This window comes from Eptesicus fuscus, chromosome 16 (assembly GCF_027574615.1).
Source record: "Eptesicus fuscus isolate TK198812 chromosome 16, DD_ASM_mEF_20220401, whole genome shotgun sequence".
Lineage (NCBI taxonomy): Eukaryota > Metazoa > Chordata > Mammalia > Chiroptera > Vespertilionidae > Eptesicus > Eptesicus fuscus.
The window spans coordinates 52961331-53033419 of NC_072488.1; the positions used below are offsets into that span (position 1 = coordinate 52961331).

At 42.3% G+C, this 72089-nt stretch overlaps 1 protein-coding gene, 1 long non-coding RNA gene and 1 other non-coding gene across 4 annotated transcripts; 2 read left to right on the forward strand and 1 right to left on the reverse strand.

Moving 5' to 3' along the window:
- Positions 1-5908: 5908 nt before the first annotated feature.
- Positions 5909-12215, reverse strand: LOC103299065 (alpha-N-acetylgalactosaminide alpha-2,6-sialyltransferase 2-like). 2 transcript variants are annotated; one of them, XM_054728179.1, is made up of 2 exons: positions 11471-12215; positions 5909-5940 (listed from the first exon to the last, which is right to left on the reverse strand). In XM_054728179.1, exons 1-2 carry the CDS (start codon positions 12204-12206, stop codon positions 5918-5920), a joined length of 759 nt encoding a protein of 252 aa, XP_054584154.1. In that variant the 5' UTR covers positions 12207-12215; the 3' UTR covers positions 5909-5917. The 2 variants fall into 2 exon arrangements, with proteins under 2 accessions (XP_054584154.1, XP_054584153.1); XM_054728178.1 differs by lacking the exon at positions 5909-5940 and adding an exon at positions 9354-9494 and having other exon boundaries at positions 11322-12215.
- Positions 12216-58389: 46174 nt separating this feature from the next.
- LOC114227879 (small nucleolar RNA SNORA74) lies at positions 58390-58591 on the forward strand. Its single transcript, XR_003613972.2, has one exon. It is a non-coding gene; the product is annotated as a small nucleolar RNA SNORA74 (small nucleolar RNA).
- Positions 58592-64504: 5913 nt separating this feature from the next.
- Positions 64505-66511, forward strand: LOC129151870 (uncharacterized). The gene is made up of 3 exons (XR_008558576.1): positions 64505-65305; positions 65726-65858; positions 66253-66511. It is a non-coding gene; the product is annotated as an uncharacterized LOC129151870 (long non-coding RNA).
- The last annotated feature ends 5578 nt before the right edge of the window (positions 66512-72089 follow it).

The following is a 72089-nucleotide window of genomic DNA, read 5'->3' on the forward strand; positions in this document are numbered from 1 at the left end:
TCTACCAAGCTTGTAGGTGATGCCTCCGTTAGGGTCTCTGGGCCACACTCGGAATAGTAGGGGCCAGCACAGATTTAAAGGGTGATATTGAAGTGCCTGTTTGAGGCTGCTCTGAGTGTGCACTCCTGGTTATTAGAATGTATACTTAAATAGAGCACATCAAGTGCTAAACAATCATTTTGGTGTAAAATTAATTTTCTCATCCATGTACATATCACACAGCTGATGTGTTTTAAAGTACAGACAATATAAAATAGTCTGTCCAAACAGAATGGGCACAAACAAGTAACATGTCCCTTTGGCAGAGAGAGAAAAGGGAAGAGAGAATGAGTCGAGTGCCATTACTCCGTGTAAATTTTTATGAAAGCAGTGCCCACTTGGCTCTCCTTTCTCATAGAAACCTGAGAATTTCCAATACAGAACAGTCATTAGTCATCTCCCAGCCCAATTCCCTCAGACATGTGAGAGCTAAACATCAGGCTGTGTTTGTTTGCTTTTCTCCCCAATGGGGAAAGATATGCCCATTGGCTGACATTTTACAATGAGCTTTATTTATTAACGGCTCGTGCCTCAAAGCAATGTTGCTACCCATTGCTGTTGGAACTACATATGAATTGACAATGTTAGCATCCATCAAAATTAAATACAATGGGTTCCCTTGATATCAATATGCAGTGTTTATACCACTTTCATCTAATTATATTAGACAAGTTATTCCAGCCAACTGAAGATTAATATATACACTAGTACAATATAATCTCACAGGATATTATTGCTTTTTCTTATTAATAAGATATATTCACATATATTTTATGCCATTAGGCATGGAAAGGTAAACAAATGCATATCTTTGATAGCAATGTTGTGCAGTGATATTATCCTGAATGCAGTTCTACTGGTCTCAGGTTAGTTATTTTCGAAATACTAGTAACTCAAGGCTTTGACTCTGATGCCGAATACTTTGAAAACTGCATTTGGAATTATTGGCCACTTCATTCCCATATCTGATTTAACCAGTAGCATGATTGAGACAATTACTTAGATTGAATTATTTTTTGTTTAATTCATATTTAATAATTTGACAGAGAGAGACATAGATTTGTTGTTCCACTATTTATGCATTCATTGGTTGCTTCTTGTATATGCCCTGATGGGGATCAAACCCACAACTTGGAGTCTCAGGATGATGCTCTAACCAACTGAACTACCAACCAGGGCCTTAGATTTCATTCTAACTTTTCAAAAACTTAAGCTGAGCACTAAAAACTGAGACAAAAAAAATGAATACTTAGGAACTCATAATATGAAAAAAGAGACAAATATGAATAAGTAAAACTTGAGCATTTTAAAGTGCTGTTATGAGGTTGCACCAAGAGCTGTCTGAGGAATAATGCAGGGTTAGGAAACCAACTGTCTGGCTAGATCAGGAAAACTTCAGAGATGACTCTATATGCTGAGTCTTGGGGGAAGAACAAGGGGAATGCAGAAAGTTGAGAGAAAGGAGAATGTTCTTGAGAGAAAGAAAACCCGTGAACAAGAAAGGCACAAAATTATAAATGTCCTAGTGCATTCAGAATTTGTCAAGATTGTGTTAGTGGCAGGGGTTGAAGCTGAAAAGGCAAACATTGCCACAAAATAAAGAACTTAAAGTGCCATGTTAAGGCATCTGGACTTGATCCAGAAGGTAGTATTTATCTGAAGAAAGTTTTAAAGAAGGAAAGTTATAATGGGAAGTGTGATTTTGAGAACAGCAATTCTCTGGTAACCTGGATACTCAGAGGGAATGTAAACTGAAGATAAAGAGATCAAGTAGGGTAAATATGATGGCTTGAGCAAGACAACACAAGGCTGAATCAATTCAGTGATAATGGACACAGATACTGGGAGGCAGTCATATTTGTGAGTACTTGGATATGGGGCTGAGGAACAGCCCTCCTTGCATTTATAAAATGTAAGATATAGTTCTGATTGTCTGATTAAGTCCTAATGCTTGACTTGAAGTCTAATAGTTAAGATCTGGAAACAGTCCAAGTGCCCATCATTAGATGAATTGATTTAAAAAAAGCTGTGGTACCTTTACACAATGGAATACTATGCAGCTGTAAAAAGGGGTATCTTACCCTTTGATCCAGAATGGAAGAACCTGGAGAGTATTATGCTAAGTGAAATAAGACAGTCAGAAAAAGAAAAGTATCACATTATCTCACTTATATATAGAATCTAATGAACAAAATAAACTGACAAATAAAATAGATCCAGAGACATGGAAGCATGCAACAGACTGAGGATTCTCAGAAGGAAGGGGTTAAAGGGAAGAGATCAACCAAAGAACATAAATGTATATATGCATAACCCATGGACACAGACAAAGTGCAGGGTTTTTTATGGATGGTCTCTCCTATTACCCTCTGCTCGATTTATTATGCAGCCATCATAGGCCCCAGGATGCTTTGGGACCTGTGGCAGCTTTGAATAAATTCCAGTATAAATCATGATAATGGCTTTCCTACATTGCTGTTTATTCGGATGCTCTAAAGAGTTGCATTTCCATTTTATTGATCCTATGAAAATATTTCAGACAATCACATGTAAAAATGTTTCTTCTTAATTCCTCATTTACTGAATTGAATATTCACACAGTGTGCAAAGAGCCAAAGGTAAACCTCAGACATATTGGGAACAAGTTGTTTCCCAGTAGATTTAATCAGGGAGGAAGGATTTCTGGGCTCACTGAGGAGTAGCCCACTGCTAATCCCTTCTAGCATTCTAGATAAAGCAATCTGGCTTCATTGGCCTCAACTGCCAACTCTTACTCATGCCATATCCTGATGACTTCATAGCTAAGCGGATCTTGATTCCAGCCCTTGAGCGAAGGATCTTGCCATGTCACTGCCAAGTTTTGTCTATGCCCCTACCTCTAAAGTGGTTGCCATCTGCTCAAAGATCAGGCATCAATTGTGAAAATCAGGATGAACATAATGCTGGCCATTACCTGACTCATACTGGACAAATTTAGAGATAATAGCTTAATCCAACCACCTAGAAGGAAGAAAAATGAGACCTCTTAGGATTGGTGAGAGCAAATTAAGTAAAACTTTGGGATTTAGGCAGTCACATCAGCCTCTTTTATGAAATTTCATTGCTCCTTATGGAGACTATACCTTGCATGTTATTTTGATAATGGTTTTCAGCTGAAAGGAATAATGATTCAGCAAGCTCCAGACTCTCAGCATACTAAGTGGCATGTGATAAAGTGGTATTAGAGAAGCAGCACTCTGTATTCCAATTTGCAGTTAGGACTAGAGTAGTGGATTGGCTGTGGAGGTCATTCAGCCTTATATCCAGTCCGGGCATGCTTTCGAACCAACACTATGACTTTGGGATTGCCACCATTATCACATGGCTGTGCCAGAATTGTTGTCAAGGAAGGACAGATGAGTTTAAATCATCCAGACTTTCCCATTGTCTCATTCTTCTGGGACAAGGGAAAAAAAATACTATGAAGGGGAATTTCAAGGGCAGTTGGCCCTTTTAGGCCAACACTAATGAAAAAGTATTAAATCTTAGTAAATGGGGATCCCCAGGCATTGATCCACGTCCTACTCTTTCCTCTGAAAGAAGGAGGTAAAATTATTTGCCCAAACTAGACCGAGCATGTCTGCTCATCTCCTACAGCCATTCGTTAACATGATCATCTCCATACCCTTTTTAAGGGCTATAGACATTTCCATTAAAAGTTTATCATAGACAAAAGCCAGGTCCCTAAAGTCCCCAGAGATATTCAAGGGGGATTGGCACTACAGATCCTCACCTATTTCAACTCCAGCATCCCACAAAAACTGGACCTGAGTTCAGATGGCTTGTATGTGGTACATTTCCATCATTCCCCCTGCAACACCCACAACCAAGTGTTGCTATTCAGTACAGCACATCTGCTCTCAGAGCCTTTCTCCAGACAGCACTTCATCTTTTCCCCCTGTCCTAAGGTCCCAAAACAAAATAAAGGTCTGAGAGAGCGATTAATTCAACATACTGTTCCCTGTTTGAGCGATGGCTATCTAGGCTACTTTGGGAGTTCCCCTGACTCTACTAAGAGCAGTGGCTATAAGAATTAATGCAACTTCTAAATGGAACCTAACAAAGGTTGCAAAAGTGGTATAGGCACTTGTCAGTATCAATTTCATATTTACCAAGCAGGATTTGATTAGTCGCCATCTCATAATCAAGTACGACTTTATTATCCCTCTGTTGAGGGTCACAGAAAGCAAGGTAGTGAGTGCGGAGGCCTTGCATTTTATGCTTGTTGGATGAAGTGTGCTAAGAAACCAGGTAAAGAAAAAAAGATACTTACCCATGGGTGAGGGCCAGGGCATCCCGACTCCCAGTGGCTCCAACAATTCACTCTTTCTCTCCTCTCATATTCAGCTCACTAGGGCTTTTGTGTCTGCTTTCAAAACGGCTCTCAAATTCATCCCTCTCTTGTGTACTGCCTGATAAGCTTCCTAAGAGACTATGTTAACCTTTTGTTTGGCTGCTCCTAGATCCAGTTTATATCACACTCTGCTGCCAGTCCATCCTTCCAGAAGCATGCTCGAAACCACTGACATGTGTCACCTTTCAATCTGCATGCAAACTCTCATCTGGCATATAAGGTCTCTGACTTCTGCCCTTAACCTCTCAACTCTATTTTCTGCTCTCACCCAAGTTCTGTCCAAAATCATGCACTTCCCTTGTAGACAGTGCATCCTTGGGACTCTCCCTCTCTTACTCCCTTTCCTGGAAAGTGCTCCCCTCTTTCTTCCTTTTGGATTTCCAAATAGTATGCTTGGATCCAGTCAAATTCTGACTCGACCATGCAGTATTTCCTGATCCTCTGTCCTGGGTCTGCTCATATTTTCTTCTGTGCTCTTTTAGCAACCAGACTACATTTTTCATCTAGTGTTGATTACGCTCTCCTTTATTTTAATGTTCACTAGCTTGTGAACTCAGAGAATGTAAACTTGTTATCTGGTGCAACTTTGCATATATAAGAGCCTGAGGCATGATGCAAATAACAATAAATATGAAATGATTCAACCTGCTGTTCTGGCTCTTTTACATTTTACCACCTGGGCGTTTATTTACAGAGTTCTTATGTTGTGATGGATAAGGGTTCAGCCTTTGGGCCCTGGCCAGTTTGTTGGATATTGTCCCATATACCAAGTGTTTGCTGGTTCGATTCCAAGTCAGGTCAGATGCCCAAGTTGTGGCCTGATTCCCAGGAGTGGGCATGCAGGAGGCAGCCGATCATTGATGTTCCACTCTCACATCAATGTTTCTCTCTCTTCCTCTCCATTCCTCTCTAAAAGTCAATTTAAAAATCTTTTTTTAAAAGTAGAGTTCAGACTTTGAGATCCAAACTATTTGGATTTGAATCTTGGCTCTATCCCCTAACATCTGAGTGATCTAGGGCAAGTTACTTCATGGGGATTGTTAATAGGGAGCTCACACAATCACCACAAGAATTTAACGAGTTGATGTGAGTAAAGCATTTAGAACAGTGCCTGGTACATAGTAAACATTCAATAAAAATTAGCAAATTCATTTAGCTTATCCTCAAGTCTGTGATCCTTAAAGAACAAAGGACAGGGTACCATGTTGTGCAGAGGTTTTATTTACAATGAGTCAGGAAGAGAAAGGTTCTGGAGCAGAGCGGCCTAGCAGATTCTGCAATCCAGGAAGACATGATGAGGCGTCCACTAAGGCAGAAAGGAGCAGGCAGGTCTAGAGTCCCAGATGGGCAGGAATCAGAGACAAGGAGGTCAGATTCTGTGAGAGCAGTGCCATGAACAGCATGGAAAATACTTACTCCCAGAGATGGCTTGCCATCTCTCCAACTGTAGCACTCCAATTTATTTCCACAGGAAGACGTTAACATTCAGGGTTGAAACTGGGAGGCAACTGGAGAGAAGAGACACCAGAGGACTGTATGCAGAGGCACAGAATGGATATGATGGTCCACAGAAGGATCAAGCTATTTACACAAATATAAACGGTGTCATTTAGTTGCCCACAGTTACTGCTGGGCAAAAGGGCCTTAGAGCTGTCCCATCTGACATTGAAAATGTGATTCTGGGAACCGCCAATAATAATGAAGGCAGAAATGTCAAACTTTGCAAAATGCCTAGCTTGAGTAACAGAGAAGTGGTTGTTGATTGGTTACTTGATTAATAATGGGGTGCTCTTTACTTTGGATGCTCATTTTTCTGTCTGGGATGAAAACATTAGTGTTTTAGACATTTTGATGACTGGGTTTTAGCACAGCTGTTCTCATCCCAGTTTAGTTGTAATTGATAAAAATAGTTGGATTCATCTCTCAGGCTATTGAAAATAGGAAATATTTACTGGGTCTATTTTGGAATATTTTAGTAATAAAACACTTAAATGTCATGGACAAAACCATAATGCAGTCATTTTTATTACTGGCATCTGTTAATTAAAATATTTCATAACAATAAAAATTGAATTGGCCTTAAAACTACAAGTATATTAAGGTCTATACCCTTCCATTGTACTTCTTTTAAAGTTGGTGATTAGAACAAAGAGTTAATGTAATAATATTGGATTAATTCTCCAACTTTTAAGGATCTAAAACCATGTAAAATTGAGAATAAAACAACAGGACTAGACCTATAGAATCCAGAACTCTATAATATACAGTCACCATGTGCTGTTCACAGGGGTATGTTAAATATGTTCTCCATATTCAGGTATTTTATAAACAGTGTTGACTTATATCTTAATGTTCAATAGTCTTTAAATCCCAACAACATTATAACTTTTTGATTTTTTTAAATGCCTGAGCAAGTGTCTACAATAATCATATAATCTAAAGAATTTTTATAGGGTAAAACTACTTATGGAAGTAGTATGCATAGCGGTGTTAGCAATTTCAAATGTATGTAACATGCACCTGTGCATATCCAGCCTCAGTGATGTGTGTATGCCATTTGCAGGATAGCATCTGCAGTCAGTTTAATGTCAATTTGATAAATGGCATTTTAGTTGACCAAGCAAATATAGTGCAAATATTTGACTTATTTGTTTTTGAAAATGTAAATTTGTGTAAAATAGTTGAAGGAATTATTTAAGGTATAAAAATGATGTTCTCAACTTGCAAAGAAGCCTACAGATTTTTCTTTTCAGTGTGAACTTTTTTTCTTTATTCTTCCCAATACAAAAGTGTTTCAAAAAATAAGTTTGATTTTTTTGTAAGATAATATATTTGGGGATTCCAATTCCCTGTTAAACAATCATGACCTTTTTCTCTTACCTTTTTATATATAAGTAAGTAATCCTTCATTTGGTTAGTGATTATTAAGATGTGCCCAGCCGGTGTGGCTCATTGGTTGAACGTGGAGTTATGAACCAGGAGGTCACAGTTCAATTCCAGGTCAGGACACATGCCCAGATTGTGGGCTCAATGCCCAGTAGAGGGCATACAGGATGCAGCTAATCAATGATTCTCATCATTGATGTTTCTCTTTCCCTCTCCCTTCCTCTTGGAAATCAACAAAAAAAAAATTTTTTTAAATAGAAAGATGTGCTAGAATGTAGATGCCTTGTCCAGCTCTCTGAAACCTTCCAGCTCCCAGCCTTTTCCTGTCCCTCTGGCCTCCACCCACTTGCTTACTCTTTTTTTTCTCTTTCCCTCTGTCTGCTTTCAAGTTATGGCCTCACCTATCCATGTTGTATAGTGTTAGCAACTAACTACATCTGTAGTGAAGGAGTATTAGAGTGATCCAGTCTTAGGCGTTAATAGTCTGAGACAGAAAAATGTGTCACATAATGTTGAAGAATAGTGCTAAGCACTTTGACAAATACTAAAGTGGCATGAGTCAAGATATGGTCCAGCTCTCATTCTGGTTTGAGAGAAAGTGCTAATGTACTTGCAATAGTATTACTAATACATGATAATGTGTTTAAAAGCAATTTATGTGTACTGAGCTGTAAGTGCTTCAAGGATTCAAAATAAAAGTGGTCCAGTAATGACTGCAGTGATCAAGGAAGGTTGCTTTGAATGAGTTGAGTGGCCCCTAAGGATGGATATGACTTGGCTAAGCAGAGGGAACAGAGGTGATCGCATGAGGCACAGTAGAAAAAAAATATGCAAAGAGAAATAAATGAACACAGTACATTTATGTGAAGACAAGGTTGCCTGGAGTGAGCAGTACAGGTTTTAAGGCCGGACAGCTCTGTGCTGAGGAGAGCTCTGAAGAGCAAAAAGAAGAATTGAAGCACATAGGGTGGAGAATAAGGAACCACTGTGTGGGATCTTAATTATTTTCTTTGTCATATAAAAACTGAGAAATTTGAAAAGCATAAGAAGAGTCTCACCCACTAGAATTTCAGGAAATTTGAACTTCTTTGAACAAAGCAATCTCCTTGGCTAATTACATTAGCACTTTATAGTCACAGACAGCTTCGCCTTTAGGGCTTCACCATGTGCTAACACTATATAACATGGATAGGTGAGGTCATAACTTGAAAGGGACAGAAAATGTGAAAGGAGTTTTAGGAATAAAATAGGCAGGTTTAGGGAGTTTTAGGAATAAAGAGGGTCCATGGGGGAGGAGTGCATAGGTGAGGGCTTGGAGCTGCCAGAAGGCATACATTCAGAGAGAGAGAGAGAGAGAGAGAGAGAGAGAGAGAGAGAGAGAGAGAGAGAAAAGAGGGTGCCACAGAATAAGGGGAGAGGAAGGCATCCATTCACAGAAGATAGGAAAAGCCACAAGGTATGGGGAGAAAGAGGAAAACAGATTTTCACAGAGGATAGAGAATTCTACCACTTGAAGGGGGAGAGAAAGAGGAGGGCACCATGTGGGTTTGGGCTTTGAAGCTGCTATAGTGACCAATAAGAAGGGAGCATCAAGAGACAAATAACTGCAGCCTTTATAAAACTTAGCAAAAAAGAGCTTGGTGTGTTACCCCCTAGGTACCCCCTCCCTACGTGGTAGTCTGTATTTGCTTCCAATAAATTTCCATCTTTTCATCTACCACCTTTTGTCCATGGCTTCATTCTTGGAATCCATCTGGACAAAAGCCCGGGAAAGAAATCACCCTTGCATCCTGCTCAGGAAAACAACCCGACTCAAAATCAGCTGGCTTTTCAAGATCAGGAAAACAGATCAAGAGGTTAGATCTACAACTTCCTTATTTCCAAGACTTGAGCTTCTACTGCTAGGTCAGATCTGTCCTGAGTACTCTCTTAACATTCAAAGGTTATTGTAATGTCTCTTACAACACTCTCACAACCTATTTTGTTTATCAGATTTTTCTGTAAATTTATTATAGTTAAATCAACATTACTCTCTTGATTCTAGTTGTTGAGTTCATTCATTCCTAGTGTTGATAAACTCTGTCTTCCAAAACCACAGACCTGAGGGCCAGATGCTGGTCCTTGGTGAATTTTCCAGGCAAAGGCTCCCTTGGAAAGTCTCTTGTCAGCTAAACACCTGGTATAGTGAAATAGACTGTCCATAGCTACAGTTATCAAGACATTGTCACAAGGCTTGGTTAAACAGGCTGTATGGTGATAATATGTTGGATGAGACTTCCTTAAACCACTCTGGGAAGCAACCAAGTTTCAATAAAAGCCCAGAAGGTACAGCTGTAATCCATCTAAAACCATTAAACTGATTATTGACTAACTCAGTTCAAATTGATTGGAATCATGACTTGACTGAGGGCTCCTAACCCATTGGTTTTTGTCACAAGATAGTAATAAATTAATAATGGTATTTGCTCCAGTGGTAGGCAGTCTTCAGTATTATTGACACTCCCATCAAACACCCAGAAACTCCTGATTCTTTTGTTTGTTTTTTCAGTTACAGTTTACATTCAATATTATTCTGTATTATTTTCAGATATACAGCATAGTACTTTACAGAGTGGTCCCCCTAATATTTCAAGTACCCACTTGGCCCCATACAGAGTTATTATAATATTATTGATTATATTCTCCAGGCTGTACTTTACATCCCTGTGACTATTCTGTAACTACCAATTTGTGCTTCTTAACCCCTTCACTTTTTCACCCAGTCCCCAACACCCCTCCCCTCTCTCAACCCTCCATCTACCTCACCAGATTCTTGAATTCTAAGTGATCTTCACCCTTCACCCTGCATTTTATATGCTTTCTCTACATCCCCAATGCAAAAAAAAAAGGGGGGGGGGAGCAAAGAAAACCCAAAAATGATTTTTTGTCATTTACATAATTATTTAAACTAAAATTGCAGTGTCTTTCCTGCTTCTTTTTGTGCTCCCATTTTATCAGACAAAAAGTCTCCACTCCCCATAGGGCAGAAGCAAACTAATCATGTCCTAGGAGAATTAACATCTTACAGAAAGATTCCTAAGACTTAGCCTTGAATTGCTGAAGACTTGGAGTGTTCTGTGAAACCCTGACATAGACAGGGGGACGATTTGGGGTAGGCATTGTGCCTTTGCCTCTACTGCTGCTTAATCTTGGTTCAGTGATAGGTCTGCAATGGCTGAATTGACATTCCAAACATATCACAAAACCAAATGCTGGCTTCAAGATGCTAAACACTGAGACATGGAAGCATGGAACAGAGTGCGGAATCTTGGAGGGAAGGTGGGGGAGCGTGGGTGGATGGGAGGCAATCAACAAAAGACCTTGTATGCATATATGCATAACCCGTGGACACAGACAAGAGGGTGCTGAAGGCCTGGGGTGGGGTCAATGGAGGAAAAAGGGAACATGTGTAATACTTTCAACAATAATTTTTTTTAAATGATGCCAAACCCTGAGGTATGCATGCCTCTGCGAGCTAAGGTGCAGCTTATTTTCTTGGGAGTGTTATTTTTCACTTTAAAACAGATCCAGCAAAGGTGTCTATTTTTCCTTGGCTAAGGTTGGAATGCAACATCCAGAGGGCAGTTCTCTTGGAAGAGCCAGAGGCAAGATCCGGTGTCTCACATTTGGTGAGAGTCTTGAACCCACCTTCCCACCTTCCACATCCCCCTTTGGAGAGAAGGGGAGGGGAGATAAAGCTCCTCTCGTAGGTTAAAAAAGAAAAAGGTTTCAGCCACTGAGAGGATGAGAGCCAAGGCTTGACAAGGAGACGAAAGAGCTCGGAGAGACGTTGGGGTCAGCGCTGGTACAGATGAATGATGCCAGCCCTGTGCAGGTCTTCCCACAGCGTTGCCTCAAGACACAGATCATGGTTCATATAAAATTTCAGTGGCATCTTTTCTCGGTCAAAATAGTGGTTAGAAAACTTCTGGTAGTTTTTTGTGATAAATCCATAGGCACTAACCTGATCACAGGTATGCAGAGCTGTCAGCAGCATGAGGGCCCCCGTACTAGGCATGTATATGCCTTTGGCATCTATGTGAATAAGGCTGGAATTCAAAAACCTCTCCTTCAGGTAGTGGATGAAGCTGGGATGTAGTAACTTAAATGTACCTGCAGGGGCATTTGGTCCAAAATAGGCCTCAGGCCTGTCCCCTTTGTCCCGACCCTCAGGGACAGGCACACCCAAAAGGGCGGATCGCAGCATCAGGTAGTCGCGGATGTCGGCAGGGATGAAGACGTAGCGCAAGTCTGGTCCCCGCGGCACGGAGCGGAAGCCCAGGTGCCTGTAGTTGTAGAGGGAGTTCTTCATGGTGTTCACCGTGAAGCCGTAGAAGGAGGTCTTGGTGCCCACGTCCTTCTCGAAGCCTGTGATCACGGCACCATTGAGTCTGAAGACATAGTCGTGGGCGTCGATGCGCCGGCCCTGGCGGGAGCCCCTCAGGATGCCTCCGTTGGCCACCACCGCGCAGCGAAGGCACCGCGGCTCCCGGGACGCGGGGAACAGCTGCGCGCTCTCCGAGCCGTTCAGGAGGCGCAGCGTGGAGGCGATGGCCTCCCGGGAGAGGCCGCGCCAGCTGTAGGGTCCCCGGAGCTGGATCAGGGCGTCCCAGAGCTGCGGGGTGAGGAGGCCGCCCCACAGCAGCACGGGGATGGACAGGTTGAAGAGCCGCTGGAAGCGCGGGTGCCCCTGCAGGGCCGCGGCCAGGGGGCGCGGGCAGGCCTCCGGCCTCCCTGGCCACGAACTCCAAACTGCGGGCCAGGCTCCCGAGTACCAGCCCAGGAGGACCCGGGCGCAGGCGGCCAGCAGGAGCAGCAGCCAGAGCCTCCGGGGGCACCTGCGGTCCATCCTGCGGCGCCAGGCAGAGGCCGGTCCCCGCCTGGCCAGACTCAGCCCAGCGTCTACCCTCCGTCACAATCCCAGTCTGTAGAACGAGTCCAGCAGGGAGAACTTCCCCCTTCGGACAGCCGAGAAAACAAGCTCAGAGACCTTAATGCTCGCCCAGTGTCAGGAGTTGGTTAATTCTTCCATCAGACCACGTCTCTCCCTGGGATCCGAATTAATTTTCCTTTCCTAAAGCTAGGTACTCGGGGTGCAGAATAGCCTGTTTACTGGGAAAGTAACGCACGCGATTATTCTATAACAATAATAATAAATAATAATAATTTCTAAGCCTTACCTATATGTTACTATCTACGCAAGAACATTTGCTAATGTTGCTTTTTTTCTCTATGGCCGGTTGACTTTGCTACTCCCCATTGTTGTTTACGAAACTCAGATTTTCAAAAAGAAATGGAAATGTTTGGACTCCTTTGTATTTCTGATTAAGTTTATTCCATATAAAAAGGCAGCTGGCTTGCACCTTGCTTAGAAAATGTACATATATGGGAAGAGGTAATATCCGACCGTCTCCCACTTTAATACATTATCCAGATTAACAATTCAAAAATATTTCCCATATCTTATGTGCCTTATGTAATACTCTAAATCACTTCTGTGAGTCTTTGAGGGACTTAAACATGAGGAATAATTTTAATTTACTTTTTCTGTTGTTGAGTCTATTGTTCATCTCAGCTGTTGAGAAAACAAAAGAACAGTAGATGAATATCTCCATCTAGAGCCTGTTTTGGAGAAATGTGATTGCTGAAAAGCAGTCATTCTGTATTCGGTTGGTGGGCTGTAATGCAACAACTCATCACTGTGTCAGGGAAAGCATCAAGGATGTGACTAACCTGTTTGGAATGGACACTGTGCGGGCAGGTTGATATCCCCCAGGACGCTGGGTTAGTTTCTATTCATGTGTCCTAAGATTGCTGGGCACAAAGTAATTCAGAGCTTTATAGTGCAAATGAACCAAATGGAGCCCTAACGCGTCTCTGCCTGATGCCATCCCTGCATAGGCAGTAAATGAATAATTTGGAGTCTGTGAGGTAAATTCCATCATAAAAAAAATAAGCAAAGGGTGTTTTGAAAAGAAAAGAAGTGTCGCTTACACCAGATTTAGCAGTTCCAGGAGAGTCTCCTGAATACGCCCATATAGGAATTAAACATAAAAGGGTATTTTTATTATTAATGATAATTTTATTTAATTTGCCTTTGTGTGCATGTTTTATTTCAGTTATAAATATTCCCACACACATACACCCTCATTCCATCTCTTCTTGCATCTTACTTTTTCCCCATTTCTATTATCACCTTCCCCTTGGCTTATGACTCATTCTCAGTTTTTCTTTTACTTATTTGATTTGTCAGTCTTTTTGGACATTGTTCACTACTCCTGCCTACCAGAAATTCTCTCTTCCGGTGATCCCCACAGCACTAAACTGTAACAGGTGCTGTCAATGTTTCCTCCATAGCTCTTAAGCACTTAGCATTCCCATGCAGGATAGCCCAGACTTACTACCACCAGCACCAGATACTTTTGTCCGAGGGTTCTCTGACCACTGGAACCCATCAATGCACATGTGACAGGCCAGTAGTGTCAGGGAATTAACAACCCCCAAGAACCACCCCTCACCAATGACTAACAGCAGTTGCTATACGGATACTTCAGCCCCTGTACAAGACAATTTTACAGCACATATCTGTACTGGAGCTCCGAGTTCCACAGTAAAGTTGAGCTTCAGTTGCTCACAACTGTGCATTGCTCCATAAAGCAACCAACCTTTACTGGGTTTCTTCTCTTCCCCGACTCACCACTTCACTCATCTACTGCTACTTCCTAGGATCATTCCAGATAAATTCCCTGCACTCAAACCTTGTCTTGGGGTTTTAACAAAGACAAAATTTTGGAATTCAAACAAAGACAAAATTTTAATTCTCTAATTGCTTCTCTGAATATTTCTTTTCAGTAGTATTTCCTGTCACTGGGCCTCTTTAAATAATGGGGATTCTCAAGGTTCCATTCTTTGGTAGAACTCATCCACATTTCTGTTTTCATTTACCATCTGTAGGTTGACTTTCAAATCCATTTCTCTAGCTCTGGTAGAACTTTCAAAAACCTAACTTCACTTGTCTGTTTCTGTTTCATACAAAATTGTGAACTCTTTCAGGACTTGCATATTGTTTTTTATATCTGTATTTCCAAACTTTAAAATAGTATCTGACATGCCATATATATTGAGTAAATGATATCTGAATTGATTAGGAGATGAAAGTATAGAAGATATGTCTATTTCATACAGGCCAGTAGTAGAATCATTCTGTGTCTATATAGTAACAAAAGAAAATCTGCTTGGTCAATTCATATAAAAATATATTCAAATTTGTAAATTAGAAAAAAATTCTATCTTGTTGGAGCATGATAGCCCAAATAGCCAGCTGACTGACTGAACTTTTCATGTTCTAACAGAATCTATTGATTCACTGCTGGCAATAGCTATTTGTTTAATGCCAACAAAGTATTTCATGTATAAGAACTAAGATTGTGTGCAAGAAATTAGGCACATTTTTGCTATGAATCCTTTAAAAAACCATCTCCTAACCCAGTCAGTATGGCTCAGTGACTGAGTGTTGATATATGAACCAAGAGGTCACAGTTCTATTCATGGTCTGGGCACATGCCCAGTTGCAGCCTTGGTCCCCGATAGGAGGCATGCAGGAGGCAGCCGATTAATTATTTTCTCTCATCAGTGATGTTTCTATCTCTCTCCCTCTCCCTTGCTCTCTGAAATCAATAAAAATATACTGTATTTTTTTAAAAAAAAATATTCATCCTCTACTATAGCAGAATGTCCATGTTAATTGCAGTTTAAGTTGATTACCTATTGCACAGGTGAAAACACTGAGATCCAGAGATATGAAGCACTTTTTCTAGACCATAGCAGAAGTGATAAGCTGAGGCCAAGACATCATGCTCATGGTTTATATCCAGACATCCCCCCACCCCATTTGTATATTGTGTCAAAGAAATATTTAATGCAACTGCTTAAAGTTATTGGGCAAAATTTGTTAGAATTAGAAAAAAAATCATACCTGGAAGAGAATCTAATGATTATTAAATACAACTCTTTTTCCTATTAAATATATCTAATCTGTAATATCTAAAAAGTACTTTTTAGTTTTCAGTATAACATGCAAAAGTTTGGGATCATCATTTCTGTTTTTACAAGAAGAAGAAAAAAAAGCTGAACAAATTGAAAATCCACAGCTCCTCTTAAATCCATCAGAGAACTGAAGTGACAGAGCAAACCACTGACCTGAAAAGTGGAGAGACAGACGAATACAGATAATCACAGCTTACCAGAAGCAGGAGCTGCTGCTGGAGCCTGTTAGGTACACTTAAATGGTGATTAAATAATTGCTGAAGATGAAGTACTGTCTAGCTTGAGAGATAAAAACTCTTGGGGACCCAACCATAAGTTTACCCACCAAGAGCTCCACTGAGTTCTCACTCTAAAGATCAGAGAAAAATCCATTCATGTTTCTGACAGAGGAAGTGAGAAAGTAACAACTAAACCTATAGAGAAGCATCGATCAGAATTACAGGGGACTTCCTGTCTGAAACCATCCCAGCAAGAAGAGGGTGACGTGAAGCCTTTAATGTATTGAAAGAAAGAAAAAATAATCTATAATTCTGTATCCAGTGAAATGGTCCTTTAACAGTAAAGGAAAAATAAGAGTTTCTAAGACAAATGAAAAAGAGAGAGCATTTTTGCCAGTAGGCCTGCCTTGCAGAAATGTTTTTTAAAAGGTCTTCAAAGAGAAGGAAAATTATATAGCTCAAAAATGCCAATCTACCTAAGGAAAGGGAAAGCATTGGAAAACAAGTAAGTGGAGGTAAAATAAAAAACTTTTTTTCTTATTTTTAATTGATCTAAAAGACATCAGTTTGTTGAAAATAATCATAGCAATAAGGTATTGGCTGGTTATAACTTGTGGATAAGTGAAATGGATATAGCGATGCAGTAAGGACCAGGAAGGAGGAACTGGGAATTTCCTGTTAGAAGATACATGCACTACTCATGCAGTGGTGTAGTATTACATGTGAGTAGTTGCCAATGTATATTGAAAACTTTAGGGCAACCACTAAGATCATTTTTAAAAGAAGTGTAATTGATATGCTAAAATAAAGAAAGAAAGGGGAATTATATAAAATTCTCACTTAAAACCAAAAATAAAAAAGGGTGAATGACATAAAGAGAAACAACAAACAAGGATAGTGAATAGAAATCTATTACAAACATGTTAGATGTTAATACAATTATATCAATAACCATTTTAAATGTTACTAGAGTGAATAAAAAAACACATAAAACCCATCTATATGTTGTTTATACGAAATCCACTTTAAATCTGAAAACACAGAGATATTAAGTGTAAAGGGATGGATAAAAATAAACCACATCAGTATTCACCAAAAGAAGCTGGAATAGCTAGGTTAATTTCAGACAAAGATTTCAGTGATGGGAATATTTTCATGGATAAAGAGGGCAATCCATAATGATAAAGAGGTTAGTTCACCAAGAAGACTTAATCCTTAATGTGCATGTACCTAACAACACAGCATCAAAATACAGGCAGCAAAAACTGATAGAACTGCAAGGAGAAATAGATGAATCCTCTATTATTGTTGTATACAGATCTAGCAGACAGAAAATCCGTAAAGATAAAATTGAACTGACCAGGATTACAAGACATACCTCAGAGATATTGCAGGTTTGGTTCCAGCCCACCACAATAAAGCAAGTGACATGATGTTTTTTTGTTTTCCAGTGCATATAAAGGTTATAGTTACCCTCTAATGTAATCTATTAAGTGTTCAATAGCATTATGTTTTAAAAATGTGGGTACCTTAATTTTAAAAATACTGCTAAAAAATGCTAGCCAACATCTGAATCTTTTGGAAAAATGGTACCAATAGACTTGATCAAAGCAGGGTTGCCACAAATGTTCAATTTGTAAAAAAGGTAATAGCTGCGAAGTGTAAAGAAAAAAAAACCACACACAGTAAAACAAGTTATGCCTGGAATTGGAATGAAAAGACATTCTTAGAATACTTTATCCAGCACTTTCTTCTCAAGATCCCATGGATCACTCATCAAGATAAACAACATTCTTTAAATAAAACACACCTTACCAAATTTAAAAGAGTCGAAATTATAAGACCACAATCAAATTAAATCCAGAACAATAACTTGAAAATTTCTAAAATATTTGGAGATTAAACAACACAATGGTTCAAGAAGAAATCTTGAGAAATGTTTAAATATTTCGAACTAAATGAAAATGAAATTTGTGAGATGCAGTGAAAGCAGTACTTCAAGGGAAATTCACAGCATATTAGAATAAAAGAAATATCCAAAATAAATACTCTAAGCTTCCACTTTAGGAAATAAATAAATAAAATAAATTAAAAAATAAATAAAATAAGTAAAAAATAAATAAATAAAATAATAGAAGAGCATAGTACATCCAAAGTAATCAGAAGAAAAGAAATTATAAAAACTAAAGCAGAAATTAATGAAATGGAAAACACTATCTTAAGTATCCATATGAGAGGGGAAAATCAGTTTGAAACACACCAAGGAGACACACAGAGTGGAAGGCATGAAGCAGAGAGAAGCGTCCACAAGCCACCAGAGGCTGGAAGAGGCAAGGAACAGATTCTCGCTAGAGTGTCCAGAGGGAACGTGTCCCTGTTGACACCTTGATTTTGGACTTGGGGCCTCCAGAACTATGGGAGAATCCATTTCTGTTGCTTTAAGCTATCAACTTTGTGATAATGTGTTACAGCAGCCACAGGACACAACCACAATATTCATAACTACTTTCTTCAGCAAAATCCCCAAAGAAAATGCCAGGTAGCTAAATATCAGCTAATGGGATCAAGATCCAGGAAATCATTCAAGCTGAATTGTCAGCCTAAATGACAAATACTGGCCCTGTCAGGATATTCCAAAAATTCTAAGTAGTTTTCTCATAATGAGTTGTTGTTTTTTTAAAATATTGAGAAGCTTTGATAAATGTGTGTGCTTTTAAAAACATGTATATTGATTATACTAAATAGGCTCTTGGAAATTCCATCTACTTGTTTGAGTCAAGTCAAACTACACAGACTGTTTATAACAGGCTTGAATATGAACAAAAGAAAGGTGAATTTATGGGAGAGCTACACCTCCTTTTTTTGCAACTCTGCATTAATATATTTGTACCGGATCCCTATACTACATCTCCTGTCTGCACACTCTCTTTGTCACAGGAGAAAATCAGAAAACTTTGTTTCCTTTCCTGTCTGCATCATCAGCACTTCCATACTTAACATTTCCAAGTCTTATCATTTTGTTCTTAGTGGAATTTTCTCACACTTCAAGATCTGTCTCAAAGTCACAGATATTCTGAAATCCACGTTGCTTTCACTTTTCTTGGTTCACCTTAATGAGATCTCTTTTTGGAAGGGAGTTCACCTTGCCTTGAAGTATATCTATTTATCTTCTCCATCAGGCTCATGGTTTTGAACCTTCATAGGGATGAGATCCTACAGACTGACCTGGAAAAACTTGCTTGCAGCTCATCCCTCTGTGTCTACTCCTCTCCTTGAAATTCTGATTCAGTGGGTGGCTGATGGGAATGAGCTCCTTGGGTGGCCCTGAAACTCCTCCTTTTCCACTCTCTTACCTTCAACTTTGCTTGCCTAGCATATAAATATTTTGCCTAAATCAAAATAGACATTCAATAAATTGAAGCCCTATTGTGTTGAATTAATACACACCAATGAATTTTATGCTGTACACTGATTTTCATGCTAACAGACACGAAGGAAATACGTATAAGGCCTGTGATTTTAGAGACTTTAGATTTTAAATTAGTTGTTCTTATCTTTTTGAAGTTGCAGAGCTGTTTGGAAATTGTATCAAAGCTATAAACTCATATATTTAGATAAGCATATACACAAAGTTATATATAAATTCAGGAGATTCATAATATTTTGAAAATCATCCTTGAACCCTCTAGTGATCCAGGGCCTCAAGGTAGAAACCCCAGGTGAAAATGTAATGTAGAAGATAGCGTTACATGGAGGATAAAACAAATATCCTTTAATTAATTAATCCATTAACTAATGAACTATCTTACGAATGCTACATAAAATATACATGCATCTCCTGAGTTGCCAGCAGCTATCCCTAGATTTTGAGTTGATATCAAAAAAGATACATGTGTTTTCCTATAGCCAGTGCTTTTGCACCTCTGCTTGTGACAAATTACAGAGTGAATACATTTATAAAAACACAAAAGAAAAATGACACAAACAAAAAACAGAACTAACTAAACAAATTTTATTTCTTTGGGAAAACAAAAATATGGCCAGTCTTATCATCCTGAAGACATAAATCTTCAATTGTCTTCGTCACTGCCCCAAGTTCCCAAAGAAAATAAAGACGATCATCAAGGCAAAATTATCTCATTTATTTAAAGGAGATATTTTCCTCAGACAATATTAGAATTTCTTGGTTAATTAGACAAGGCCCCATAGAGCTATCAAGACTTTAGCCCAAAACGAATGAGCCTGGAGATAAAACCAAAAGCCCCCTCTTGGACTTTGTCCAGACACATTTTCCCCCCTAGACCATACCCAATTCTCAACCCTCTGATCTAAACTTAGGGTCTTAATGCTGAAAACAATTCCAGAGTAAAGGATGGAGGAAAGAGGAGGTCTCACCTAAAGACCTATACCTGTAGGACTAAGCTACTCTTCATGCCTCCTTTCCTTGGAAGGGCTATGATTCCCATTGGCTCTCTAAGCACTTCCTTCTAAGCTAACAGACCCTGAAGACTTTTAATGGTCACTTGTAGGGAAGAAAGAGAAGTCACCATATAGATAAACTCCAAAAAGTTCCAAAGAGGAACACTCAATCCATGGGCTCAGAACATTGACCCTTCCCAGCATCACATGTCTAACTCCAGCACAGCTAAATGGTTCAGTAACTGTCCTTAAACTTGTACTCAAGAGAGGGGACTAGTGAGGAACCTTGACTAATGATTGTCAAGCATCTATCCAGTACAAATGACCTATAGAGAGGTAGAATTGAAATCCAGATATTTGGATAACCAGCCAGTGCTACTTTTATTCCCTACAAACTTCAGCTTTAAGCATTTTTTTCATTATAAGAGATAAAGTACATTATCATTAAGGGAATAATAACCATCCCAGGAAAAAAAAACAACAACAACTTGATCTTCAGCTAGATATTCCTTAGCACTACTGCTCATTCCTCTGTACCCCGCAGATCTTAGATGTTCACCTCTAACTAGCACTTATTTAACCTTGTATTCTTCCATCAATTAGAAGTAAACTGCCACAGTGGCAGCATTTATATCTGATTCATCTTATAATATTTAGTACTGTGTCTTGCACTTAGTAGAAATTGAATAAGAGACAGTTGAATTGAAGTAAGCACCCAAGACTGGGAAACCTCAACCAAAACAATATATTTGCCATTATTTCACAAACCCAATTAGTTGGTTTAACTGCTTTATTTTTTTAAATAGTAGTATGGCAATGTATTTATAAATCTAAACTGCTTTCCAAAGCAGTTGAAACATTACAGATTACATGGTGTTTATTAAATATTTGACATTCAGATTTTAGAGTCAATTTTTCTGTTTCCCTTAAGAGCAATTGGTGAAACACTTATGCTCTCACGGCCAGTAGGAAAAAATAAACAAAGAAACAAACAACAAAACCAACCTCTGATCCTGCAAAGAACATCGCAGTCAGAATACAGAGATTTTTCATAGTCTTTGGATACTGGTTCACTTTTTAACACATTCATGCCCTTGGCAAAAAAAGCAAACAAGACAAAAGTGCACATTGTAAAAGTGAAGTGCCTTCCTCATTCTCCCACATCATTCCCCAGAGGAAAACACACGTAAAACTGCTTGCTTGTGACATTTTCTGATTCTCCTGTAAGAGGTATTCATACCAAGCACACAAAAAACAACCTGGGGGGAATTCTGACATTTCTTCCCCAGCCTCAGTCAGAGGCAAGATTTACCTGAACATCTCCATCCATCTTTCACCATAATCTCACAAGTAGAACAAGAGTCAGCCACAGTCAGCCATTCAACCTTGAGCAGATCACTATCATGGATTCTATAAACTAGAGGCCCTGCACACAAAATCCATGCTCTAGTATAGTCCCTAGGCCTGGTCTGTGATCAGGGCCATCTTCCCCAGCTGCCCGCAGCTGGCCCAGCCCCCTGCCGCCGTGCACCCACCCCCGGTTCCCCATTTGCCATCAGCTGTTCGGTGCCTGACAGCCGGGGGAAGGGACCAAGAAGTCAGCTGTTCCCACCCACTTGCTGGCCCCGCCCCTGCTGTGGGTGGCCATCAGGCGATCAGAGCCTGCCAGCCAGGGAAAGGAACCAAGAGGTGGTCAGTGCACCTCATAGTGACTGGTCTAGCAGTTGTTCTGGTCATTCTGCTGTTAAGGTCAATTTGCATATTACCCTTTTATTATATAGGATAGAGGCCTGATGCATGGGTGGAGACTGGCTGGCCTGCCCTGAAGGGGGCCCAGGATCAGGGTGGGGGTCCCCACTCGGGGCGGGGCCGGCCTGGGTGAGGGGTCATGGGCGGTTTGCAGGCTGGCCGTTCTCCTGGCTTTGTCAGGAAGGACGTCCAAAGACATCTGGTTTATCTGGTCTAAGTAGCATATTACCCTTTTATTAGTATAGATTAGTCACTGTGCTAGGAAAATTCTATCAATCACTGTACAATTATCCATTGAGTTTCCTTCGTATTCACTGAATGAAACTAGACTTTGTGCAAAAAAATAAACAGGATAAGTTGACTTAAGAAAGATTTCTGTTTCTGAGTGCTCTGCCTTCCAGATAGAGTGCCCGTGTATGGGGAACCCCCTCAATTCCCACCCTTGCTGTAGCCTCCATAAGTGTGATTTCTTGTTGGCCTCTATAGCTGATACCTGTTAAATCCCTTTGCTGCCAGAACAACTCTTATAAAGCAACTTGAATATCCAAACTACATGACTGATGCTCTTTCTTGTAAACGCGATGGTTTATTGAGAGGATGCTGGCTAAGAAGGTTGTCAATTAAGGTAGTCTTCTGGGTCTCCCCTCATGGACCATGACCCCTATGAGCTGACTTCCTATCTCAGGAATAAGTCAGTCTCTCACAGGTTTGCCCAGTCTTAAGTTTTCTACTTTGGAAGTATAAGGGGTTGGAAGAAATGAAGTGTGGCTTCCCCATAAGGGACACACTGCTACAATGGCCCATGGGATGTTTTCTCTGACAGGTGATTTTATTCTTTCACTCCAGGATGCATCTGAAGGAGCTTGGTTTCCCCACTCAGAACTTTTGGCCAACTCCCACCTTCACAGATACACAATGTTACTTGAGCAAGGCTGTAAATAATTCCTGGGCCTAAATAATACAATGTGAGGTATTTGCTGAGCTACTTAAACATTTCTTTATACAATGACTAGTACCCATTTGAAAACCATGTCAATGCCTATATAGGCTGCCCTAGAAATCAATGTTGCTAATCTCACATGGTCACTGACCATGCTGTCACATTGCCAAGGCAAATCCGTTGAATGAAAGGAATGATCAACAACATTCTCTGGATTCAGGCAACCTTTCACTTTTTTTTACTTCTCCTCTGCCCCAACTTAAAATTTAAGTAACTAGAAGTAAGAGAAAGCAGACACATCACCAGGTGCCCCTTGCCACATTCTAAAGGCCCATCTGCTCCTTTAAATACTCTGGTCAGATACTTCATACAAATGCTCCATGAATAGCTTTGATATTGATTTAAGTTATCTCCACTTTGTTGTCAGTTCCACAGGCAGCCATCCTTGTGAATGTATCAGGAATTGATATGTCATAGTCATTTTCCTCACCTTCCAAGACCAACATGTGAACTTTTTTCCAAGGCCATCAGACTAAGAGCTATCTATTTAATGCCAAATCTCATTAGAACATGGCATCATCGTGGAGCCAGTGTAAAATAGGGGAATGAAACAAGCAGACTTCTGTACCTTTGATGATGGCCAGGCATCAAATACTTGATCTTCAGCAAGCTTTGCAGCCCAGGGAAAGACCGTCAATATCAACAGAATGACAGGTGCCAGTAAGAAAGCCTTTATTTATTACCTCATTTTATAGAGCAGATTTGAGAATCCACTGCTGCTTTATCCAGTCCCTGTGAGATCTGTTTCCCAACTTTTCTACCATCATTACACTTAAACCACACACACCATTGTCCAGTCCGGATAGCATATACTAATATCAAGATGTCCTGTACCCAGGCTGCTGGTTGGTGAGAGAAGACTTAGGCTTCCCAGGCCATGGGGATTCCAATTGGTACTAAAACCTCTCTTGGTTGAGGTCCTTATGGACATTACCAATGCACTTTCTGATATCCCACCAATGTCAGGCATGTCTTAGCCTTTCTTCTTCCTCTCAGGCACATAAAAGATATTGGATAAAGTGATGTTGTTTAATAATAAGCTCCAATGCTTCTACCCACATTGTATTATAGGATATTTATATATATAAGATCATTTTGTAAGATTGAGAGTCTTTGTTGAGGCACTCTCTATTCTTTCTCCCTTCTGTTCTATGAAGCCTCTAGTTCTATCTAATCAGATCATTTGGAACCACCACAAAGCCTTGTCTCTGACAGGTCACTCTCTAGTCTTTACTCCTTGACAGAATAACCTTTGCTTGAATAAGAGAAAACTATGAACATCAGCATTAACATCAAGATTCATAATTAAGTTGGTGAGCAAAACCTTCCCTTTAGACCTTCAGATCATTTCCACTCGGTTTATACAAATACAGCAAGAGTGGAACTTTTTAGTGAAAACTAAACTGACATTTAGTTTTCATCTTTACCTTGCCCTTCAACTTTGACAAGATATTACCATGTTTTAAGCAGCCAGTCAAAGCTTTTTCCCTTAGACATATGTGAGCTAGGACACAGACAGCTCTTTGAAAAAGCTGGATGTCTTAAGTACATGCAAAAGGGAACATTTATTTTTTGCCCACTCACTAAATTGCTTCATGGACTCATTTTTCTCTAGCCATAACTAGGAATATCAACTAAGACTCTGAGCTTTCTCTCTCTCTCTCTCTCTCTCTCTCTCTCTCTCTCTCTCTCTCTCTCTCTCTCTCTCTTTCTCTTTCTCTCTCTCTCCTTTCTTTTTTAAAGTCAACCACAGAACTAGATGAGCTATAATTCTTGTTTTATGACCTGTTATGTCTTCATGAATGCATTTTTATTGTGTTAAATTGAAAGCAGTCATTCATATTAATATTATAATAGACCTCTACAATCCACCCAACCACAGAACTATAACATTGTTAATAACTTACTTCTACACTTAATCCACCTCCACCTTGCTTCCCACCCCAAAAGTTAGCACAACCCTGCATTGTATGCTTCTTAATTTTTTGCTTGTTTTTAGAGTTTATCACCCACTGTATTTGCAAATATTGAAATATATTGTTTAGTTTTACTTTCTTTTACCTTATTATAAGAAAAGACAGCAACTTGCTTTTTTCCCCCTTCAGTATTATATACCACAAATCACCATTATTATTGAACATACTGTATTTTATACATGTTCACTACTATATAGCATTCCATTCAATGAGACACCACAATAGATTTTTTTTTAATTTTTCTATCAATGAGAATTTGTGTTATTTACATTGTTTTGCTGTTATGGACAATGCTGTTGTGGATATTATTCTTATCTCTTAGTTCGTGTGTGCTGAGATATATATACATATATTAGATAATAAAATGTTTTCATGGCCCTCCCATGAAGCATGAAGGATTCTCATCCAGTAAAAATGATAAAATTCTAAAGTGTTATCTGATTTCAGATAAATCTCTCCTTCAGCTGAAACCATTTGGAGGCCTGAGAACCAGCCGTGAGAGAGGGCACTGGGTGAGCTTTCTCAGTATTTCTTATTCTACCTCCTTACCCACTTGCAGGAGTCTGCTTCACAACCTGAAAGCAGAGGGAATAAAGAAAGATGGGATAATCTTATGGTGCTGGTACAACTGTATGATTACTTTTTTTAAAAATCTCATACGGCCAAAACCAGTTTGGCTCAGTGGATAGAGCGTCGGTCTGTGGACTGAGGGGTCCCAGGTTCGATTCCAGTCAAAGGCATGTACATTGGTTGCGGGTACATCCCCAGTAGGGGGTGTGCAGGAGGCAGCTGGTCGATGTTTCTCTCTCATCGATGTTTCTAGCTCTCTATCCCTCTCCCTTCCTCTCTGTGGAAGATCAATGAAATATTTTTTTTTAAATCTCATACTGTGCTCCCATGGTTTTATCACAGGTTTCTCTGCTGAAGAATGCATACCTTAGCACTTATAATACTGAGAGGGCTTTTATGACCCCCTTATCAGCCCCATATGCTTCCCACAAGTTCCCCTCTGCCTCTCTGGCAGTCACTTTGGTAAGATCCCTTTTAAGAAGACTTCAGCTTTGACCGGTGTTGTTCAAAGTATCGGGTTGGATTCCTGTCAAGGGAACATACCTGGATTGCAGGTTCCATCCCCACTCTGGTCAGGACGCATGTGTAGGAGGCAACCAATCGATGTGTCTCTCTCACATCAATGTTTCTCTCTCTCCCCCTCCCTACCTCCTTTCCACCCTCTCTGAAAAGCAATGGAAAAAATATCAGGTGAGAATTAACAATTAAAAAAAAAAAAAAAGACTTCAGGCCATCCTGGCAGGTGTGGTTCAGGAGGATGAGTGCCCCACCTCCACACCATACACCAAAAGTCACCAGTTAGATTCATGGACAGAGCACATGTATGGGAGGCAACCAATAGATGTTTTTCTCTCACACATCGATGTTTTTCTCCCTCTCTCTCTAGAATCAATAAAAACATGTTAAAAAAAAAAAAAAAAAGACTTCAGGTCAGTTTCAGGGCCCGCCTCTGGAACACAAGTATCTTGGCTTTTCTGGTGGTGAGAATGGAGCAGCATGGTCTCAGGCAGGTACATTTCTTCTCTCTCCTTTCTCAGGCCCACCGAACTTATCTTAGGCCCCTCCTAGCAGAATTGAAAAACTGTCCCTGTGTGCTCCAAATTTGAGGGATTCCTATTAAGCTTTCCAAGATGCTTTATCAATGCCCTCTTCACTTGGCTGAATATAAGGGGCCATCACCTTCCCCTGCTCCTGTGAAAGAAGAGACAAACAGCTTCAATACCCTAACAGTTCTCTTTATGGAATGTCTCTCCCAAATCTAATGGAAACCTCTGATGTAGGCTGGAAGTGGGTGTTTGGCTTAGACACAGGCAGAGCTGATTTTACAATCTCTTGGCCTTCCTTCCTAGGTATTTTAGCCCTTATTTTAAGATATGGGGGAGGGGAGAGTATTGGGTACCTGTTCTAATGCTATCAGGCATTGAGGTCTCTACTGAAATTTCAAGACCTAAAGAGTCTCATTTGAATATATCCCATTACCTTGCAAACTAAAAGGCTTTTTATCAAATTAAGGAATTTGAATTCCATTAAGACTCCATATGTCAATTAAAAGGATTCATAATCCCGGCTCAGTACCAGTACATGAGAATCACTCAGGAGGGGGGATCTCTTGTCTGTAACAGCAGAGGACTCAGAAGTCACCTAGACGTGAAGAAATTCCAGTCAAGAAAGAAGACTAGGCAGGTTATCAAGGAGTCCTAATGCCTCACCAAATAAAGAAGCACTGAAAGGTTTGCACATAAAGAATTCCAGGGCCTGGTATTGAGGAGGAGAGAAGGAACAGGAATATAAGAAAAAAGTGAAGACGGTAGAGATGCCCACTTTTGCACATGTCTGAGGTTAAAGAGCCAGAGATGGGGCAGAGAAGGCTTACCTTGTAACCCAGTTACAGTAAGTGGTTTCTTCCCTTGTGCTTTAAATCTTCACTTTATTCCAGTTCCAATTAATGCAGTTGGCCCTCCAAGCACGTGCTCCTGTCTTTACTGAGTGGTCTTCCCAGTAACCTAATGTTTTCAAAAGAAGTATCCCTGGACTCTCCCAACCTATCCAGGCACTGGAGTCCATGGGGACTTGTGTTTCATGTAGCCAGATTCCCAAAGTTTCCACTTTGTCAGAATTTATAAAATTGACAACATATTTTTTCTACTTTTCTATCTTTCTGTTGTTCATTAACCCTTAATTGTGGATCTAGTTGGTTATCAAATTCCAGTCATCCCTCATAAGCCATCCCGCTATGAGTCAAGCTTTAACTACATGACATCATAAAGTATGAATTCAACATTAAGTAAATACATTAACTGATATATTTATTCGTTTCTTAATTCCACAAATATTTATTGACTATATACTGTGTTGCCAGGCACTGTTCTGGGTACTGGAAATGCACTAGTGGAAACAGGCAAAGTCCTATTCTCATGAAGATTGCCTTCTACTAGAAATACAGCCAAAACAAAATAAAACAAAATAAATAAGTATGTAACATGACCGGTAGTGCTAAATACTGTGAAGAAATATAAAGGATTGCTTCTTGGTCTTTTGACTAAGATCAAGTGTAGACATATAAAGGCGATAGGGGAAATCTTGGAGAGGTCCGCACATGCCTTCAGAATACACACAATAACGGAACATGTTCCAGCTCATGATAGGTTTGGGGGAACTTTGTTTCTCTAACATAACTGTGTTTCTTACATCATGGTGGGAAAATAGCAGGAATCTCTAATAGGACATATATGTTCAAAATCCATTTCAGGCTCTGACTCTCTCCCCTTTGACTCCCTCACTCCTTTCCAAAGCACCCTCTCAAATCTCTGGTCCATCATCAACAAAACCTGCTTCATCTCTAAATGTTTTCTTCATCTCTTGTTCTAACTGAAACCCAGATCTGCCCTGAGGACCCCCCTTCTCCAGTAATCCCCACATTGTGACTATTTCCTTCTCATAGTTTCCTACTACAGAGTCAGAAGGTGGCTCCTACTTCTTTACCATTTGCAAATCAAGGCCTGGCACATTGTAGGAACTCTACCAAAACTGTTTTTGGAACACATGGCTGCCTTAAGCTCTTTCCCTTCAGGTCAGAAGAAGGGACCTGGAGCATCTGAACCAGCCCCTGGGTTACAATTAATTAGGCTGAGTTATGCACCTCCCTGAGCCAGAGCAATTGGATTTCTCTCTGGGACTTTAGGAGAGACACCCATTTGCAATGTGGAGCCAAGCTGGGAGGTCATGCGGATTTTAGGTTGTGTAGACTACCATTTGGATGCAGTTTTGTGTAAGCAAATGAATGAGCAGAGAGATGCTCTGTGGAGAAAAAAAGAGGCAGAAGCAAATTAGAGATGAGACTCTGAAGTAAGAAGGAGGAGGAAAGTAAAGGCTTGATGATGATTCATTTTACAGGAGGACAATTCAGTTCCCTGAATCTTAGGATTCCCATATCCTGAGGAGATGGGAATGATGCTGTTTCACCCCTTTATTTTTGCTGTCTTGAATGGTTTTTGTTCTTTGTAACTGAACTACACTTGCTTGTGTGTTGGCTCTGCACATCAGCATTTATAGCAGCTTATATTAATAAATGGAAGGCTTCAGTTTCCCCAAGCTCTGCACAATAATCTTATTATAATAATGTCATCGATGGCACCTAATCTTTAAGCCTGTGCCCTCATTTTTCTCTAGAGAACCTGCCCTTTCTTATAGGAGTCAGCAAACTCTGTAAATGGCCAGATAGTAAAATTTTTAATTAAGACTTTGTGGACTATTCTGTCTGTTCCAACTCAATTCTGCTATTGTAGCATGAAAGCATCTATAAATAATGTGTAAACAAATAGAATTGATTTTGTTCCAATAAAACTTTATTTATGGACATTGAAATTTAATTTCATATAATGTTCATGTGTCGTAAAACATTATTCTTCCTTTACTTTCAACCACTTAAAAATGTATAAAAAAATTTTAGCTCACAGGCCTTACAGAAACAAGTGGCAGTTTGGACTTGAATTATGAGCTACAGTTTGCCAACCTTTGTGATCTATAGAACATGCAATACAAGATTATTTTGATCAATTTTTATCTCCTTCTAATTGCAACTATACAAGTCGTTCTTTTGTATTCTTCTAACCATTATGAAATAACTTTAAGAAATATTTAGGTGGCAACATTGTATTGTGGATAAGAGCAAGTGCTTCGAGTCAGGCTACCTGAGTTCAGAGGCTGAGTCTGCTATTAATTAGCTGTGTGATCTAGGGAAAGGTAGTGAACTTCTCTAATATCTTCAGTTTCTTCACCAGTAAAGTGAGGATAATAATAGTACTCATCTTATAGACCATTGTGAAGTTTACGTGTAATAATGTTGGTAGAGTCCCTGGAATATTGCTAATACAGATGTTAAACATTCTACATTTTGTTCCTTGCCAACTTTTTTTTTCACTGTTGTTTCTTTACTAATTCTAGTGCATCCTTCCCAGAAGCATTTGTTTCTTAACTTATGAATCAGAGGCTAAAAGTGCTTCATGGTCAAGTCAGATTGGAAATTTCTGAACTAAATAATGTTCTATCATAACCTTCTCTGTGCTCTTGGTTTGAGAAGAAATACATCAGAATTTCCCCATTATCTAAAAGATGTTTATATTAAAGCAGCAAAACGGGAATATAATAACAAATGTTCTCAAATTTATTTGGAGATGGAACTCTAAACTTGAATATCTCAAAACATACTTCCGGAAAAGCTGTCCCAATGGTTCATGGACAACACTCATCACTTTAATAGTGGTGACTGATCTTTCCAGCATTCCTCTCCTTGGCATTTGACAGTTTCTTGTTTCTTGTTTCTTATTTCCCAAAGCTCTCTTCTTTTTGCCTGGGTCCTGTTAGATCATGCCCTGGTGATTCTTCCAATGGCCAACATTACTTCTCAAGTTTCTTTGATGAGTTTTCTACCTCTGTGCACCCTTCAAAGTCTTTCCCTTGCCCATCTTTTCCTCAATGATTTCATTCACTCCCAGAGTTTTAACCTGTCTTAAGCCTCCCACATCCATATTTCTAGACCAGAGTTTTCTCCTGATCCTAAACCATATATCTATCTGACTGCTGTTAGATGTTCATGCATTCAAAGCTAAACTCAATATTTTTGGCCAAGGACTTGTCTAACTCTGTTAATATCCTATATAATAAAAGCCTAATATGCTAAGTGTCCAGTCCTTCAGTTGGCCGTTCAACCAATCAAAGTGTAATATGCTAATGATATGCTAAGGCCGCTCAACTGCTCACTATGATGTACACTGACCACCAGATGGCAGACAGTCGACTGGTCAACCATTTGCTATGATGTGCATTGACCACCAGAGGGCAGATGCTCCCCACAGGGGGAGTGTTGCCCAGCCAGAAGCCAGGCTCAGGGCTGGCAAGCACAGCAGCAGTGCTAAAGATGCCCAACTGCCAGCTTAGGCCTGCTCCCCATGGGACAGACATCCCCCAAGGGCTCCTGGACTGTGAGAGGGTGCAGGCTGGGCTGAGGGACCCCCCCCAAACCAAGTGCATGAATTTCGTGCACCAGGCCTCTAGTCACTAATAAAGTAGAACTATAATAGTAATCTCTACACAATTACTTCTAATTCAACTCACATGTTTTAATAAATATATCTTCCTGCCCATTCTATCTCCTTAACTGTTTTCTGAGTTCTCCTTTCCTTTCTCTTCTATTTCTGTACCTACTTGTCTCTTTTACTTCTGTTTCTCACCTCCAGTTGTAAGCCCTAAAATCCATTCATCATTCTATTGATTGGTTGATCTTTATAATACAAACTAGTAGCCCGTTTGCACGAAGATTCGTGCAATAGACCTTCATTCACCTGGCTGCCTGCACCAGTTTTCTGCCGGCACCAGGGACCCAGGCCTTGGCTGTGGCCACCGCCTTCTACCTTCTTTCAGGGTCCCGGCTTGGCCCTGGGCAGTGGCCTTGGGCTCTTGGGCTCGGCTGCACCCAGCGTCCCTGCAACCCGATCGCAGGAGCGAGCCGAACCCCCAGGTCGGCTCACTCCTGCGATCGGAGCAGGCACCCGGCTGGCGCCCAAGGCCCGGAAAGCCCCAGGCGGCTTTCCGGGCCTTGGGCTCCGCAGCACCCCAGCCGGGTCCCTGCGATCAGAACAGGCACCCGGCTGGCGCCCAAGGCCCGGAAAGCCCCGGGCGGCTTTCCGGGCCTTGGGCTCCGCCGCACCCCAGCGTCCCTGCAACGGTTTCCTGGTGGGTGTGGTTGATGGGCGTGGCTTGGTTGGTGGGCGTGGCTTGGTTGGTGGGCGTGGCTTGGGCATAGCGAAGGTGCGGTCAATTTGCATATTTGTCTATTATAAGGTAAGATATAATCTTGTTACTTCTTCAGTAGCTCCAGGTTTGCTACATGATGAAGCCCAAGCTACTCAGCATGGTACACAAGGTTCTTAATTATCTCACTCTCAACCTACCACTACACTCATATCACTTAACACAACTCTCCATACATCCTGTACAGTTTTTATAGTGCGCCATCATTCTGTCCCATTTTCTAGATTGATCACATCACCTGTCCCCAGAACAGTTTCTTAGTTTGTGTTCTCTCAGAAGCAGACTCTCAGACAAGAATTCTTATTGTTAAGAATAAAGAACATTATATAAACTGTTGAACAAAAAGATAGATACAGAGACAGTAAAGCATCAAACAGAATGTCAGGTTACAGCGGGAAGGTTAGGGAGAGGTAGGGAAGATAAGATATCAACCGAAGGACTTGTATGCATGCATATAAGCATAGCCAGTGGATGCAAAACTCTGGGGGGTGAGGGCATGTATGGGAGTGGGGTGCGGGTGGGGCAATGGTAAGATATGTACACATATAATACCTTAATTAAAAAATGAGGGGGAAAAATAAAATAAAACCAAAAAAAAGAATTCTTATTGTTGGAAACAATTATAAAAGTCTATGAAATGGGAAACAAGCAAAAAGACTACTGAGTACCCTATCTAGCCCTCCCAGTTATCTCTACTTTTTCATTGTCTTTGAACTATTTCATAACTCTAAGTTGTAGAAAACTATTACCCAGGGAAATAGTTACTTTCCATACACACATAAATTATGCCCAGTGGAATGTAATTGATTATTGTCCTGTAGTTATTAACCAGTTCTTCCAGTTTTATACCTACTTGTAAATTTATTTCACAACATTCCTTATCTGACATCTATATGTAGTAGTTTGAATGCTCCTTTGAGTAAGGTTGTTATATTTAGCAAATCAAACTAACAAGATGTCCAGGTATATTTGAATTTCAAATAAATAGTTATATTTTTAGCATAAGTATGGTCCCGTTAAAAAAATTCAGATATTCTTACACTTAAAAATTTACCTAAAACTGAAATTTAACATCCTACATTTTATCTGGTAATTCTACCTTTCTTTCAGTTGTGACATTCTTCATTTTTATCGTTAAATAATAAGTTAAATAAAAATCACTGATATGTATTTATTTTATAATTGTATGAAAGTCTTGATTTTACTTTTAAAAATCATCTCATAACAGCATACAAGTAGTGTATTTGGGTAGTAGGGAAATAAGGAAGTGAGACAAGGTAGGGGAGCCAGCTTATAAATACACATTATGAAGCCAGTTACTACTGTGGGTAACTGCTGTTACCTCTCCCGGGGGCACTCCCAGTCAGTATGGCACACATTTCTCAGAGTTATCTCAGCCCTGGGTAAGGAAGGTGAGGTATTTATCCAACAACTGTTATACTTAACCCTCCATCCCACCCCTTTCTTTTGAACATAGACCGTTTATCTGTGATGGCGGGCTGCTTGTGAGGGAGTGGTTAATTTCCAGAATGTCCAGCCTGTCATGAATGTGGCCAAAGGGCCAGCTCCAGTAACATTTGAGCTAGTGTACACGGCTGTTGTAAAGACAAAAACATATAGGCAGGCTACCAACGGCTTCAGTTACACTGGCCAAATGTGCACATACTTCAAGATAATCACAAATGCCACCTTCTCTATCACTCCTTTGTTAGTTCCCAATAGTGGTTAACCGTTCTTGCTTCATGGACTCCTTATGCTTCATAACAACGTCTCTAATGGAAGCTTTGACAACTATCACACTTATTTTTCTCACTATGTGGATCTCCTCCAAATAGATTTAAAACTTCTGAAGAATAGAGATCAAGTTTTATCTGTATTTATGGACCCAATTCCTGGTAAATAATCTAGAAAGGTTTATTGAATGAATGAGTGAATTAAATAAATGGAATAAATATATAACAATTTGAAGGAAGAGGTAAATTGGAGAAGGCTTTAGCAAAGAGTTATATCTCAGCAGGGTCTTGAAGGATAATAGTCCACTAAGACAGAGAAGTCACTTCAAGCAAGAAAATAATTATAAGCAAATAAATGAAGAGAGAGGATTTATATTTAGGTAGATATTGTTTGGCCTTTTCAGTAGCAACCATTTCTCTTTCCCATATATGTTGGGTGCTTTTCCATTCTTGCTCCTGAAGCATTTTAAAAGTCCAACCTTCAAAGAGATCTTTAAAAAGGATGACAGAGCTGCACTGTGGTAGTCTTTGCCACAGCTTCTCCCAGAATAAATACAACCTAAAAACATCAGCAACTGTTTCATCTGAAGCAATTCAGCATTGAGAGGCACTAACACTGCTTTCATTTCCTTCCTAGGAGGTCATAATTGCATTGTATCTCCTATGCAACTAAAATTTTCACCCCACCATCAAGATTGGTGTACATATAAACTAAATAACTTAAAATCCTTCTCTTTTGTGTCCCTTAGGAGAAACATATCAAAAAATTCTCTCTTTTATCCTAGTGAGGTATCAGATTTCCCAACATATAAAATGGCTTGTTTTGTCAACCTAATAATGAAAGCCTGGGTACCTCTGTCACTCATTCCTTGGATTCACCAATTTTTATTTTAAAAGCTTGAAGATGAAAAGTGAAAAGAGCTGTGCAGTCTAGCCAATTAAGAAGTACTGACATTATGAATAATTACATACATAACTAAGGTAAGATCACTGAAAACAAATACTTTAGCATAAATCAAGAAATGTTAATTGAGGAATTTAAGATTTATGAAATGTCTCTAATTACATAGAGCATAAGAAATTCAATGCCTATTCATGATGCAATAAGGGATGTAGAAGGCATTCTGGGCTTCACCAGGAAGCATACCTACCAGGTCATTTGATAATAAGTTGTGACCAGTAAGACAAGACAGGAAGCTAGACTCTGTGCCTGAGGCTTAGGGAGAAAAACCCAATCAGCAATAACAACAAAAATGATTTTTGATGGGTAAATCATCAATTAAATAAGCTTAATATGGGAATGTGGCAAATCCAGTCTTAACTGGGATGGGCAATGAAGAAGAATTGTTTGTGTATTAAACATTTGTGTGTTTACTGGTTGTGGTCAAGTTCTGATGAGGAACCACATTGTGTATCTGGTACATTTGCTTATTTTATAGCTTGTCTCCATCCAGTAGACATGTCCAAGATATCAGGATTACAAGTATTCATGGTAGGATTCGTTTAGAATTTGAGATCTTTTTTTTATTGGACTCAAACTGATCTGGGATAGCTAATCCATTTTCTCTCTTTATTCTCTATTTGCTTGGAATTCAATTTGCTATGAATTCAATTTGCTTCAGTGGAATTCTAATAGATTATAACACCTTATAGAATTATTTAAGTATTAAATCAATCACTGTATAAAAATCCCTTAGCTCAGTGTCTGGAAAATTCTAAGTGCTTGATAATTATTTTTTCTGCTTCTCTAAATCCCAGAAAATTGAGGCAGGTTAAAAAGTAATATTGATTTGGCCAAAAATGATAAATTTGGAACCTACGGCAGACTGAAGAACTCTGTAAATACAGACTATCATAGGCCTCTAACCCTTAACAGCAGGACTAATTTTGTACTTAATCCACATATAGAGGTTGGAAGAACCAAATGCACTGCCTTCCCTGGCCAGAATTCTATTAGGAACTAGAGCTGAGACTCCTGTAAAAGAGGAGATATCTTAGAAGGTCAAGGATGCTTGAATTACTAAACTCTTTACATAATAAGTTAAATACATATGAGTAAAATAACATTCAAAGGTAACCAAATGAGGAAAAAAAATATTTTGTTGTTTCACTCTTTCACTTGGTGGAAAAAAAAAAGTTGGACTTCAATGATTTTTACTTATGTTTTGATTAAAAGGCTCAAAACAACATATTTTACAAATAAGATTTCAAACAAAGCGATGCAGACATCCTCTATAAAATAACATTGTGTCTTTGGGGATGAGAAGTTTTGTTCTGAATACTGGAGACCACCTTGTCAATGAGCTGAAAGGTGGTTCTGGCTAAGGGTAAACAGACCAGATCAATGAAATGATGGACATCATTCTCACTGAAACCACAAGGTCACTGTTCCAGAAGACACTGCTCAGCCCAGATTCTGTTTCTGGGCTTTTCCTTTCCACAGAAGTTCCACTAAGGTGAGCCTCTTTATTTGCAGTCATTCACTGACTAAACAAATGCAATTTCCTGGGGGATATGTGGTATACTTTGCAGATAATTGCTATTGTTCTGAAAAAGCTTCTTCGGTGCCTACCAGAATCTTAAAAATAAAACGCACCATGAAAGCACTTAAATTCTATTTCAAGCATTCAATTGCTTTATAGTATCTTTCTCTCACTCCTGTAGTCAAAATGTTTAGTTAAATTTGATCAATTTTGTAATTCTCTTTGCATTTAAATTGTACTCTCATTTCCTTCTGTGGTTGGATAAGAGCCATTTGAAAGGGAGTTTATACCAGGTTCATTGTGCATGTATGCCTAAATAATATTATAACACAAATAGTAAAAATCTGAATAAAGTAATCGAGTAGATATTTTTCCTGTAAAGGATTTCATGCACTGGTAAAGTTTCAGATATGCTTGTGCTATACTGAAGACCAAGGGCTTTGTTGAGGAGAAAGTCAGACATGGTTTCAAACCTCAGCTTTACCATTTATTCATTCTATGATCTTAGATAAATTAACCTTCCTGAGTCACAGTTATAAGTATGCTAAATGTTAATGCCATACATCAATTAAGCATGAATGACAATAATAGTACTGACTTCAAAGGGCTGCTGAGGAAAATAAAAATGTATTGTATATAAAATGATTGCTCCATAGAAATAAAAATAAATGCTACTCTTATTTATTTATTTTTTTTTACTAGAGGCCCAGTGCACGAAATTCATGCACAGGGGGAGGGGAGTCCCTCAGCCCAGCCTGCACCCTCTTCAATCTGGGACCCACCAGGATCGGGCCTAAATGGGCTATCGGACATCCCTCATACAATCCAGGACTGATGGCTCCCAACCACTCGCCTGCCTCTGCCTGATTGCCCCTAACTGCTTCTGCCTGCCAGCCTGATCACCCCCTAACCACTCCCCTGCCAGCCTGATCGAAGTCTAACTGCTCCCTGGCTGGCCTGATTACCCTTAACTGCCCTCCCCTGCCAGCCTGGTTACCCCTAACTGCCCTCCCCTTCCAGTCTGGTTGTCCCTAACTGTCCTCCCCTGCAGGCCTGGTTGTCCCCCACTGCCCTCCCCTGATGGCCTGGTCACCCCTAACTGCCCTCCCCTGCCAGTCTGGTTGCCCCTAACTGTCCTCCCCTGCAGGCCTGGTTGTCCCCCACTGCCCTCCCCTGATGGCTTGGTCACCCCTAACTGCCCTCCCCTGCAGGCCTGCCCCCCCAACTGCCCTCCCCTGCAGGCCTGGTCGCCCCCAACTGCCCTCCTCTGCTGGCCCAGTAACCCTTAACTGCCCTCCCTGCTGGCCTGATCACCCACACTGCCCTCCCCTGCAGGCCTGGCCCCCCAACTACCCTCCCATGCAGGCCTGGGTCCTGCCCAACTGTCCTCCATTGCAGGCCTGGTCCCCCCCAAGTGCTCTCCCTTGCAGGCCTGGCTCCCCCACAGTGGTCAGCAAACTGCGGCTCATGAGCCACGTTTTGCTGCTCTGTTGACTAATGAGTTTACCAACCACTGGCTCCCCCCACCTGCCCTCCCCTGCAGTCCTGGTCCCCCCCAATTGTCCTCCCCTGTTGACCTGTTCTCCCCCAACTGCCCTCCTCTGCCAGCCCAATCACCCCTAACTGCCCTCCCTGCTTGCCTGATTGCCCACAATTGCCCTCCTCTGCAGACCTGGTCCCCCCCCAATTGCCCTCCCCTGTATGCCTGGTCGCCCCCAACTGCCCTCCCTTGCTGGCCTGGTCTCCCCCAACTGCCCTCATCTGCCAGCCTGGTCACCCCCAACTGCCCTCCTCTGCTGGCCTGGTCACCCCTAACTGCCCACAACTGCCCTTCCCTGCAGGCCATCTTGTGGTGGCCATCTTGTGTCCACATGGGGGCAGCCATCTTTGACCACATGGGGTGGCCATCTTGTGTCTTGGAGTGATGGTCAATTTGCATATTACTCTTTTATTAGATTAGATAGGATTCTCACCAGGTAAGATAATAACAAATAAAACTTATTCAAAATATAAGGGATCTACCTCCAACAAAAAGAAGTCTTTTTCTTCTTAAAAGCAATTTTCAGAAGAGCTGCTATTTAGATGGTTTTACCAATTGTTGACTAATTGGATCACACCAATAATCAAAATAATAGAAATGAGCTGATGAGTCAAAGAAAAATTTAATTAAATTAAAAACAGCTCCTATTTTTGAGCATCTACTATGAGTAGGCACCATATTAAAATTTTTAAGATCTTATCCATACCTCACAAAGTAAATATGAATTGTTATTCTCAAATTAGAGAGTAAAGAGACTAGCAAATGGTCTATTACTTCTTTAAAAACTATTCAGTTGGGTAACCAATTTTAGCTACAATATGAAAAAAAGCTTGAAATTTTGTCCTTACAAAAAGAAACTGGAAAAAACCCTGAAATTTAATGAATATTCTAGGAACCATTAAAGAACTGAGGTCACAGGGCAGACCTGCATCCCTGAACCTGGAGATAAGCAAACATAGAGAGTCACAGAGGGAGTAGGCTTCCCTGGAGCAGGAATCCTTGGAGCCATAAACTGGTAGGAACCCTTTAGTGGTCATTTTAATGAATTACTGGAGTCTGAGTGTGCATTAACTTGAAAATAAGAAACTTCTGGGGACTACAATCATAGTGGGGCCCTCACACTTTCATGGGTTTTGCCACCAAGAACCCCACCTGATTGTCACTGTTAAGAGCCAAGAAATATCTGCTAAGGCTCTGGAGGCAGGGAAAAGGTAACCAGTGAGAAATACTACTAGTGAAGAGGACTCTCCACACAAAGGCCTGCTCTCCAGGGAAAGAGACTTTACCAGCACCTCATCCCATCTAAAAGGAAGGGCATGTATCCATAACCCTCTACTAAGGAGGAGAGCCATGAAATACTTGTGAAGGTCACAGCCCAGGAATACGGGCTCACTAAAACATCAAGATTTAAGCATAAGATTATATAATGCTTCTCCTCTCCCGCATCTTAGCACCACACTAATGGCTCCAGGATAGTAACATGGATTACTGCCAAACAAGGTGCAAGATATAGATTCTATCTAAGAGAGATTTCTTAGGGCAGCCCGAAGTCAAGAGGACAGACAAAAACAAGGGCACTGAAGAAATTTGAACTCTCTGGCACCCACCTACACCAAACATGTAACACAGCCCAACTTTTAGACATATTAACAAAACCTCATACAACAGGTCTATTTATCTCAGTTCCTATTACTCAACTAAATAGGTACGGCTTTCAACAGAAAATAACAAAGCCTACTGAAATGCAAGAAAAATCATAACTTGAAGAAACAGAGCAAGTATAAAACCAGAATAAGATGACATAGATTTTTAAATCATAAGACAGTAAACTTAAAATAACTATAACTAAAGAAGGATTCTAAGAGAAAGAGTAGACAATATGAAAGAATGTCCTGGCTGGCATGGCTCAGTGTTTGAGCATCGACCTATGAACCAGGAGGTCAAGGTTAGATTCCTGATCAGGGCACATGCCTGTTGTGGGCTCAACCTCTAGTGTGGGGCATTCAGGAGGCAGCCAATCAATGATTCTCTCTCATCATTGATGTTTCTATCTCTCTCTCCCTCTCCTTTCCTCTCTGAAATCAATAAAAATATTTTTTTTAAATGATGGGCAATGTAAACAGAAAGAAAGGGACTCTAAGAAAGAAGCAAAATAAAATGATAGAAAAAATAACAACACTATAACAGAAATGAAGAATGCTTTGATGGGCCCATGGGTAGACTGAATATGGTCAAGAAAAAATAAAATCTGTGAAATTAGCATAGGTCACTAAAAACTTTCAAAAATAGTAGAAAAAAATGTAAAAGAACAGATCATTCAAGAACTGTGAACAATTTTAAAAGGTATAACACATTTGGAATACAAGCAGAAGAAGAAATAAATAATGGTGCAGAAGAAATATTTGAGTTAATAATCACCACTGATTTTCCAAAACTAATGACAAACACCAAACCACAGGTCCAGAAGGCTCATAGAACATATGATAGGATAAATACCAAAAAGTCTACACCAAGACCTATTTCAAAGTGAAAAAAGAAAAATTCAAGGCAAAGAGAAAACCTTAAGAAGAGTCAGAGATGGATGAAACACCATAACAATACGGATCAAAATTTCATTTGCTTTATTGAAAACTATACAAGCAAGAAGATAATTGAATGAAATAGTTAAAGTGCTGAAAGAATAAAACTATCCTTCTAAAATTCTATACCCAGTGAAATTATCCTTGAAGAGTGAAGGAGAAATAAAAACTTTCTCAAACAAAAAGTGAGAAAACTCACCATAAGAAAGTAGGTCTTACAAGTTGTGTTAAAATAATTTCTTCATGGGGAAGGAAAATTATATAGATCAGAAACTCAGATCTACATTAACGAAGGATATCAGAGAAGGAATAAATGAAGATAAAGTTTTTTTGTCTGTTTGCTTTTGTCAATCCTCACCCAAGGATATTTTTTTCTATTGATTTTTTTAGAGAGAGTGGAAGGGAGGGAGAAAGACAGAGAGAAAGAGAGAGAGAGAGAGAGAGAGAGAGAGAGACATCAATGTGAGAGAGACACACCAATTATTTGCCTCCAGAACACACCCTGGTGGGGGCTAGGGATTGAACCTATAACTGAGGTATGTGCCCTTGACCAGAATGAACCCAGGACCTTTGAGTCCGCAGGCAGATGCTCTAACCAAACTGGCTAGGGCAATAAAGTAACTTTTTAAACTTTTTCTTATTCTTAATAGATCTAAACTGTAACTGTTTAAAGTAGTAATAGTGAAAACTTATTGGGTGCTTATACTAGTAGCCTATGGATATGTGAAATGAATGACAGCAATGTAATAAGGAACTGGATGGAGGTTCCCTGCTATAAGGAACCTGCACTACTCTTGAAGTGATGTGGAGTTTTTTGAAAGTGAATTTAGATTAGTTTTTAATCTATATATAGCAACCATTATGGCCGGTCACTATGACGTGCACTGACCACCAGGGGGCAGATGCTCAACACAGGAGCTGCCCCCTGGTGGTTAATGTGCTCCCACAGCCAACCTCCATGGTCCTTTCTCCCAGCCAGATGGCCCCAATTGGCCTCACATCACTGGCTGGACCAAGGGACCCCACATGTGCACAAATTCATGCACTGGTCCTCTAGTATATATGATAAACACTAGGACAACCAGAAAATTAGTTTTTGAAAGAACTACAATTAATATGCTAAGAGAGGAGATAAAATAGAATCATCCTATATAATAAAAGGCCAGCCACCATAAGCATAAGGACCAGAACAACCAGAGACCACAACCACCACGCCCCTCGCTGAGTTGGCCCTGCCCCAAAGCAAGCAGGTAGGGGGGATAAGGGAGGTAGGCAGAGTGATTAGGGGTTATCAGGGAGGCAGACCAGTGGTTAGGGGTGATCAGGTAGGCAGGCAAGTGGTTAGGGGCGATCAGGTAGGCAAGCTAGCAGTTAGGGGTGATCAGGTAGGCAGATGGCCCCTCGCAGGGCTGGTCCCGCCCCCCAGCAAGCAGTTAGGGGTGATCAGGCAGGCAGGAAAGTGCTTAGGGGTGATCAGGTAGGCAGGAAAGTGGTTAGGGGTGATCAGGTAGGCAGACGGCCCCTGGCTGGACTGTCCCTGTCCCCCAGCAAAGAAAGAGGGAGGCCCAGGCCACCGGTGATGACTCTGTGGCAGGTGGGCAGCTGGCCAGCCATCACCCCACAGAGGGAGGCCTAGGCCAACCAAGCCATTGCACCCCATGCCTGTTGCCTACAGAGGGAGGCCACCAGTGGCAAGGGAGGCAGTGCTACACAGATGGCAAGCACTGGCAGTGGCAGGGATGGGACCAGCTGCCTACAGCCAGAGGAAGAAAAGCTCCAATAGGCCCTGATCTCAGGCCAGGACTAGGGACCTTACCTGAGGAGTCCCTGGATTGTGAGAGGGTGCAGGCTGGGCTGAGGGACCCCCCCCCCAAGTGCACAAATTTTCATGCACAGGGCCTCTAGTATATTCTATCTAATAAAGAGAGAATATGCTAATTGACCCTCACGTCATCGCAAATGTGGCAGTGCCCACAGCCAATAAGGAGAGAATATGCTAATTGACTGTCCTGCCCTCAAAGATGACAGCACCCACAGCGAATAAGGAGGGAATATGCTAATTGACTGACCTGCCCTCAAAGATGGCAGTGCCCACAGCCAATAAGGAGGAAATATGCTAATTGACTGCCACACCCTCAAATATGTCAGTGCCCACAGCCACAAGATGGCAGTACCCAGTCCCCTAAGCCCCACCGGGGTGGCAAGCACGCAGCAAGGCCGGGCCCAACCCCAGGCAGGCCCAGCCACTCCGAGCCCCTGTCTTCTGAGTCCCCCAGTCCCCTCAGCCCCCCAGCCACCCAGGGCCACCCAAGGCTCAAATAACAAGGGCCGTCTGAGGCTTGTGCTGTCGGCAGTGGCAGCAGCAGAGGTGTGATGAGGCATCACCTTCCCCTGATCGCCAGTTTACTTCCCACCCCTAAGGGCTCCCAGACTGTGAGAGGGGGCAGGCCGGGCTGAGGGACCCCCCCTTCAGTGCATGAATTTTCATGCACCAGGCGTCTAAAATAAATGAATATGAATTGCCTTGGAAGATTTACTGTATTGTATCTTTTAGAAAATTATGTTAACACAGACATTCCACTAAAGAAATCATACTATAAGGGACAGTAGAAAGGTAGTATTGATGTAGATGTTGCTATATCAATTTCATCATATCTACTGACCGTGAAATTATAGAAAGCTCAACATGAACCATGCATTTCCCTCATTTTACAGGGAAGAAACCATGGAACTAATATGTGAAATTACTTGTCTATATTTAATTATACTGAGGTCATGGATCTACCACCTATATCCTCTAATCCTCCTATTTGCCACATATAGCAATTGGACAACATTTAATTCCATTCCATTCTATTTTTGTTAGTTTGTTAACAAAGATTAGACATTGGTGCCATGACCTTCGCGGCAGGTTTCAGGATCTGAAGGAGGGGCCAATGTACAAATGAAAATGCTATAAAAGACATATGAATTTAGAAGGCATTGGGGGCCAGGTGAATCCTCTTTCTTGATGACACAAACAGACTTCTGGCCTGGTCCACCTTTTATTTACTTGAATACACATTTTCCCTTTAGCAATGCCTACAGGCATGTCAAAGGTAAAGTTTGGTAAATAGTAAAAGGATTATCAGGTTAGGGGATTGCCTTGAGCCAACACTATCTCAACATGAACAATCGAACAATCGGTGCTTAGCATCAGCCCTGCTAACACCCAAGTTCCATCGGCCTTCGCATTCCTTGGTGCACTCTCATTATAGTATCAACAAGCAGTGGCTTCCCGCACATAGGTTTGTGTGTGTGTGTATGTGTGAGTTTGTGTGTGTATAGTGTGTGCAGGGGCATGATGGACAAAGTGTTGTGTGTGTGTGTTTGTCAAATACTTACTTTCTTTAATTTTAATTTATATTTATTATATCTTTATTTTCATTGCTAAATATACACTTTTTAAAAATGTCTTACATAAATTTGATATTAACTACTAATTTTTTCAAAAGCAATGAATTGAATAAAAGTTTCCAATACTCTAAGAATGTTATTTATGAGTAATCAGCTCTTTCTATCTTCTCTAAATAAACACTTTGGAAAATAACATTTGAAGAGACATTTAAGCCTTTGGATTTTTCTGAGAATCTATTTTGTGATATGTGTAATGTAGTGTTTGTGATTTCTGATGCATTAAACTTTAAAAATAGAAATGAGTTCCTTGCTATTACTCCCAGAGTAAGAAAGGAAAGTAGACAGCAAGAAGAATACATTAGAGCCCATGAATGTCTCCCCCTAACAATGTAAGCACCTATGGCTAAAAATACATTTAAACAAATCAATAGAAAATTCTTCAGGTCCTCAGTAAAGGTCACTAATTTCTCTGGTCCTGGCCTGAGGCAAAAAATGAATATCTAAATGTAGATTGTGAAGATAGGTCACAAGGAAGTAGAAATGTTTGTCATTTCTTTTTGTCAGCTAAAAATAATCATAAATACATTATTCAAATAAGAGTATAAACTGAATGGAAGCTAAAACCCCATACTATATTTTTTACTACATTTGGAAACCTCTGACTATTAAATCCCACTAAAATATAAATTATTTTAAAACTAAATATAAGATTAAGAAAAAGTAGCTAGTGAATGTTACCTATTCAAATGCATTTCATTGCAATAGATTATAAAATTATGAATATAGATGATGATTAGGATTTTGTTTTCTTAATGAAGCTTTGGAGGTTATAAAGCTGCTATTATGCATTTTTTGAGCTTTCTGTACTGCTCTAGGTAAGCACTTAGAGGTTTTATAATTGCCATCATGTAGGGATATTTATTAAAAACAAAATCTATACAAAAATCTACCATGCAGTGATGATACTAAGGTTTATTTTTAGTAGTCTTAGTCACTGAAAAGTGAGTTCATTTATATAAAACAATGAATACCAAAATAAGGGCCAGTGGCAAAAATGACATCTCTGGCATAGACCAGAGTCCTACAGAGGTTCAGAAGGGAAGAACAACTAACCATGGGTTTATAATATAAATATATCATTTATAGGTACAGTAGAGAATGGTGTGAGGCAGGAGCCCTTTTGGGTTACATAGGTGTTATAAGTGGTTTTCTTCAGAGAGAGGCCAATTGTGTATGCTGACATCGTATTACAGAATTGAGTTATCGTCCCTGCATTTCTTCAGGGATGGTAGTAACAAGAGGCTCTTACTTGGAAATAGGCTAAACTAAAACTAACTACTTCCAGTCAAGCAGTTTCCGAAGGTGGAATCAAAGAATTCAAAGGAAACTGCATTCAAGGGGTATGATCAATGGAGACAAGAAATAGCATTTGAATGCGGGGGGGCGGGGGGGGGAACACCTAAAAGGGACTTGATGCCAACTGTCAACTTTACGAGATGACTAGGGGTGGATTCAGTTAAATTTATCTAATTAGGTGAGCTTCTTAATTTAAATTAAACTATCTAAAATGTTAAATATTTGATTTTGAAATGTATTTAAATTCACAATTTACTAATAAATTTAAAACACTGGGATTCACACTTGAAAAGCCATGAAATTTCATATAGCAGCCATAATGTATTTCATCAGAGATCAAAGTGAAGAAATCTTACAGACTAAATAGACCAGAAAGTTACAGTTTTCCAAATATAGTAAAAAAAAAAAAAATGTGTTGCGTTTTTGCTTTCATTCAGTTTATATTTATTATAATTTTTAAAAATAAACTTTATTTAAACTGAAAAGCAAAAACAAAAAAGCAGTTTGCCCATCCATTTCTCCCAACCCTCAACTCCTTGCCTATGGAACTACCAACCTCTGTTTTCTTTCTTTTGTTTGATATATATATAGTGGCCAGATTATTATGATCTCTGAACACATAATAATCTGGCCACTCAGTGTGTGTGTGTGTGTGTGTGTGTGTGTGTGTGTATATATATATATATATATATATATATATATATATATATATATTTGCGGCCCAGGGCATGAATTCGTGCATGGGTGGGGTCCGGCCAGCCTGGCCAGGGGGAGGGGACATGGGCTGTTGGCCAGCCTGCCTGCTGGTCGAACTCCTGGACGAGGGGACAATTTGCATATTAGCCTTTTATTATATAGGATATACACTGAGTGGCCAGATTATTATGCATTCTGATATCATAATAATCTGGCCACTCAGAGTGTGTGTGTGTGTGTGTGTGTGTGTGTGTGTGTATTTCAGAGAGGAAGAGAGAGATAGAAACATCAATGGCGAGAGAGAATCATTGATCAACTGCCTTTTGCATGCCCTCTACTGAGGATTGAGCCCACAACCTGGGCATGTGCCCTTGACCAGAATTGAACTTGGGACCCTTCAGTCTGTAGTCCGGCACTCTATCCACTGAGCCAAACCTGCTAGGGCTTGTTTGTTTTAGATTCCACAAATAAGAGTGATCATATGGCATTTGTCTTCTTTGTCTGATGTATTTCATGGATTGCTTTGTAGCTCCAAACAGGTGGCCCAGGCCAATCACAGGTAGTGTCTGACATTGACCTGCACCAGAGATCCTCCCAAGAGGACCTAGAACCAATGCACCCAGTGGACAGCTTCCAATAACATCAGAGCAGGACCCAATTAGCTTCACAAGTTACGTATCCAAAGGAAGATCTTGAAAGGCACCCTGTTGAGACAAATTCTGCTTAGTGTGGCCAGTACCTACACAGCAGCTTGTACACTGTGGTTGAAGTCCATTCTCACGGTCATCCAACCTGAGGGCTGAACCCATGCACAAATAGGCCAATAGCAATCAAGACTCAATTGCAACAGGAAGGATCACATAATCCACCCAAGGGACATTGCTGGAGCTCCCTGCTCAGGTGTTTAATGAGAATGCACCACTGGTTTTCAAAGAACAACTACCAAGACTTGGATACATAACAGACCTATCTAATACACAAAAACAAACACAAAGAGTTAGCCTACATGAGGAGACAAGGAGATACACCCCAAATGAAATAACAAAAGAAATGTCCAGAAAAAGAGATAAATGAAATGGAGGCAATGTATTTACCATGTATAGAGTTTTTTAAAAGTCATTACAAGTATGCTTAAGGAATTTAGTGAGAAATACCACAGCATGAAAAATGACAAAGAAAACATAAAAACTAACCAGTCATAAATGAATAATACAATACCTGAAATGAAGAATACATGAGAAGGAATAAACAGCAGGTAGATGAAGCAGAGTATCAAATCAGTGATTTGGAAGACAGGGTAGCAGAAAACAATTAAGAACAGCAAAAATAAAAAACAAATTGTTAAAAATGAGAATAGTTTAAGGGACGCTTGGGACAACATAAAACATAACAACATTCATATCACAGGGGTTTCAGAAGAAGAAAAGAGAGAGCAAAACTTTGATAGTCTATTAAAGAAATAATGATTGGAAACTTCCCTCATCTGGTGAAGGAAAAAGATGGAGGATTCTAAAAATAACTAACCACCAGCAACTTGTCAGCATATCCCTAGGCAAAGGGAGAAGTGGGAAAGTGTTTCTGGTGCATTCTCCCACCACCTCCAGCCTTCATCCCAGCCCATGAAGCAGGTGGTGCTCCACCCAAATGACCTATTGTGCAATTGAAGACTTGACATAGGAACAGAGATGATAGCAGAAGCTTCATACCTCCTCCCACCACAGTGATCCTGAGGTCAGCAGGGCTGTCAGCCCCGTTTCACAGGTAAAGAAACTAAAGCTCCATGAAGAGTAAATGGCCAGAGGTGCCCAGCACCCAGCCAAGGCATATGTGCTCCCCTTCCCAGGAATCAGAGGGCCACAAAGAAGTAATCCCAGCCCTCCGTCATGGTGATGCCAGGAAGGAGACCCATGTCCCAGAGCCCAGCACTGTCATGACCTCCAGTCTCACCCATGGTGACAGCACCTTCTCTCTTCTCTCTCTGCCCCTGCAACCCTGCTCTGGACTTGACCCCACCCAAACATGACTCTTCTCTCCCTCTTCCATCAGGAACCTATTGTGTGTAGATTAGGGACCAACTGGGCTGAGAAATGTGGATGAATGAGAAATGCATTCCTTCAGTCCATCCTCTCAGCAAGGACCAGGGAGGGCCCGAGGAGGGCAGCACTGTCCCAGGGTGCAAGACAGGCCAGGCCCCGACTGTACATGGTGTCAATTCTAGGGGATGGCAGGAGGAGGGAGAGGGAAAGGTTAAATGTCCTGGTGTCAAAAGATTTGTACAAGAGGAGCAAGGTTCCCTCTGGGCTTTTCCATTGCCATCGAAAGACCCAGGCTAGGCCAAATTATATAAATTTATTATAACACTTCATCTGTAAAATGGGCCGACATTGCTACTGCTGTCTCTTCCCAATAAAGTTGTGCATATGAGCGGGAGGTTGTGCAGGTCAGAGAGGGAGGTTGTGCAGGTCAGAGGGTTGTGCAGATCATACACAGGACTTGTGAGGATCACAACCTGATTTATGGCATGCAGGGACAGAAACAGGCAGAGAGGAAATGAAAAGCTGCTCCAGGTGGGAGAGACTCAGAAACATAAAACGTGATTCATGCTGGAGATGAGGTTGAGTGCGATTACAATATTATTTTCCTAGAGAGATGACTCCTTTAATTTTGCTGGAGTTAGGGGCTTTGTACAGTAAACCAGAGACTATTTTTATCAACCTAGGGGAGGAAATGAGGGCCCAATCCCCGGGCTGCTGACTGGGAGGTGATTTATTTGAAACAAAGGTTGACCTTTGCTGATAACAGAGCCTGAAGGGGCTCTGGGCCCTGCTCTTGTCTGAGCTCAGCACGACAGTCCTCAGTGACATGGGGACAGCTGAGGGCACCTGGTCTCCGCTAAGCCAGGTCCAGCCACACAAAAGAAACAAACACCCGGCAGGGCTGGCAGGACATCCTCTCCAGCATTCCTGGGCCACCAGCCCTCCGGCCTGGAGTCACAGAGTCCTAGGCAGCAGCACCTGAACTGCCAGCGAACAAAGTGGACACTTTGTGCCTGACATCCGCCAGGCCTGTCATACACTTCCCATTCAGGGTCACGTGGCGCAGAACTCATCAAACAGACCCGCTCTGCAGAACAGTTGTATGTGGGTTTTCTCAACAGCGCTCACACTGTTTGGAAGATGGAACTCACCCCTTTGCAGAATTGCTGTTGGATTTGCTGGAGTTTCCTGACCAAGAAGAAACAGCACTTCCCTGTGGACAGCATGTCTGCCTCTCCTCTTTCCAAAGCACCTGCTTTCTTAATCCCAGGGGGACCATCCAGACACCCATCAGTCTCTCCCTGAACCAGTCCCCGGGAACCTCAAAGGCAACCAGGAGGGGAGCTGCCATCCAGGAGGGGTAGCCAGGCAGCAGGCCAGTTAGTGGGGGGCTTCGGGAGGGGCTGACCCACACCACCTGCTCCCCCCGCAGGCTTGAAGCCAGGAGCTAAGAGCATGGGAGCTGCCCCACATTCAATGGTCACAATTCCTGGTCCCCAAGTAAGAGGTGAACCAGAGCTCAAGGATCTAGGATCATCAGCGCATGCACAGCCCTGAGATGGGGTCCCCTGGCACCACCGGAAGCAGTACCAGGCGGGTGAACATGAGATGAGGTGTCAGGACCACGGCCCGTCAACTGGCCACCGGAGGCCTGAGGGCTGGCTGGTGGGGAAAGGGGGACAGGAGGCACATCTAGTGTGAACCGGGTCTGCTGTCAGGATCCCCTCCCTCTCTGAGGCAGCTCACAAAGCAGCTACTGCATTTCTGAGCCAAAAATTAAGACACAGCTTTTGACAAAAAATATTTTTTTCATTTGTGAATTTATATATTTGGGATGTCCTAAAGAGGTTTTAAAAACCATATGTATTTATATGTGAATGAATCAGGTTTATTACAAAAATAAAATTTTATGAAATCAGAAAAGAGCCCTTCACTCCCGAACTCATTGAACACATGTGTGCCCCTGTGTCCCTCCCTGGACCTGGGTCTTTGGGGGCAGGGCCTTCACAGTTTGCCTTTCAGGAGCTGAGAGGGGCGGGGAGACAGACAAGAGAACAAGAACCACACTTTATTTCAGAAGACACCCAAAGCCGTGGAGAAAGCAGGCTTGGTGATATGACGAGGGGGTGGCAGGGACTATATGGTTTCCTATTGCCGCCCTAACAAATGACCGCAAACGGAGTGGCCCTCACCACAAAGTGTGTGATCACAGGTGCTGCGGGTCAGAAACCTGAGGCAGGTGCATCCAGCTGAGCTCCTCCCTGGAAGGTCTGGGAGCCCCTGCTCCCTGCTCCTGGGGCACTGGGAGAACCCTCTCCTTACAGAGCAGTTTCCTTCTGTGTCCCTGCCAAAGCCACGCCCAGTTCCAGGGCCTCCAGAAAATCTTGGTTCCTGGTCCCTTCCTCCAGCCTCAACTTCCTCCAGCCAGCAACTCAGATTGAGCCCTCCCTCAGCATCTGTGACCCACCCTCTCGCCCACATCCCACTTTCAAGAACACATGGTTACTGAGGGCCAGGACCTTGGGGTGGAGCTGCACGTTCTGTACATTCTGTAGAGGGTCAGGGGGTTGTTGGTGCTGAATAAATGTTCATTCAGTGATTTAATAAAACAACCACACAAGAACCCCTGGTTACATTGGCCCACCTGGCTGACCTTGAGTGGTTGTCAGCTTACCTCTATGACCTGTCCTACCATTGTGACCTGTCTTAGCTCTGTGACCTGTTGCCAGCTTATACCCCACACGCCTGGGTTGAGGCCTCTTCAGTGAGACGCCCCAAGAGACTCAGGGAAGGGCTCCCCAAGATCTTGTCATATTTAACTCAGACTTGGCTGTTGAGACAGAGCCTGCCACATGGAGAACTCAGGACGCCACCATCAAAGGGACAGCAAGTGCCTCCAGGGCAGGGAGAGCCAGGCTGGTGCAGGAGATGGCAGGCAGGAGAGGGCGGGCGGGCAAATAAAGGGTGGGTTGAAAATGCTATTACACACATGAAGGCTTTTAGGCACCAGAATAAGGTGATCTGGTTTATATTTTTTAAAGATCACTCGGTGATTTGACATTTGAAATGATATTTGACATGTGTCCTGAGAGCCAGGGAGGATTTAGGCAGATGAAGACGGTGAGATGTGCTTCAGGTACAGACAGTGGACACGGCCTGGAGCAGGACAGATGAACACTGGGGACCGGAGCACATACCTCTCAGAGCCTGTGAGTGACGGGACAGGGCAGGGAAACAGAACACCCTGCATGGAGGGAACAGGGCAGGGGGAGAGGGGAACTTCCATGGAGGAGGCAGGGCAGAGGGAGGAGGGGACCCTCCATGGAGAGGGCAGGGTAGAGGGAGGAGGGGACCCTCCATGGAGAGGGCAGGGCAAGGGGAGAGGAGACCCTCCATGGAGGGGGCAGGGCAGGAGGCACAGGGAATCCTCCATGGAGGAGGCAGGGCGCAGGGATAGGGATCCCATCTTTGAGGGGACAGGATAAGAGGGAGGGGGCACCCTCCATGGAGTGGGGAGAGGGGACTGTCAATGGAGGGACAGGACAGGGAGCAAAGTGTCCTCTCCATGGAGGGGAATGGGCAGGGGTATAGGGATCCCCACTTTGAGGGGGGAAGAAAGGGGGTCAATGGACTGTCCATGGTGGGAGCAAGATATGGAGGACAGGGAACCCTTCATGGAGGGGAATAGTAAGGGGAATAGGAATCCCCCTCTGAGGGGACAGGGCAGGGGGAGAGAGCACCCTCCAGCAAGTGGAGACAGGGGACCCTCCATGGAGGGGACAAGGAGGGGAGATAGGGGTCCCTCCATACCAGATAAGAGGAGGGTCTCTTATCTCCTCTCCTTGTCCCCTCCATGAAAAGTCCCCTGTCCCCACTTTCTGGAGGGTGCTCTCTCCCCGTTGCCCTGTCCTCTCAGAGGGGGATTCCTATTCCCCTGCCTATTCCCCTCCATGAAGGGTTCCCTGTCCTCCATGTTTTGCTCCCACCATGGACAGTCCATTGACCCTCATTCTTCCCCCTCAAAGTGGGGATCCCTATACCCCTGCCCATTTCCCTCCATGGAGAGGACACTTTGCTCCCTGTCCTGTCCCTCCATTGACGGTCCCCTCTCCCCACTCTGTGGAGGGTGCTCTTGCCCCCCTGCACTGTCCTCTTAAAGGGGGATCCCTATTCCTCTGTCAATTCCCCTCCATGGAGGATCTCCTCTCCCCCCCCTCCCCCATCCTCTCCATTGAAGGTCCTCTGTCCCCACTCCATGGAGCTTGTCCCTCCCTCTTTCCTGTCCCCTCAAAGGGGGATTCCTTGTACCCCTGCTCATTCACTGCTATGGGGGGTCCACTTTACTCCTTGTCCTGTCCCTCCATGGAGGGTCTCCTATCCCCATAGGGGATATGGGCAAGGGTACAAGGAAACCCCCTAGGAGGGAACAGGGCAGGGGAGGGGGTATCATCCATGGAGTGGGGAAAGGAGACTCTCATTGGAGGGGACAGGGCAGGGAGAAAGGGGACTCTCTAAGGAGGGGAATGGGCAGGAGTACCAGGAACCCCACTTTGAGGGGACAGGTATGGGGTAGGGGCACCCTCCATGGAGGTGGGACAGGGGAAACTCCATTGAGGGACAGGACAGGGTGACAGGGGACCCTCCATGAAGGGGAATGGTCAAGGGGATAGACATCCTCTCTTTGAGGGGATAGGGCAGGAGGGAGGGAGCACTCTCCATGGAGTGGGGACAGGGGACCTTCAATGCAGGGACAGGACAGGGAGTGAAGTGTCCTCTTCATGGAGGGGAATGGGCAGGGGTATAGGGATCCCCACTTTGAGGGGGGAAGAAAGGGGGTCAATGGACTGTCCATGGTGGGAGCAAGACATGGAGGACAGGGAACCCTTCATGGAGGGGAATAGGCAGGGGAATAGGAATCCCCCTCTGAGGGGACAGGGCAGGGGGGAGAGAGCACCCTCCAGAAAGTGGAGACAGGGGTCCCTCCATGGAGGGGACAAGAAGGGGAGATAAGGGTCTCTCCATACCAGATAAGAGGAGGGTCTCTTATCTCCTCTCCTTGTCCCCTCCATGGAAGGTCCCCTGTCCCCACTTTCTGGAGGGTGCTCTCTCCCCTCTGCCCTGTCCCCTCAGAGGGGGATTCCTATTCCCCTGCCTATTCCCCTCCATGAAGGGTTCCCTGTCCTCCATGTTTTGCTCCCAACATGGACTGTCCATTGACCCTCATTCTTCCCCCTCAAAGTGGGGATCCCTATACCCCTGCCCATTTCCCTCCATGGAGAGGACACTTTGCTCCCTGTCCTGTCCCTCCATTGACAGTCCCCTCTCCCCACTCTATGGAGGGTGCTCTTGCCCCCCTGCACTGTCCTCTTAAAGGGAGATCCCTATTCCTCTGTCAATTCCCCTCCATGGAGGATATCCTCTCCCTTTCCCCCATCCTCTCCATTGAAGGTCCTCTGTCCCCACTCCATGGAGCTTGTCCCTCCCTCTTTCCTGTCCCCTCAAAGGGGGATTCCTTGTACCCCTGCTCATTCACTGCTATGGGGGGTCCACTTTACTCCTTGTCCTGTCCCTCCATGGAGGGTCTCCTATCCCCATAGGGGATATGGGCAAGGGTACAAAGAAACCCCCTAGGAGGGAACAGGGCAGGGGAGGGAGTATCATCCATGGAGTGGGGAAAGGAGACTCTCAATGGAGGGGACAGGGCAGGGAGAAAGGGGACTCTCTAAGGAGGGAAATGGGCAAGGGGATAAGGGTCCCCTGTTTGAGGGGGCAAAGAAGGCAATAATGTACTGTCCATGGCAGGAGCAAGACATGAAGGACAGGAAACCCTCCATGGAGAGGAATAGACAGTGAATGGGCAAAGGTACAAGGAGCCCCTCTTTGAGGGGGAGGGGATACCCTCCATGGAGTGTGGACAGGGGACCCTCAATGGAGAGGATGGGGAGAGTGAAGAGGATCCTCCATGGAGGAGAATGATCAGGAGAATAGGGATCTCCCTTTGAGGAGACAAGGCAGGAGGGAGGGGCACCCTCCATTGAGTGGGTGCCAGAGACTCTGCATGGGGGAAAGGGCAGGAGGCAAAGTGTTCTCTCCATGGAGGGGAATGATCAGAGGGATAGGGATCCCCCCTTTGAGGGGACAGGTCAGGGGGGAGAGTACCCTCCATAGAGGAAGGGTAGGGGACATGTCAATGAGGGGACAAGAGGAGGAGGTAGGGGACCCTCCTTGTGGGTCCCCTGTTCCCACTCCATGGAGAGTGCTCCCTCCCTCCTGCCCTGTCCCCTCAAAGACAGGATGTCTATCCCCTTGACCATTCCTCTTCATGGAGGGTTCCCTGTCCCCTGTCTTGTCCCTCCATGGAGTGTCCCCTGTCCCACCTCCATGGAGGGTGCCCCCACCCCATTCCTGTCTCCTCAAAGTGGGGTTCCTAGTACCCCTTCCCATTTTCCTCCATGGGGAGAATCATTTTCCCCTGCCCTGTCCTCCATGGAGGGTACCCTTTCTCTTCTACCATGTCTCTTCCAAAAAGTTTTCCTGTCCCCCTGCCTGTGGAGGAAAATGGGAAGGGGAATAGGGCACCCCCCATTTCTGGGGTCAGGAAAGGGGGAACAAGGGAATCTCCATGGAGGGAGCAAGGCAGGGAGAACAGGGACCCTCCATGGAGAGTAAAGGGCAGGGACAAGGAACCTTTTTTGAGGGACAGGGCAAGGGCGGGGGAGCACCCTCCATTAAGTGGAGACAGGGGACCCTCCATGCAGGGGACAAGGAGGAGAAATGGGGACCTTCCATGGTGGTAAATGGAAGGGATACAAGGAACCCCCCTATGAGAGGATAGGGCAGGGAGAGGGAGCACTCTCAGACAGGGGACTCTCACTGGAAGGGGAGGGCAGAGGACATGGGACTCTCCATGGAGGGGAATGAGCAGGGGGGAAGAGCACCTTCCATAGAGGGGGACAGGAGACACACCATGGAGGGGACAAGGAGGGGAGATGGTAGACCCTCTGTGGTGAGTCAACTGTCCCCACTCCATGGAGGGTGCTCCTCCCACCTGCCTTGCCCTCTCAAACGGGGATCCCAATTCCCCTGCCCATCCCCCTCAATGGAGGATATCTTTTCCCCCCTCCCCATACTCTCCATTGAGGGTCCTCTGTCCCCACTCCATTGAGGGTGTCCCCTCTTACTCCCCTGGTCCCTCAAAGGGGGGTTCCTTATACCCTTGCCCATTCACTGCCATGGAGGGTCCCCTTTCCCCTTTGTCCTGTCCCTCCATGGAGGCTCCCATGAGACATGGGCAGGGGAACAAAGAAACCCCCATTGAGGGGACAAGCATGGAGGTAGCGGCCACCCATGGAGGGGGGATAGGGAACACTCCCTGTAGGGGACAGGGAGTGGCAAAGAGGACCACCCCTGGAGGAGAAAGGACAGGGGGACAGGGGACCCTCCGTGGAGGAAGAAGGGCAAGAAGGGCAATGCCATGCTCCCTCCATGGATGCTGCCCTCTTCGCTCTGCCTGGGGTGGAGGGAGGGAGCAGGGGCACAGGGCACCCTCCATTTCAGGAGGCAGGAAAGGGAGAATCAGGGAATCTCCATGGAGTGAACATGGTAGTGAATACAGGGACCTTCCATGGAGGGGAATGGGCAGGGAGCTAGGGATCCCCACTTTGAGGGACGGGGCATGGGGGAGAGAGCACCCTCCACAAAGTGGGGACAGGGGACCCTCTATGGAGGGAACAAGGAGGGGAGATGGGGGACCCTCCACAGTGATGAATGAGCAAGGGTACAAGGAACCCCTGTTTTAGGGGACAGGGCAGAGAAAGAGGCACCATCATGGAGTGGGGACAAGGGACTCTCAATGGAAGGGACAGGGCAGGGGACATGGGACTCTCTAGGGAGGGGAACGGGCAGGGGATATGGATCCTCCTTTTAGGGGGTAGGGCAGGAGGTAGGGGGCACTCTCCCTGAAGTGGGGACAGAGGGTCCTCCATGGAGAGACAAGACACGGGGGAAGGGGACCCTCCATGGAGAATAGTCAGGGGAATAGGTATCCCCCCTTTGAGGGGAAAGAGCAGGCAGAGAGCACCCTCCATAGAGTGGGAACAAGGGACGCGCCATGGAGGGGACAAGGAGGGGCAATAAGGGACCCTCCATGGCTAATCCCTTGTCCCCACTCCATGGAGGATGTCCCCTTCTTCTCTCTGGCGCCTCAAAGGAAGGTTCCTTGTACCCTTTCCCATTCACTGCCATGGAGGGTCCCCATTCCCCCTTGTCCTGTCCCTCCATGGAGGGTCTCCAGAGACATTGGCAGGGGATCAAAGAACCTCCCTTTGAGGACACAGGCATGGAGGTGGGGGCAGCCCCATGGAGGAGGGATAGGGGACCCTCCATGTAGGGAACAGGGAGGGGGGGGAAGAGGACTGTACCTGGAGGGGAAAGGGTAGGGAGTCAGGGAACCTCGTTTTGAAGGGTTAGAGCAGGGGGGAGAGGGGACCCTCCCTGGAGGAAGAAAGGCAATTCCATGCTCCCTCCATGGATGCTGCCCTCTTCCCTCTGCTGGGGTGGGTGGAGGGAGCAGGGGCATAGGGCATCCCTCATTTCAGGGAGCAGGAAAGAGAAATCAAGGGAATCTCCATGGAATGAGCATGGTAGGGATCACAGAGACCCTCCATGGAGGGGAATGGGCAGGGGAATAGGGACCCACCCTTTGAGGGACAGGACATGAGGGAGAGAGCACCCTCCATATAGTGGGAACAGGGGACCCTCCATGGAGGGACATGAAGAGGAGATAGGGGATCCTGAATGATGGTGAATGGGCAAGGGTACAAGGAATCCCCATTTGAGAGGACAGAGCAGGGGGAAGGGGCACCCTTCATGGAGTGGGGACAAGGGAATCTCAATGGAAGGGACATGGCAGGGGAAAAGGGATTCTCCTTGGAGAGGAATGTGCAGGGGTTAGGGATCTCCCCTTTGAGGGGACAGGGCAGGAGGGAGAGGGCACCCTTTATGGAGTGGGGACAAGGGACTCTCAATGGAGGGGACAGGACAGGGGAAAGGGGACTCTTCTTGAAGAGGAATGGGCAGGGTGGTAGGGATCCCTCTTTGAGGGGACAGGGAAGGAGGGAGGGGGCACCCTCCTTGGGGTGGAGACAGGTGAATCGCCATGGAGGGTCCCCATCTCCTTTTTTTTGTCCCCTCCATGGCGTGATCCCTGTCCCCACTCTATGGAGGGTGCTCTCCCCACTTCCCTGCCCCTCAAAGGGGGGATCTCTATCACCCTGACCATTTCCCTCCTTGGAGAAGACCCTTTGCCCCCTGCCCTGTTCCTCCATTAAGGATCCCCTGTCCCCACTCCATGGAGGGTGCCCCTTACCTACTGCCTTGTCTCCTCAAAGGGGGGTTCCCTATTCCCCTGCTCATTCCCCTTCATGGAGGGTCATCTTTCCCTCCTCCCAGTCCTCTCCATTGAGGGTATTCTGTCTCCACTCCATGGAGGGTTGCCCCTCCCCTCCCCTGGCTCCTCAAAAGGGGATTCCTTTTATCCCTGCCCATTCACTTTCCCCCCTGTCATGCCCCTCCATGGACGGTCCTCTGGGACATGGGCATTCCCAATTTTTCTTTTTTCCTGTCCTCTTCACAGGGTCTCATCTCCCACCTGTCCACTGACCCCTCCCGTGGTCCCCTGTCCCCCTGCCCTGTCTTCCCATTGAGGGCCCCCTGTCTCCCCTGCTCTGACCACTCTGTGGTTGGTCCCCTTTTCCCTCTGCCTTTTCCCTCCATGGAGGGTCTTCTGTTTCCCTTCCCTGACCCCTCACTCACAGGCACCTGAGGGGCATATGCTCTGGTCTGTCCAGTCTTCATCTCTCCTGCCTCCAGGTTGTGTGTCCACTCTCTGTACCTGAAGCACATTCTCACCCTCTTCATCTGTCTGAATCCTACCTGAGCCCTCAAGACACATCTCAAATATCATTTCAAATGTCAAATCACAAGCAGGGGAAGGGAGTGGGGGGTGGAAGTGGGGAGTGGAGGGTGGGAGGATGGGGGGATGAGGGATAAGGAAGGGAAAAGAGGGCATAAGGGGGATAAATGATGATGGAAGGAGACTTAACTTAGAGGTTGTGAACACACAATACAATATACAGATGATGCACTATAGAATTTTACACCTGACCTATGCAATTTTATTAATAAACTAGAGGCCTGGTGCACCGATTCATACACCTTTGGGGTCCCTCAGCCTGGCCTGCAGGGATCAGGTCAAAACTGGCAATCTAACATCCCACAAGGGATTCCAGAGTGCTAGAGGGTACTCTGCAAGTTGGTGTCACTGCGTTGAGCATCTGCCCCCTGGTGGTCAGTGTGCATCATAGCTACCAGCAAGGTTGGCCTGTTGCTTAGGCTTTTATTTATATAGATGTCACCAAAATAAATTTGGTTAAAAATAAATAAAAGGTGGGGCCTTTGGGGGTTGATTAAGTTATGAGGGTGGAGCGCTCATGAATAGGATTAATACCCTTTAAAAGAGACCCCATGCTAGACTTATCAGGGGATCACTTTATATCTATGCTAATTAGACCAGACGTCCTTCCAGATGACCTTCTGGACAAAGATGAAACTACAAAGGAAGCCCAGTTCCTGGGTGCCTGCCAGTAGCCAAAGGGAAACCTGAGTCCCAGGTGACAGAGGGAAGCCAGTGCCAGCAACCAGGGAAGAAAGGTCTACTCTTGCATGAGTTTCATGCATCGGGCCTCTAGGGTTATATAAATGTCTAACCACTATTTTGTACACTTGAAACTAATATTAAATGTCAACTCTAATTGAAAAAAAATTAAATTATGAAAAAAATTTAATAAAAATAAAATTGCAAATCAGAGTGATCTTTAAAAAATATAAATCAGATCATTTCACTCTGTGCCTAAAAGCCTTAAGTGCTCCAGCAGTGGTCAGCTCTACAGACCAAATCATGCCTGTGATGGTGTTACCCTGCTGGGAGAGGAATGTCCTATCTTTTTCCTCCTGTTGCCCCCTTCACTGCTCTGTGACATGTGGCACTGCTGCAAGGCTGAACTGTGCTTCCTTGAGAGCGAACTAAACATTACTTTGGCTGTTTAGTTGTAGTGTGGGAGCATACACACACACACACACACAAAAATTAAGCCTTAATGGTTCTAATAGCATTTCAACCCACCCAAGGGCCCTTTATCTGCCCTTTCCTGCACCCCAGCCAGCCTGGATCACCCAGCCTTGAGGAAAGAAGGCAGGGATGGTTCTGCACAGGCTGCCAGTGACCATGCATCTGGTCAGACATCTGAAGAGAACTGCAGTTATCTTAGGATGGAAATGGAGGGTCGCATCTGTGAGGATCAGGTATACCAGATGACTAAACTTTTTCTGACACAGTGATGGGATCAGAGCTGCAGGACACCATCACCATCTCACTTCCCCTCTGCAGCCCATGGGACCATGAATTACCCACAAGAAGCAGCTTCATGGCCTCGGACAACGCACAGACCCTATGCAAAGCACTTGAGCTCACATAGCTGATCTCAGACTTATGCATCCAAGAAATCTTAGATCCTAGGAAGTAGCCTGTTTTGACATTTTACTTCTACTCTTACAAAGAAAGCCAGTCCTGGGTCTTTTGTAACCTTCTCAAAGGTGTGTGAGGACCCAGTAGATGGAAGCTAGGCCTGGTATACCCTGGAACATTTGCTGAGTGGCCTCAAACCCAACACAGACAAGAAGTTTGAACCTGCATCAATCTGGTGAACACCACTCACTCTACCTGGGAACTCACTGAGAAGTCACCTCATGTTACTTGAATACCTCCAGAAGCTTTTTTCAGTGACTGAGCTTAACAAGCACATGGCAGATGGAGGCAAGCAGAAGCAGATCTCAGGGGTGACTTGGGACTTTTGCTGACCTTCCCCCAGTCCCAGTGCAGGTAAAAGTCAGCCTTGGTACACTGCTTGGACCTTCCTGAACTCACTCTGACACAGCAGAGGCCTCCACAAACTGCGAATCGCTTTGAAGCTCCAAATAGAATGTCCAGGGCCAGTCACAGGAAGCATCTGAAATTGGCCGGCACCAGAGTCCCTTCCAGGACCAACACACAGTGGCCAACTTTAGATGACATCAGAGCATGATCCGATTAGCTTAATATGCAGCATGTCCAAAGAGAGAGCTTAGCAAGCACCAGAACACGATGAGACAAATTCTGCTCCATGTGGTCAGCACCTGAACAGCAGCTCTTACAATGAGAGATCAGGGTTGATCCTCACAATCAGCCAGCCTGAAGGTCAACCATGAAAAAACTAATAGCAATGTAGACTCAACGACAACAGGACGGCCCACATAACACACACAAGGGAGATTCCTATAACACTCAGCTCTGGAAAAAAGAAGTCTGTGCCACTAGGTCCCACAGGACACCTACTTCATAAGGCCACACAACCAAGATTGGGCGTCTAATAGTCTAATACATAGAAACAAATACACAGAGACAGCCAAATGGGTAGACAAAGAAATAAGCCCCAAATTAAAGTACAGAAGACACCTTCAAAAACAAAAAAACTAAATGAAGTAGAGGCAAGCAACAACACATACAGCATTAAAAAATATGGTTATAAGGATTCTAAAGGAACTTAAGGGAAGAATGGATGAAATCAGTGAGAACTTCAATAAAGAGATGTAAAAGAACATATAAGGTATTTTTAAAAGTTAAAAATAAAGGATACAATGTCTGAAATGAAGAATACACTAGAAGAAATAGGCAATTGGATAAAGCAGAAGATCAGTGATTTTAAGACAGGGGAGCAGAAGACAATCAGAGCAGCAAAAAGAAAATAATTACAAATGAGGACTGTTTAAGGTATCTTTGGGACAACATGAATCCTAAGAACATGCAATGCATCAACAAAGTAAAAGAAAAAAGAAAAAGCAAGAGATGGAGAACCTACGAAAATAAATAATGACAGAAAATTCCCTAACCTGGTGAAGGAAAAAGACAAGTCCAAGAAGCACAGAGAATCCCAAACAAGATGAACTCAAAAAGGCTCACACCAAAACACATCATAATTAAAATGGAAAAGATTAAAAACAAAGAGAAAATCTTAAAAGCAGCATGAGAAAGGTACTTAGTTACCTATAAGGGAGCTCCCATAAGACTGTCAGCTAATTTTTCAACAGAAATATTTGAGGCTAGAAGGAATTGGCACAAAATATTCAAAGTTATGTAAAGCAAGGAACTACAGCCAAGACTACTCTACCAAGCAAGGCTATCATTTGAAATTGACAGAGAAATAAAGAGTGTCCCAGACAATCAGAAGCTAAAGAAATACATTATCACCAAACCAGTATTACAAGAACTGTTAAAGGATCAAGAAGAAGGAGAAAAAATAGGAATATAGTTAAAAGAATAGAATGGCAAAATATACATACTGATCAATAATCGTTTTAAATGTAAATGGCTCCAATGTTCCAATTAAAAAACATAGTAGCTGAATGGATAGGAAAACAAGACCTGCCTCAGAATGGAATATACAGACTAAAAGTAAAGGAGAGGAAAAATATATTTCTTGCAAATGAGAATGGAAAAAAAAAAAAAAGCTGGGGTAGCAATACCTATATGTGACAAAACAGACTTAAAAAAAGACTATCTTAAGAGACAAAGAAGGACCCTACATAATGATAAAGGGAGCAATCCAGCAAGAGGATATAACCCCTTGTAAACATTCATGTACCCAACATAGGAGCACCTAAATATATAAAGCACATTTTGATGGACATAAAGGGAGAGATTGACAGCAATACAGGCATAATAGGGGATCCTAATACCCCATTGACATCAATGGATATATATGCCAGACAGAAAAACTAAAAGGAAATAGTGACCTTAAATGACATACTAGATCAGGTAGATTTAATTGGTATCTGCAGAGCATTTCACTGCAAAGCAGCAGAATATACATTCTTTTCAAATGCACATGGAATATTTTCTAGGATAGACCACATGTTAGAACACAAAACAAGTCTGAATAAATGTAAGAAGATTGAAATCATATCAAGAATGTTCTCTAACCATAATGACGTAAAACTAGAAATCAATCAGAAGAAAAAAACTGGTATACAGGTGATATATTATAGAATTGTACATACCTAAAACATGTCTCCCCAATCCAACAAAGAAGAAAAGAGAAACAATGAGAAGCAAAACAAACAATTCTGGAGATGGATACTGGTGATAGTTCCACAACATCAATGTATTTAATACAAATGAACTGTATACTTAAATGTGGTTAAAATTGTAAATCTTATGCTGTATACATTTTGCCATAATAAAGGTTATTATTTATAAGATAAAAAAGAAGAAAATGTAAAACACACAAAGACATAGAGACTAAATAACATGTATCTGATGAATGGGTTAACAATGAGATCAAAAAAGAAATCAAAAGATAACTTGAAACAAATGAAAATGGGAGCATAACAACCCAAAATCTATTGGACACAGCAAAAGTAGTTCTAAGAAGGAAATTTCAAAACATTACAGGCCTACCTCAAAAACAAGAAAAATCTCAAATAAATAATCTAACTTTACACTTAGAGGAACTAGAAAAGAGAAAAACAAACAGGTCAAAATGAGAACAAAGGAAATAATGAAGATCAGAGCAAAAATAAATAAAATAGAGTCTAAAAAAATACAAAAGATCAATGAAGCTAGAGTTGTTCAGTGGTTAGAGGGTCCACACACCAAAGAGTTACGGGTTCCATTCCTGGTCAATGGCACGTACTTGGCTTGCAGGTTCAATCCCTGACCCTACTTGGGCATGTGAAGGAGGGAAACAATTGAAGAGTCTCTCTCACAGGAGGGAAGAAACCAATCTATCTATCTATCTATCTATCTATCTATCTCTTCTCTTCCTCCTCCTTTCTTTCCCTCCCTTCCATTCTAAAAAAAATCATTGGAAAAAGATATCCTTTGGTGATGATTATCACCCCCCCAAAAAAAAAAAAAAAAAACAATCAAGAAACAAAAATACATGATTGACAAACCTTTATCCAGACTCATCAAGAAAAAAAAAAAGTGAAGACCCCTGTTAATAAAATCAGAAATCAAAGAGGAGAAACAACAACTGACTCAACAGAAATACAATGATTGTAAGAAAACATTACAAGCAACTATATGCCAACACATTGGACAATCTGAACAAAATGGATGAATTCCTAGAAATATACAATCTTTCATAACTCAATCAGGAAGAAGAAGATCTGAATAGACCTATTACAACTCATGAAACCGAAGCAGTAATACAAAAATTCCCAACAAACAAAAGTGCTGGACCAGATGGCATTACAGGTGAATTTTACCAAACTTTCAGAGAACTAATACCTGTTCTCAAATTATTCCAAAAAATTCAAGACAAGGAAGACTCCCAAACTCATGTATAAGGTCAGTATTATTGTCATTCCAAAACCAGATAAAAACACTATAAGAGTTTATGCCAATATCCCTGATGAACATAGATGCTAAAATCCTCAAAAATGTTAGCAAACTGAATCCAGCAATACATTAAAAAGGCCATACACTATGATCAAGTGGGCTTTATTCCAGAGATGCAAGATTGGTACAATATCCACAGAACAATAAACATGATGCACTATATAAAAAAATGGACAAAAACCACCTGTACTTATCAACAGATGCAGAAAAAGCATTTGATAAAATCCAGCATCCATCTATGACAAAAGCTCTCAGCAAAGTCGAAATAGAGCGAACATACCTCAACATAATAAAAGCCATATATAACAAACCCACAACCAACATAATTCTCAACCAGAAAAACTAAAAGCATTTCTCTTCTGATCAGAAACAATATAGGGATGTCTGTTTTCACCACTCTTATTCAACATACTACTAGAAGTCCTAGCCACAGCAATTAGGCAAGAAGAAGAAAAAAACAACCAAATTGGAAAGGATGAAGAAAAACTCATTATTTGCAGATGACATTATACTGTATATAAAGAACCCTAAAGATTCCACCAAAAAAAAAAAAAAAACTAATAGAATTGATAGATTCAGTAAAGTAGTAGGATGCAAAGTAAATATTGAGAAAGCAGTTGCATTTCTATACACCAATAATAAACTATCAGAAAGGGAAACTAAGAGGACAATCCCAGTTAAAATTGCATTAAAAAAAAAAAAAAACAAAAAAACACCTAAGGCCCTGTGTGGCTCAATTGACTGGAGCATGATCCTGTATGCCAAATGGTCACAGGATCAATTCCTGGTCAGGGCGCATACCTAGGTTGTGGGTTCCATTCCTTGTCAGGGTGTGTTTGGAAGACAACTGATCTCTCTCTCTCTCTCTCTCTCTCTCTCTCTCTCTCTCTCTCTCTCCTCTCTCAAATAAAAGCATATCCTCAAGTGAGGATTTAAAAAAAGAAGAAGAGAGACATTGTGTCTCCTATAAAAATAAAATAAAGCAAAGCACCTAGGAATAACTGTAAGCCAGGACCCAAAAGACCTGTACTCAGAAAATTATAAGACACTGAATAAATAAAGTGATGAAGATACAAATAAGCTGATGCACATACTGTGTTCATGGATAGAATTAACATCATTAAAATGTTCAGCCTACCTAAAGGAATCTACAGTCTCAATGCAATTCCTATCAAGATTCCAATGGCATACTTCACAGAACTATAACAAATATTCCAAAAATTTATATGGAACCACAAAAGACCCTGAATAGCCACAGCAATCTGGGAAAAGAAGAACAAAGTTGGAGGAATCACACTACCTGATATCAAATTAACTACAGGCCATAATAATCAAAACAGCCTGGTACTGGCATAAAAATAGACATATAGATCAATGGAACAGAATAGAAGGCCCAAAATAAACCCATGCTTTTTGGTTAATATTTGACAAAGAACACAAGCACATACAATGGAGTAAAGACAGTCTATTTAATAAGTGATGGGGAAATTCAACAGCTATATGCCTAAAAAAATGAAATTAGACCACCTTCTAACACCACACAAAAGAATAAACTAAAAATGGATTAAAGACTTAAGTGTAAGATTTGAAACCATAAAAATCTTTGAAGAAAACATAAGCAGTAAGATCTTGAACATTTCTTATAGCAATATTTTTTATTCTGATATATATCTTCAGGCAAAGGAAACAACAAAAAATAATAAACAAATGGGACTATATCAAACTAAAAAATTTTTACATAGCAAAGAAAACCATCAACAAAATGAAAAGACAACCCACTGAATGAGAAAATATGTTTGCTAATGATATATCTGATAAGGGGTTAATATCCAAAATTTATAAAGAACTGACAAAACAAACAATCCAATTTAAAAATGAGCAAAGGACGTGAATAGATACTTCTCTAAGAGGGACATACAAATTGCCCATAGACATATAAAAAGATGCTCCACATCACTAATTATTACAGAAATGGAAATTAAAACTACAATAAGGTATCACCTTATACCTGTCAGAATGGCTATCATCAATAAATCAACAAGTGTTGGTGGGAAGTGGAGAAAAGGGAACACTTGTGCACTGTCGGTGGGAATGCAGATTGGTGTAGCCACTGTGGAAAGCAGTATGGAGTTACTTCAAAAAATTAAAAATGAAACCGCCTTATGACCCTTCAATTCCACTTCTGAGAATATATCTGAAGAAACCTGAAACACTGATTCATAGGATATGTGCCCATCAGTAGATGAGTGGATAAAAAAGCTGTGGCACATTAACACAATGGAATACTACTGAGCTGTAAAAAGGAAGGAAATCTTACCCTTTGCAACAACAGCATGGATGGACCTGGTGAGTATTATGCTAAGTGAAGTGAAATAAGCCAGTTAGAGAAACACAAGTACCTTATGATTTCACTTATATGTGGAATCTAATGCAAAATAATAACAAAAAAAAATAAAAACAGGCTCATAGATACAGAGAACAGACTGACAGCTGTCAGAGGAGAAGGGGGTTGGGAACTGGGTGAAAAAGGTAAAGGGATTATGCTAAGAAAAAAAACCTCATAGACACAGACAGCAGTATGGTGATTACCACAGGGAAAGGTGTTGGTAGAAGAGGGTATAGAAAAGATAATGGTGATGGAAGGAGACCTGACTGGAGGCAGTGAACACACAATACATACACAGATGATGTATTATAGAATTGTGGACCTGGAAGCTATATAATTTTATCAACCAATCTCACCCCCAATAAATTCAATTTTTAAAGAAGGAAGGACATTGTGACACATGCTGCAACCTGAAGACATGATGCTCAGTGAAACAAGCCAGTCACAGAAAGACAAATACTGTGTGATCCCGCTCACATGAGGTCTCTGGAGCTGTCAGTCATAGAGACGGAGGTAAGATGGAGGGTCCCAGGGGTGGGGGAGGAGGTAGGGAGCTGTTTAGTGGGGACAGAGTTTCAGTTGGAGAAGATGGGAGCAGTGATGGAGATGATGGTGTTGACAACCACACAACACTGTGAGCTCAACCCCACTGAATTATGCATCAAAAATAGTTACAATGGTAAATTTCCTTGTGTATATTTTACTGTGATAAAAATATTCAAAAAACAAACAGCAACAACAAAAAATAGGGCAGGTCTTACAAACAGAACGGAGGTGGGACGTGCTCAGGCTACCTGATCTCCTGCTCCCACGAGGCCTCTCGGTACACAGCGATGAGAAAGGCCTGGGGTCCGAGGTCCCTTGAGCAACCTTGGACAGGCCTCGTTCCCTCCTGCTTACCTTACAGGCCTCTTAAGAGAACGAAAGGATGCCATGTTGGGGGAGTCGCCACTGTGTGCGCAGGCGCAGAGAGGTGTCCACGCAGGCCAAGTGCTGCTTTCTCACACCTTTGAGGACAGCCGAGCAGCCCTGCCTGATGCACAGCCACCTGTAGCTGATGGATGGAACCCGCATGGCGACCCCACCCACCAGCAGTGCCACTGAGACACTGGGCAGGGGACAGCTGAGAAGTGCCAGACAGGACTTAAATGGTGACCCGTTTTTAATGTTCACATTAATAAATGTTTTAATCTGAAAGCATTGATTCCATGTAGTAATTGTGCTATTATTACTTTCCAAAGTGATAACTCCTAGGACTGTGCTGGTGATGCTGCTACTTGGGGACACACATTAGAATCAATGGAATCATTGTTCAAGGCTGTCAGTGTGTTTTTGTTAAACATACGTTAACTTTGTTTTATATATGATTTTTAATTGATTTTAGAGTGATGAAGGGAGAGGGGGAGAGAGAGAGAAACATTGATGTGCTGCCTCCTGGTGAACCACTGATTCCACTTGTGGAAATATATCCAAACAAATCTGAAACACTACTTTGAAAGAATATATGCACCCCTATGTTCATTGGAGCATTATTTAAAATAGCCAAGATTTGGAAGCAACCCAAGTGCCCATCATTAGGTGAGTGGCTAAAAAAGCATTGGTGCCAATGGAATATTACTCAGCTCCCAAAAGGAAGGAAATCTTACAAGGTGACAGTGTGGATGGACCTAGAGAGTATTATGCTAAGTGAAATAAGCCAGTCAGAGAAAAATAAGCACCATATGATTTTGGTACTTATATTTGGAATCTAACAAAACTAACAAAAAAGAAACTGACTCATAGATACAGAGAATAGACTGGCAGTAGTCAGAAGAGAGGAGGTTTTGTGGTCTGTGTGAAAAAGTTTAAGGGATTAAGCAAAAACCTCACAGACACAACAGTAAGGTGATTACGAGAGGGAAAGAGAGATTAGGGGAGGTAGAAGAGGGTATACGGGGGATAATTGGTGATGGAAATAGACTTGACTTGGGGTGAACACACAATGCAATATACAGATGGTATATTATACAATTATATAGTTGAAACCTATATGCTTTTATTAACCAGTATCACCCAATAAATTCAACATAAGTTAAAAAACCAATGGCCATTCTAACAGGTGTGAGGTGCTATCTCATTGTGATGCTGATTTGCATTTGTGGTAATGATTTGCATTATACTCTTATTTGTGTTCTAGTCTAATGATTATATTTAGCTGACAAATATTCCTACTTCCCCATAGTTTATCTTTGTAATCTAGATAAAGCTACTCTTTCTATATTCCATGTTTAATTTTTGTCAATGAGTACTTTCCATGTTTTAAAGAGGTGTTCATTGTAGGCAGAGGAAATGTGTCCAATCCAATCACAATTAAAATATTAAAGTCCAGCAAAATGTATAAATCATCAGTGTTTCTAATATTTCAAAGTTCAGTCAGATTTATTCTTATATCTTCACAGTAGTACTGTCAACAATAAGATATCAACTGTTGTGCTGAAACACAATTCAATTCTGATCCTAGCCACTTGAAAATGGTGCTAGAATTCCTAGGTTGAAGGACATGGTCCTGTAAGACTACCATCTCCAGAAGCCAGCCACATGTGGGTCCCCTGCTCCCTGCCCTTCTGATCAAGTGACTATAAAACCAGGGTTTCCATGATACCCCTCAGGTATGATGATTTACCAGAATGATTCACAGAACTCTATTCCCACAACACGACTGTTCCACTATACACCCGTTTTAAAAACTTTTATTCATATTTTACCCAAAATATTTCTCTTCTTTTAATGATTCTTTCCTTAACCTTAGGCAAAATTTCATAATTCAATGCTACTCTTGAACCTACTTTGCAGGTCTTCTATTAGGCATTTTATTGTAATTTTAGGTTAGTTGCATGTGTCCCTTAATAGATTATTGCCTTCTTAAAAGCAAGGCTTATAATATTTTTGCTCTTTATCCTCTGCAGTGTGTCTTTCATGCACAGAATACATGTACTCCCACATATGTATGTGCATGTATATATGTATGCATGGATGTATCTATCATCTGAATATGTTTGTATGTATGTATGTGCCTGTATAATGTAGGTGAATTTTTTTCATGAGCAAAGGAGCATCCCCAGAAGGAGTCACTCACACATTTCCACAATGCCAGGTTTATTAGGGCAGACCTCCCCAATTAGCCAAGAGTCACATGCAGGTTGCACACAGAGAACAGGAACTTATATGATAGAAGTGAGCAGAGAGAGCATCCAGTGCAAAGTTGTGGTCACTGGAGGCCATCTGTAGCCTGAGTGAAGTGTAGGTGTCAAGCCAGGCAGCTCCAGTGGTGACATGACTCCTGTGGGGTGGAAGTCTGGCAAGGCTCTGAATCTGACAGATACAGGCAAGCTCAAGCCTCAAGCACATTGGGTGGTCAGAGCTCTGAGTGCTTTAAATACACACACACACACACACACACACACACACACACACACACACACACTAGGGGCCCGGTGCACTGGAGGGCGGAGGGGTGTCCCTCAGCCCAGCCTGACCCTCTCACATATTGGGAGCCCTCAGGGGATGTCCTACTGAGGCGACTGGGCTGATCAGGGGAAAGCACCAGCCCCATCACCCCGCTGCTGCAGCCACTGCCAGTCACCGCAGCCACCAAGGTGTTTTCATCAACATGGACTTCAGTCCCTTCACCATGAAAAAATGACAACTTTCTTTAGGCATTTTCAAGATGTGTCTTTCATAGGATATGACATTTCTTTTTTTTCTTTTTCTTTTTTTTATCCTCACCTGAGGATATATTTCCATTGATTTTTAGAGAATGTGGAAGAGAAAGGGAAAGACAGAGAGAAACATCTAAGTGAGAGGAACACTTTGATTGGTTGCCTCCTGCATGAGCCCTGATCTGGGTCCCAGCCAGGGAGGAGCCTGCCCTTGATCAGAATGGAACTGGACCCTGCGGTCGGCAAGCCTAGGCATTATCCACTGAGCCAAACTGGCTAGGGCAGGATATGACATTTCTTAGCCCTTCAGCAGTGGACCTTCATTTTTTTCTCCAGAAGTGTGGTGGAAAAACCCTAGATCACCTTTTTGGATTCTTATACCCAAGTTACTAAGAATATTACCAATGGCATACAGGGAGTTTAGCCAATGAGTGGTCAGAAAAGGTATTTCCTCTGTAGTTCACACCGATCTCCTCCGATCTCTGGCTCCATCCCTGTCAAAGCCTAAAGCCTCCAGGCCTAGGCAGGGCCTCCCCAGCTCCCTCCAATCGCCAGCTCCACCCCTGCCAAGGCCTAAAGCCTCGGGACCTGGGCAGTGGCCCCCCAGCTCTCTCCAATCCCCCGGTTCTGCCCCTTCCCAGGCCCCAAGCCTCTGGCCAGGGCTTGGGGCCTGGGCAGGGAACCCCCAGCTTCCTCCGATCACCCGATCACCTGGCTCTGCCCCTGCCCAAGCCCAAGCATCTGGCCGAGGCTTGGGGTTTGGGCAAAGGACCCACAGCTTCCTCTGATTGCCAGGCTCTGGCCCTGTCCAGGAGCCCCCTGGCTTAGGCCCTTCCCAGGTTGCTCACGACCTACCTTGGAGTGATCTGGGTGCTGAGAAAGTTCCTGGGACCCAGGCTGCTGGGCACCTACATATGCAAATTAATCTCCATCTTTGTTGGGTTAATTTGCATACTCACTCTGGCTATGGGCATAGCAGAGGTACGGTCAATTTACATATTTATGTGTTTGTCTATTATTAGATATGATTATATATATATATATATATATATATATATATATATATATATATATGAGAGAGAGAGAGTTGTTCTATTTATTAATGCCTTCATTGGTTAATTCTGGTATATGGCCTGACCAGGGATCAAATCCACAACCTTGGCATATCAGATGACATGCTAACCATGCTAACCAACTGAGCTAACTGGCCAGGGCTGGTAAGTCTGAGTTCTTAAAGCCCACACAGGGTGGAGGTCCCACTCATATGGGTGTCTAGATGGAGTCCTTATTTAAGTGTCCAGACTTGTGGTTTTGCATATCCAGGCACCTCCTAAAAGCGTTCCCATTACACCTCATTACCTCAGTCTTGACATAGTACTTGACATAACCATCATGGCTTAAATGTATGCAAAAAGTTGAAAAGAGAAAGTGAGCACAGAAAAGACTTTTTCTTTGTGTAATGAAGCTAGCTAAAAATTGAATTGCTATTACAAGGGTTTTAAAAATTAAGCTTTAATATCAATGGTGTACCTATCAATTGTTTTTTGAACCATTGCTCTTCTTCTGATGATAAATTGCAAAAAGTGTTTCTTATCAAGTAATCTACAAGTATAGCACATATTCTGTTTTATCAAAATAATATGTTGTCTTAATTAGGTCTTTGATTACTTAAGAAAACTGAATCTTTTCAATAGCAAGAACTAAACCTCTGTATATGAAATATTTTAATATTACTTTGGTAAAATGGACCATTAATTGTTATTACATAATAATGTGTGATCTTACTTAATCAAGTGTACTAAAACCTTTTGATATTTTTTACAAACTTCTCAAGAATCAAATTCTAAAGAAATTCTGACCACAAACTAACTTTGAGGTTTTTAAGAAGGTCCCTAGAATTGTTCTTTTTCCTTATAAAAGGGGAGATATTAAACTAATTATACTCATTTGGTATGCTAAATTACATGAGATGCATTATTACTAGTAAACAAGTGATGATATAAAACTTCTTAGGTTTTTTTCATGGGGTAATATAAGTTGTTCTAAAGAAATTGTATGAAATTCCTAAAACACTGATATCGTCTGGTATAATGTTATCCCTTGTCATTCTAGTTATTAGCTTAAAATATTCAGTGTCGCAGAAATAACCAAATTGCCTTGTCAATTTCATTGTAGTGACTTCTCAATTAGATCTCTAATAATGGGCAACAGGAAAATTACCTTCTTACCGCTATTCCATTACCTTCTTAAATTGCTATTATCAAAATTGAGGTTCATACTAAAAATACTGAACCTGAGTATTAGTCAGGGAAGTGCCCTGGTAATTGACTTTAATGCAAAGGCAGCAGCAATAGAATTTATAAAGATCATGGTACGTGAAGTCCATTCTGCTACAACAACAACAAAAATAGTCCTTCATTGCCATTTTTTTTTTTATCCTGATATCCCTGTAACATGGCAACAGTCTTCTGAATTTGAGAAACTTAGATGGGTAAACAATGCCTATATACATTAAATGAACATTCAGGGCTATGAAAAACTCAGGAAGACCAGTTGTTTTTTTTTCAGGCTTCCTTGCAAATCCTATTTTTTGTTTTTGCCTTTCTTTACCCACCAGAGTGCATTGAAGATAAACTATTTTGTTCTCGGAAGCCTCAGACTTCCTCCCTCTGAACCCTTTGAGCTCCTCCAACTGGACTTCATTCAACTGTCACTTAGTATGAGTTATCAATATATTCTTATTGTTGTGTGTGTTTTCCAAATAGGTTAAAGCCTTCTCTTGCCTCAAGGCTGATGCCCTCCCAGTTAGAAAATGTGTTGACTTTACATGAGTTAGGCACTGTAGACCAGTGTTTATTGGTATAAAACCATCTGCTAATCCCTCATCATCATGTGCTAGTATGACCAGCTACTGTAAGTCTTTATGCTCAAGCCCATCACTAACAAGTCAAAGAAGATTTTCCAGACTTCAATTCAAATGACCCTTCTGATCAGAGCCCAGAGCCTGGTGACTGGGTATTCTGGAAGCATCATCAGAAGAGGACAG

Bases quoted from the DNA above. Each gene is read 5' to 3' on its own strand.
- LOC103299065 (XM_054728178.1), bottom strand. From the start codon at position 12,206: ATGGACCGCAGGTGCCCCCGGAGGCTCTGGCTGCTGCTCCTGCTGGCC.